The sequence below is a fragment of the Tachypleus tridentatus genome, chromosome 11 (assembly GCF_004210375.1).
Source record: "Tachypleus tridentatus isolate NWPU-2018 chromosome 11, ASM421037v1, whole genome shotgun sequence".
Classification (NCBI taxonomy): domain Eukaryota; kingdom Metazoa; phylum Arthropoda; class Merostomata; order Xiphosura; family Limulidae; genus Tachypleus; species Tachypleus tridentatus.
Genome location: NC_134835.1, coordinates 67,043,018 through 67,115,106, shown reverse-complemented (window position 1 = coordinate 67,115,106; position 72,089 = coordinate 67,043,018). Strand labels below are relative to the sequence as shown.

Genomic DNA, 72,089 nt, shown 5'->3' with positions numbered 1-72,089 from the left:
ATCTAGATTAAGTATTTGCTTTGATGACTTACATGCCGCCCTTCCTAATTTTGACTAGAGGGAGGTAAGTCAGTCAGAAACACCCTATCGTCCACCATTAAAGTATGGAATTGAATATCACACTTATTACGCACCCACAGCTTAAAGTGCGAGGAATATTTAGAAATACTGAATGGATTATAACTCGGCTTGCTAACACCAAAATACAGAGCTTACCATATTGGGCCTGCACTCTTGTACTAACTAAATGAGCTTAATGTTGATTTTTCTCACCCTTCCCTAACCATCATTTTAGTGTTTAGAACCAAAGTACCTTGAAGAAGCCTCAGAGCAACGAGTTAAGATCTCTTCTTTGACAAATTAACTAGTTGATAAAAACCTGTATCGTATGTTGATTTTAGTATTTACAAAACTTCTTTGACGGCCGAAGACAGTATGCTTTTACAGCAGATGTGAAATTAGGCCAAGAGAGTAACTGACATAAAAATAATGAAACACTTTCGTGTCTTTAACCTGTTTTCTAAACCTGAATAGAAACATCTGATCCATTTTTGAATTTTTACATGTAATTATGGTTGTGAAATATTAGGTGGATATTTTGTAAGTACCTGTGATCATGTTTCAGTTGCTAAATATTTCCCTGAATGGCCTAGGAGCAATCAATCACGAAAAAAAAAACCTTCAAATTACAGGGAAGATATTACGTATAACACATATTAGGTGCTCTTTACTTTGTAATACAGAAAGAGGAATGTACATTTGTATGTGTAAGTACTTACACACTAGCTATAATTGTTTTACACACAACTTTTCTACCGTGAGTTTCTCGCGTAACTTTTGAAAGTAGATGCAAAATTTCCATTTGAGTAAAATTCATCTATAATTATTATAAATTAAAAGAAGAACTATTATATACGTGCTAAGATGCTTAAAATAACTTGCATTTCAACTTAACCTCAAGTTACGTATAACAAAACTAGTAAATTTGCGAATTCCTTAAGACGGTCTTGTTATGTCTTTAGGTTCTCATAAGACGCTTGTAATCGAGTAACAACAAAACTCAGACGTGCCGCAGCTTCCTGTACTTTATTTAGAATAGCCTCGCACATACAAAATACTAAGTGCTGATTGGCTAATAATGTGACATACATAACATCTCCCTTTTTTTTTTTAACAATTAAGAGAATTAACTATTGTTACACAAATTTGGATTTACATATCTTATAGTTATAACATCAAAAGACATAATAAACTATGTTGTTATTAATGTCTATTTTGGTAATATGATAAATGTATTTTTCTTTTAATATGATAAGTGTAAATACACAGAAAATTAAATTTTTCTTTAACATTAAAAACTGGGCCCTTTTTTTTTTTACTAACTGCATAACACATTATATCAATCAGATATAACAACATAATAATATATAAAATGAAGTAAAAAAAATTCTACCAAATTACTACACAAATACAAGAGTATTTTAACTCTTACAAATACAAAAGTATTCTTTCTTATACAACTCTTATTCTCAATCATTAAGTATTACATTTTTCTTGTAACATTCTTGCTCATTTTAACAATTCACATAACAAAATCTTTTAGTTTTGTAGGAGCTTTAGAAATTCTACCTGTTCTTGTTACAATTTCACTCTTTTGAGCAGGAGTAATATTTTGCATTTTATTTCTATTTTTAGCATGTGTAATACTTTGTTTCAATTGTGGAGATTCACATATATGGCTAGCTCTGGGTGACCCTGATTGAGACATATTTTGTCTTGGGGGTGTTTTAGGGATATTTGGCACATTTTCTGGGACAGACTCTTCTGCAATCAAATCATCTTGTGATTTTCTTCTAAGATATCTCTGTCGAGCACTGTGATAGACATCATCTTCATTTGTTTGCAATAAATGTCTACGATTTCTACAAATCATCCTGCCTGCTGGTGTTTGTAATAAGTAGCTTCGGGGTTTCTCAGCTCAACCTAATAACTGAGCTGGCATCCACTTGTTTTCATGTCTGTATCTTACACATTTTTCAAGATCCAGTGGTGGCAGTGGTTTTGAATTCTGATCATATCTTGATTTACTTTTCTGTTTCTGCATGTCGATTTCTGACGTCACTTTATCACTTGTGGAATAAGCAACTTCTCATTTGTCTGTAACCTCGTTCTGGTTCTACAACTCATGCACCTTTTGGTGTATTTCGGTAGTCTAACAATACTAAATGCAGGTCTGATTTTTCTTTCAGAGATTTTATAACAAGTCTTTTTGCTGTCTGAATTGCGCATTCCGCCAGTCCATTTGCTTGTGGATATCGGGCACTGAATGTTTGGTGTTTAAATCCCTAGATCTGACTGAAATCTTTAAACCCTTTAGCATCATACTGTGGACCATTGTCTGAATACACAATCTGAGGTATGCCATGCGTAGCGAAAAGTTTCTTCAACTTCTGAACTGTTTGTTCGGATGTGATCTCTTTTTCATATTCATTGATCTCCAAATATCCACTGTAATGATCAACTACTACTAGATAATATGTTCCTTGGTTTTCAAATAAGTCTGTTGAAACATATTGCCATGGCAACGTTGGTGTAGGTGTGCTGATCATTGGTTCTTTTTGTTGTGCATTTCTCATTGTTTGACATGTGGTACATCTTGAGACAGTGTCTTCGATTTGTTTGTTCATTCCTTTCCAAAATAAAATGTCACGTGCAAGCTGCTTTGATCTCACAACTCCTTGATGGCTTTGATGTACGAGTTTCAGTATGTTATGTCTCATTGACCTTGGTATCATGACTCTCTCTCCTTTGAATAATATACCATCATATACTGTCAGCTCTTCTCGGAAATCCCAATATGGCCTTGCTTCTGGTGGTACCTCGTCTCGATTTTCGGGCCATCCTTTCACAATCTGTTCTTTGAGAATTCGATATTCTGTATCATTTTCTGTCGCGATCTTTAGCTCTTGTTGCTTTTCTTCGGTGAATGCAGACAACTTTGCGACTTCAGTTGCGAAAACTTGACAATCTCGCATATCATCTACCAGGCCAGGATATTCATCTTTCACTGGAAATCTGCTCAATGCATCTGCGATAGGTATGTCTTTACCTGGTTTTCCGACTAACCTGATGTTGTACAGCTGTAGTTTTAAAAGCATTTTCTGTAGTCGTAACGGAACTTGTCCCAATGGTTTGTCTTGAATACGGACCAATGGCAAATGATCTGTCTCCACTGTGATATCATTTTAGCCATATAACAAGTGATGAAATTTTCTGCAACCAAATACAACTGCTAATAGTTCTTTCTCTATTTGTGCATATGCTCTTTCTGTTTGTGTTAGTGTTTTAGATGCATAGACAACTGGTTGATTGTTTTGTAATATCACAACACCTAGTCCACCTTGTGATGCATCACATGACAATGTCAACGGTTCATTAAGTGCATAATATCTCAGAACTGGAGCTTGGCTGAGAGCAGTCTTGAGCTTTGAAAACGCCTCCTGCTGTGGTACATCAAAATAGAATCCATGCGTTTCTTCTGTCTTCTTCTTGACTACTTCTCGTCGTAGAGGTTCAGTTAAATCAGAATAATTAGGTATGTATTTGGACAGGTACATAGCCATTCCAAGCAGTGTTCTTACTTCGTCGCGATTGGTTGGAGTATGCATTTCATGTATTGCACGCACTTTTTTCATCAGAAACTTTGATGCCGTTGCCTGTGATCACATGACCTGTGTAGTCTACCTCTGGCTGGCCAAACAAACATTTTGATAGTCAAAATGTCACATCATTTTGTCTAGCGGTTTCCAACGTGTTGCGTAGCACTTTACAATGTTCAGGTAGTGTAACAGTATCGAGTAGCATATCGTCAAAAATGTTATTCACATGATCATGCTCCTGAAATATTTCTTCCATCGCTCTTTGGTACAATTCAGGACTCGACTTAATTCCCATCGGCAAACGTAAGTACATATAACGACTCCACGGAGTGTTAAAAGCGGTGAGTAACTGACTATTCTCATCGAGCTGTAGCTGATAGTATCCCATGTTCACATCTAGGACAGTAAAATACTTGCTTCCATTAATACGGGTAAGTACATCCTCTAGTGTATTGATAGGGTGGTATTCTCTCAGTAGTGCTTTATTAAGAAACTTAGGATCAATGCAAATTCTCACTGAGTTTCCGTCTTTCTTGTGTACAACATGTAGTTGACTACACCACGGTGTCGGTATACCAACTGGTACTTTCGAAATGATCCCTTGTGACTCTAAAAAAGTCTAACTGTACTTTGGTTCTGTCTCTCATCGCTACAGGAATCGGCCTAGCAGCCTGTGACACAGGGCCATCTTTGTAATCTGGGTCAATAGACAACGTACATTTTCCCGGTATTTTTCCTACTCTGTCTGTGGGAAATCTGTCTATACTGAAGCAAAATTTCACGAATACTCTGTGGCACTTTGTTTATATTAGGAACTTGGAGTCTGACTGAGTCTGGGTTTTAGTACACTTATTTGATTTATCAATCGAAGGGGGGGCGTACTTGTGTTGATTCATGAGGGGGGCTTTGAACAATGGGAATCTCGGGACCTGGAGGTAGCCTATGTTGTGAACTCCGATCATGCGAGTATTTACCTTGTACATAAGTACTAATTGCATTTACTTTTTTGTATTATCCCCAACTTAGTACTAGATTCACCTCCAAGAAGATTAGGTACATCACCATCAACAACTTCACAATCAATATCATACATTTTGCTTTTGTGAATAACAGTAAATGTAGTTTTTCCAACAGGTGTGATCTTATGATTACCAAATGCTTTTATGGTTATCTGTGACTTAGACAAAGATAATGAACAATGAGGTGCCATGCGATCAAATGACTGTTTACTCAATATATTACACTCTGCCTGTGTGTCTATTTTCATACGCACTGCACCTTTACCCTGTTCATATGGGGTACTTAATACTCAGACCAATGGAGTAAATATTCAAAGAATTCATACTTTCCTCTACATTACACATTTCATAACAATCATCATAATCATTGACATCTTGAAAATAATCATCACATGTGTTTACAAAATGTACATTTCTATTCTTATTTCTACACATGACAGCAAAGTGACCTCTTAATTTACAATAATTACAAGTTTTCTCTAATGCTGGGCATCTTTGTTGACTGTGATGTGGTAGTTTTCCACACCGAGTACAGTTCCTCTGTGGCGGTCTCCGTGTCGTGGCTCCTCTGTAGACCTGTGTGCCTCGTCTTTGCTGGTTTCTGGAACCTTGACTTCTGTGGCGACGACCTCTGCTTTGACCTCGACCTCGACGTACATAGTTTACATCGGTTACGGTACTTATGGATCCTTCGATTTCCTTCAGTGATTCTAGTTTCAGTTCATGGTGATGACATTTCTCTGTAATCTGTTTCAGTGTCAGATCCTCTGACCACAGTCTATCTCTTAATGCTCGATCACTGACGCCTACGCTGATTTGTTTACACAACTGTTGTTCGAGAGTATCACCATACTCACAGTTCTGTGCTATCTCTCTCTAAGTGCACTGATATACTGGGACACAGTCTCACCTGGTTGCTGCTTTCGGTCCTCAAACTTTTTCATGTACAACTTTGTTACCTTGGTTGGCTGAAAATAGTTGTCGAATTCTCTGATTACATGTTTATAGTTCTTCTGTTGAGCTTCTGTCAGTCCAAAATTGTCGAAAACTGTCGTGTATTTCGACCCGAGTGTGTACAACAATATAGACACTTTACGTTCTTCTGTTGCCTCTGATAACCCTGATGCCATGAAGAAAATCCGCAAATCTTGTTTGAGATTCTTCCATGCCGCATTCGTCTTGTCATTAAAAACAGGTGGCTTGAAACTTGCCTCCGCCATTTTTCTGGGTAGAACACGTGTGTTTCCGCGAGAATCGTATCTCGTACGATTAAGTCAATTTACAGTTTGTGAACGTAAAGTTTGTATTTATCTTGACTGTGTGTCGCTTCTAAGGCACAATTTAAATAAAACTTCCACTTCTGACAACCATGTTATGTCTTTAGGTTCTCATAAAACACTTGTAATCGAGTAACAACAAAATTCAGACGTGCCGCAGCTTCCTGTACTTTATTTAGAACAGCCTCGCACATACAAAATAGTAAGTGCTGATTGGCTAATAATGTCACATGCATAACAGGTCTTACCTAAACAATTCACACTAGTGAAGCATATTGAAGAAATATCTGATGTAAGTTATGTAAGTTTGGGATTGGCAGCGTACAACCAAGTGCTTAAAAATACACATATTAACAGCTTTGGTTAGTAAGGAGTTGTCTGTTGCCAAAACAATTTCTCCTATTACAGAACAAACAAGTATACGTCAATTGGTACACTAAAGAAGTAACAACTATCCGGAAAGTTGAAAAAGAATGCATGGAACCAAGAGGCTAAATATCATTGTGGTTCCTTTCAATGCAATTACTAATTTTGAAATTTATAAATAGTTTTCTTCTCACTCAATGATTAGCTTGCACACCTTTCAAGCTGAAGACCTGAATTCAAATCATGGCTGAGAAAAATAAAATTTTGTGTTAAAGTAAAAAAAACAAAAAACAAATGTATGTATAAATAAAGTACACATTTTATGAGTGCATTTTCCAGAATTACATCAAACAATAAATACATGCCAACAATATGTTTAAGTTCTACAGCTGTTAGTGAATTGAAACATTTTAATATTTCTGCTCAGCAAATTGATCTATAATGTCTTGGAAGTGTAAACTGTGAGTCATGTAAAGTTCAGTTACCCTTGGCCCATTTTGTATAAGCTTTATTGTAAAAAAGAAATAAGCTTTATCGTAAAAAAGAAACTTTCATCTTTGCAGTTTGCATCAGGTGATGTTAAATATAACAATGCAATTTTAACATTTGGAAAAGTTTCTTCAATTCCTTGGCGGTTGATATTTATAGAAGTTTATAGTAGACTTGTTCTGTTCTTGTTTGACATATACAAACTGACAGAACTGAAGGAATCCAATTGGAAAAACACTTTCTACATAATAATTTAAAACACACAAAATTTAAAATGCTTCTAGAATGTTAGTTTTGGACATACCTGAAAATTTTGTTAAATATCCAGATTTTGTGTGAAGGGTGTCACAAACTTGATGGTGTATAAGAACCATGTAAAGTTAATCCATCAGAGCACAAAATATTTCAGGCTGAAACATATCCTCAGCTAGCTAGTTAGTTTTTACATTTTTGATGTCATAAAATAATATTTCTCTCCAACTAACTCTTTGACTCTATGCTTCATTGTGTGTATGTTAAAAAGCTCTACTGTCATACATTTATAATAATCAAGATTATATCCTACTTCTTTTCTATTCCGTGGTTAGTGATTTGTAAAATGAAACAGCAGTATTCATTTCTATTTCAGCCTTTTCAAATTAAATATTTATTATACCAAAATTAGTTAAAAAGTATCCCAAACACATGTCATAATTACAATTTCCTGTTGTTCTATTATTGAAGCCACAATTGACCCTTCATCCCTTATATCATGATTTTGACTTTTTAGTAACAGTTCTGTGAAATGATTGTTTAATGTCAGCACGCTTGATATGAACAGTACTAATGCTATCTGCTCCTACAAATCTTCTTCTGGTGCTAGAATAGGTGATTTCAGTTGAAGATTTTGCTCTTGAGATATTTATCAGGAATTTCCTAATGATATGTTGAAGTTGAAAAGTGCTTGTAGAAATATAAAAACATTGATATAGTACTAATACAAAATTATGTAGTATAAGTTTTAACAAGTTTAAAAAAGTGGACAAAAATTCAGATACTGGGTTAACTTCTTTTATCTGAAGTTACAGATCAACATATTTTACAGTTATAACTTGGTCCACATCAATCAGAAATGCAGAGTTTTCAGTTATGCAACCATATAATAGTATAAATTTGATAAAAAATATTTCAATGGGTTTGCTTGTATGGTAATATTTAATGTTATGTGATCTATACACATGACATCAGACAACAGGCGTAGAGCCCACAGTAACTGAAATTAATTTGTTACCTTTACCTTTAAGACAAAACCTTTTGTCCCACAATCAGCTGAATTCATTGCACATTGTGGATAACAAATACAAAGTAATCTCTTTGCCTGCATTTTCAAATTTGGTTATATACTAAGCAGTAAAAGAGACAAATTCTGCAATTACTTCTATAATGCTGAAATAGTGCCACTGTAAAATGAATCAAATATTTCATTTTAACTATGAAATGCAATCCTTTTCCCATAAGAAATTTTAGTAATAATTCACTGCTGAACACATCAGCCTTTTCTCTCATGTCGAAATTTAACTACTGTGGGTTCAAAAATAATACAAGAAAACATGGCATATCTAGGCACAGTACCACTTTGTGTTCAGAAACTCCATGCTGAACATTTTTCCAATAGTTAAATCCTCCAGAGAAAATTCTGGTTGATGCAAAACACCCTTGCTATTTAAGTAAATCACATGACTTAAGAGTTAGAAGATAAAGAGCCTCCTCCCCTCCCACTAGCACAGCAGTATATCTGTGGCCTTACAATGCTGGAATCTGTGTTTCAATACCTGTCGTGCCTAAAGATTAAACATAAATTTTACAACTTTAAAACAATTTAAATAAAAAATTAGAAAACTAGATAGGAATGGATGGGATAACATTACAACACTTGGTAGCTTTTAACATAATGCAACCTCAAAGAGGATGTAGCCATCATTCTTACCACTCCTACTTAGTGTGTTTTAGGTAATTAAGTAAATTTTCAAACTAAATGAAAGGTGTATATACCTAAGTTTCTATGTTGTAAACTTTGTTTCAGAAACGAAGTACAGAGCCATGTACACAATCAAATTATGTAACCCTAATGAAATGCATAACATCATATGGGGTTGTTTGATTTCAGAAGTGAGACAAGAAGCTCCAATAGTGATACTCTGGTTATGGGATACATTATAGTTATCTAACTAGTAAAGGGTTGGACCAAAAGAATAGTGTCAAAACTGCTGATTTTTTAAAAATTTGTTGATAAAATATGATTAAAGTATATAATTAATTAACAGTTTAAAGTAAAATACATGATATGAATGGTCAAATGAAGTTGCACTGTGTCCAAAACCACAAAGTTTTGAAATCTTAACCCAGCCATTCCTAACTTGTTTCCTTACTATTTGGGGATCTTATCACTACTTCCTACATTTTTGTACTTGAAAAGTTTTTACACTTGTTTCATAGGTTTTAGGTACTAAGTCTTAAGAATGAATGTTCTTTTTTGTATCTTTTCTTAAAGCTATTCTTAAAATTTCATAGTTTTGTTATAGTTTTTCTTCCATTTAGTCAGGATGACAACCTCCTCTTTGGTTGGATTAATGGCTAAGGCTTGTTTTGCATATTCAGCATTACTGTTTCTAAATCTCTATTCTTGCAGTAATGCTCTCTTCACTGGGACAAAGAATTTTCAATGATATCAATATAAGAGTTTCTCCTTTTCTTTAGTTTTGTTCCCTTAAAAGGCATATTTCAAAACTTGCACATTTTCAATACAATCTCAAATGGCAATACATTATTACATTTAGTTTGAAAACAAAGCAAGGATAAATTATAAAACTTATCACTCTTGTTTTCAGTCTAGGTCACTTGACCAAAGCCATGTCACACTTCATCAGTAATAGCATTCGTTCTCATATAGTACACTCATGTCTTAAGCCCAACTACTATGATATGTCTGCATAGGATCTCTTCACTGCCTCTAAGTTTTTTTTTAAACTAATTTCCTGAGAGATTAAATCAGGTAAGTCCAATACATAACAGGAGGTTTGGCAATATATACTGCAAAGTAGAAACAAGTTATGTTAAAACTAATTGAGCATATGCTAAGAAATAAACGAGCTGGACACAATGTATAATACATAATGAAACAATCTTTATTCAAAATACACAAAACAAAGCTATGCCACTAACTGTAATTTTGAGCATTGACAGAAATCTTTAACATGTGTTTACACAGAGCTGTAAGGTATTTATTATTATACTACTAAAGGAAGATACTTTACTTTAAATATGTTTGTTTTGTTTGATTGTTTGGAATTAGGTGTAAAGCTACACAATGGGCTATCTGTGGTCTGACCACCATGGGTATCATACTGCTGTGCCACTAGGTGGCATTTTAATTAAGCTTTACAAGTAGTTCCTTGTTGCTTTATTCCCTAGTGCAACTTGCACTTCCCACATGGCTACCACCCACTATTCCCATTCAAATATAAGAGAGGCTATAACCTCAAGAGATATTACTTGACTTACAGTTAGTGGACACAGCTGTCAACTTTCTCACTCAAAATGCAGCTTTACAGCTATATCCACCAGTGGCAGACCATAAATAATCCCCACAGAATGACAAAGAACAGAGATAGCTAAAGCAAACAGCTATACAACTTTCTTGACCATGTGTTACGTTAAAACTGTTGAAAAAAAAGTTCACATTAAAATAACAAAGCTAAAAATGAATGGAGAGCTTGCATACCACACTTTCACATCCTGACCACAATACCACAGTGCCATGATACTTGTGGAACTTGTTCTCAACATCGTGGTTGTCACTCTCTCTACTATTCCCTCAGTGACAGGCACTCTCCTTCAGTTCTACACAACTTTACATATATACATTTGGATTGTAGCATACGTAAGATATAATATTTGAAATTATTATTTTAGAATTAAAATTGAATTTGAAGTGACATTTATTTCTTTTGTAACATTCTTCTCTCTTCCTTACACTGTGCACTTATGAGAATATTTGAGCACAAAATGTATTGTGTGACCCACCTACACAACAAAGATAACCAAGTACGAGAAAATACTATGAAAAGTAAGATTATATGACAACATACATTGCTAATGGAAAGAAGTACACTGAAAGAACTTATCAAGCTAAATATTGAAAAAAACACACAAAAGAACAGGAGAAACAGTACGGAACTTGGTAAGATAATATATTTTAATTATGCTTTACAAGTAGTTCATTAAATGTGTAAGCAACAAGGTTTACTCGTTTCTCTCTTTTCGTTTCTTAAGAAATTAAGTTTATACATAGAAACTGCTAAAATAAAGTAGCATACAATGCTGGTCAAAATCTTAAGGCCAATGAGCAAAAATAAAAAATATGCATTTTGCGTTGTTAGACTCGACCACTTATTTGAGTAGATCTTCGAAAGATGACAATAAGAAAAGGTAAAATAAAAATAAACAACTTTTTAGCATTTAATAGTGAAAATGTGAACACTATGGAATTAGCCTAAATACTAGCTGGTCAAAAGTTAAAAGACCATACTGAAACGAAGCGTTAATCGGTAAACACGTAACGAAATGTAGTCATTTGTGTTCAAGCATTAGCATTGTCAACACATCCCACTGACATCTTGTGTTACATTGGGTAAAAACATAGCAAAGGCTAAAAAGTTGACAGAGTTTGAACGTGGCAAAATTGTCGAGCTGCAAAAGCAAGGTCTCTTTCAACGTGCCATTGCTGGTAAGATTGGGCGTAGCAAAACTGCTGTTGCAAGTTTCTTAAAAGACCCTGAGGGATACGGAACGAGAATTTCAAGTGGTCGGCCCAAGAAAATTTCGCCGGCGTTGAGCAGGAAGATTTGATGGGTTGTCCGGCAAGACACCAGCCGATCGTCGAACCAAATTAAGGTCCTTACGGACGCAGAATGCAGCTCAAGAACAATAAGACGGCATCTCCGAGAGAAAGGCTTTAAAAACCATAAACGTCTTCAAAGGACACGCCTCCTTCCACACCACGAAACAGCTTGGTTAAACTTTGCTGAGAAGCACCAAACATAGGATGTAGAAAAGTGGAAAAAGAATTTGTTCTCTGATGAGAAAAATTCAACTTGGATGGTCCAGATGGCTTCCAACGTTACTGGCCCGATAAGAATATCCCACCAGAGACATTTTCTACACAACACAGTGGAGAAGGTTTCATCATGATTTGGAGTGCTTTCTCCTTCCATGGAACAATAGAGCTTCAGGTTATACAGGGACGTCAAAAAGCAGCTGGCTACATTGGCATGTTGAAGAGAGAATTCTTACTGACTGAAGGCCCTCGATGATGTGAAAATGACTGGATCTATTAGCAGGACAATGCTGCAATCCACAATGCCTGCAGGACAAAGGACTTTTTCATGGCGAATAACGTGATTCTTTTGGACCATTCAGCGTATTCCCCCAAACTTAACCCCATTGAAAATGTTTGGGGGTGGATGGCAAGGAAAGTCTATAGAAATGGACGTCAATTCCAAACAGTGCATGATCTTCGTGAAGCCATCTTCACCACTTGGAATAACATTCCAGCCAGCCTTCTGCAAAGCTTAAATCGACCATGCCAAAGTAAATGTTTCAGTTATTCGGCCGTGACGGCCGTGCAACTCACTACTGAGATCTCTTTTTGGGCATTTCCTACCCTGTTTAGAACTTCTTTTTTGTATGGTCTTAAACTTTTGACCAGCTAGTATTTAGGCTAATTCCATAGTGTTCACATTTTCCTTATTAAAATTATTAATTTTCCGTATTAAAATGCTAAAACGTTTTTTTTTATTTTTAGTTTCCCTTTTCTCATTTTCATCTTTCGAAGCTCTACTCAAATTAGTCGTTGAGTCTAACAACGCAAAATACATATTTTTTCATTGTGTTCATTGGCGTTTAGATTTTGGTCAGCAGTGTATATACTTTCATCACACTTTTCTTCAATGTGTTTTGAGGAGGAAGAAGCAACTTGGCCACCAATATCTGCTTTTTCACACTGGAAATCAGAACAAAAACTACTAAATATATTTATCATTTTTTAATTGCTCTATTTTCAAAAGTACTATCAGAAAAAAAGCCATTTCTTTGCAGTCAACATAAATATTTAACGTGTTTATACAGAGCTGTAAAACAATAGGTGTATTACATAAAATAAAACTAAGTAATTAATAAATATTTGTGGAAATGAACTACTCTGCACTTTGATAAAAGTGAGTTGTGAGATAACTTGGATGCAGATACAAATATTTTGTTCATTAACATTTACAAGCTCACATCCAAAATGTATAACATATAAGCAAGTAGATATCGTTAGAAAACAATAACTGAAGTAAAGCTTATTTAAAATGAGATTCTTATAGAGTTGGCAAAAAAAACAGTACAAGCAGAAGAGCCAAAAATAATACTCCTTAAAGCAGTTTTAAAACATATCAACTGTCTAAGAAGTCTCTCTGAAATAATTTGAAGGTTGACTTACCATTCTTAAGTTATTGCAAGTAATTATATAATCGTTATTTGTAACATTCCACAAGGGCACATTTGTAAATTGTACCAACACATGAGCACAATGATATTCGAAAATTCTTGTTGTTAAAGTTTTACTTATTTCTCAAGTATAAGAATCTGACAATTATAATATGGAGCAGTATATATAATAATAATTTCATTAATATAATAGATTTTGACTTTGGGATCAAGTTACAATTTTTTTCAAATACTTAAAATTTAAAAATAATTACTATAACCAATTGGCGCAACCAAAACATAAGGGCATTTTAAAAGAATGTCTTTAGCTGGTGTGGCTTAGTTTATGTTCTAAACTTGGGTATTTGAAACATAAAACTTCAGCTGGACTTGATGTCTTCCCAATGAGTTGTGTTACTTTCTTTCTACAATAACAGGTAGACTCATAAATATTTTTATTAGTTTTCCATTGCTTGTAATCTACTATTGACAAAATTTAAGACAACTACGGCACATACTATGGCAGAAGTTAAATATAAATTAATGTATGTAATGTGAATGCATTTTCTACAAACGTAATGCACAATTAAACCACCCTATAGCAGAGTACATTAATATCTTTATTTACAACCTTCTAGCAAATCCTTTTAAGAGGTTTCTGTACTAGACATTCTGGAAGAACAGTATCTATGTGCTCAGTTTTGAACTACAGAAGTTTTACTTTAGAAATGAATGTATATATTCACAAGATTGACCACAGATACCTCTATTATTTTTACACCTGATTGACTTGCTGAATAACTTAAGCCATTTTTGATAAATTACTTTCATATTATATCATCATGCATGGAGATAGAGATTTAAGAAACCCTAGTTTTCATGTTCATTATTTAAGAGTACTTACTTGATAATGGTTGTGACTTAACACTCCAAGAAAAATAGAGGAAATTCAAATTTTAAAAAGTAATTTCATACAACTCTCAAACTCTCTAGAACTGCTATGTTGCTTGTTAAATCCAATTGTTTATAGATTTGATGTTGGTCTACCAAAGTTATCAAATTTGAATTAGTTATTGTTTTCACACTTCACCAGAGAGGCCCATAACACATTTGGTGGTTTCAACAGACTCTTTTCAATGTGAATAAAATGGATCGTTTAACTACAAAATACCCAAAAATTACAAGCAACTAGAAAAAGATAGCATATGATCTTAAACTTCCTGTTCTATTATTTCTTTAAAAAATACAACTTTATAAAAATAATATGTATCTTGAATTGACTATGAACTCACCTACATCTAAATCAATGGCTATTGTGAATTAAAATTACTGAGGTGCTACATTGCTTATGGGTCAATAATATTACTGATCAAAATATCCACAATAGCATTCGAGTCACACACAAAACAATTTAAACAAAAATACTATCAATATTGCTGTCTATTTCATTAATTACAACAGGGATCCCTTTGTGTTTTAAACAGAAAATAGAAGAATTTACTCAGTTTTGTATCTCATTATTTACAACGTTTGGGATCATAAACACAAAAATATTCAATATGATGCAATATGTGTGAGCCTCACTGTTAGAGAATGGTATGAAATACATTCTTTGTCTGAGTTTTGAAATTTTACTTTGAAAAATATTTTCTAATAGAAATAAAAGTACATTTTTCAAAAGGTTTGAGAATTCTCACTGAAAATCTTCAAGCTGTAAAACACTTGGAGTTGCTTCATAAAATAAAAATATCTCACATTAGCAATGGAACAACATGATACTGTAAATGTTACTGGAAGAAATCCTCCTCCTCTTCAATGGTAATAATGGAAGAGTTGACCTAAACAAAAGACTTCATTTACAAATATTTTTACAGGAACTGATACATTATCACTAAGCAACTGGACTTGTCAAATTTAGACAACTCAGACAAACTTGAAAAAATACAACCTTTCCAAATACAGCAAACTACAACTAGATGAAAAATTTGCTAAGAAGAGAATGATTCCAATAACCTTACATTTATTTCAAAATTTCTGCTTTAGTAAAGAAACGAGATATAATATCAGTAACCAGACTCAGGCCATCAGAACACGAGATGGTAATTCAAGGAAGCATTAGGGTGCTTAAGGCACAAATAAAATTATTGATAAAAAACGTAAAAGATATTGTGAAGTAAAGAACGAAATTATATTTATTACATTTGTTTACCTGTTGTAGTGCTCCACAGTATGTAATACAAACAGATCTCCACTGAAACAACTCAATAGTAATTTTTCAAACATAATGATGAGTAAATATAAAATTTGAAACCAATATACTCCCTTAGATGACAGCTTATATACCATATGATTGTCTAGTGGGTTGTTTGCAACCATCTCTTGTCATTCCATGTGTTATTTTAATATAGAAAAATTCCATTGCATTTGTTTTTATGCAAAGGTGACTGATTGTAATGCAATGTTGACAACACAATTGTGTTTTTTTCATGAAATTGGTGCATCCAGAACCACAGAATACTTAGTAGCTGCCCAGATTTTTTTTAGCTGTATGATACCATTCCTTTTCATTTTACTGAGCACTTTTGGACATTTGTCATTCCTGTAAGTGATAAAAGAGACATATTCTTTGTTTTTCTGTTCATGTGCTTAGCTTTAAAATATATATTTTAAATCAGTGACAAGAGGAAGTTTTATCAGGAAATTCCCTCACAAAAAGAAAGAGTTTTGTTCTTAATAAGTTTTTGTTTCTCACATTCACTCTAAAAAGTATGGCAGATTGTTGTGATATCCATTGAAAATTTTAGAAATTTCACGAAATGAATAATTTTTCTTTAATGTACACTTTAAAAGATTCATTTTGACATATATGTATATATTTACTGTGAAGAATATATAAACCATAACAGACAGCCAAGCAAATGTCTAGTGTGTGTGTGTGTAGACATATGTATATATGTACACAGTTAGATGTAATATGCTAAGTGCACTCAATTAATGCATCTATAAACCAACTTCATAACTGAGGTATGATTAAAACAATCAGTAGGTGATGCTCAAAAATTCCCTATATAATGCTAGCTGGATAACTTGTCATAGGTAGACTTATTTCCTTTGAAAGTAATAAAGGCAGGTCCATCACACCTGAACTACTGTTTAATGATATTAATACTAAATATATTATATATTATTCTGTATACCTCACACCCTGCAGCCATGCTTGAAGGAGTGAACAGAATAGATTGTTCTGTCTTCTGAAAACCAGCAGTGTCTTTGGAATTAAACTCTGTGCCAATTCTTTTGTCCTCTAGACAGGGGTGGATACAGGATTTTTTTGGTGAGGGGGTATGATCGACTAAGTAACAATGACTTAAATCCGACCCCAAGTAAACTTTTCTTTGTTACTGCAATGTAAATTTCATGGAATTAATTTAGAAACAAAGAAAAGAAACATATATGACTATGAACTCTCATTTATTGATTTTATTCTAAAATATCAAGTTACAAGTAATCGTACACAATGTTGGTATGGCCAGTTGGGGGATACATCCCTGCCTCTAGAGTGCAAAAGCTCACTATTTCCTATAGATTATACATATTTATAATTTATATAAAAAGTACATTAAAAAATTCAAAACTCGTTTGCAATTTTTTAAAATTATTTGAATATCTTAACTGCAAATTATCCTTTCTACAAATTAATTCAACTTTGTACGAAAAAAGCACAACTTACAGAGGAATGAAACGTTATCAAAGTCACACCCCCTTTACAAAAAAGGTATCTGGCACAATTCTGTTTCTTTTATGTAGATTTTTTTAACTGGTTAAAAGGTTTTTGTGTGTAATATGATGGCCTCAACAAGTTGTCACAGTTGTCAGAGGAAAAGTGATGAGAACCTTGATCTCTTTTTACTGATATCAAAAGTGGACCATCTAGCTGTACAAGGAGATAATTTTGAATGTGAATTATGGAACGTTGTTCAGTGTCCTACTAACAAAATAACTTCAATTAAGTAAATTTAAATAAATATTATAAAGGCAAAAGAAGTACATGTATCAGGTGTTTGAGAGGTCAGCAGTGGAGCTGAAATAAAATATTAATGAGAGTTTAAGATAAAATTATAAAACATTAACTCGGTTCATATTACATTAACTGTACTGTTATGATATGTTACTTCACTGTTTTGAAAACTGGTTGTTTCTCAGGAAAAAACAAAACACTGTTGCCTGTTACATATTATAAATAATGACAAATTTGAAAGGTTGAAAAGAATATATATTTTCTTATACTTATTATAAAATATGATTTAAATATAGGTAGTTGTAAGAAATATCAAACAATTAAGGTGCCAATAGGAATAGTGTTAACAAGAAGCCCAAGTAATTTTGTTTTCAGCTTTTCTCATAAGGAAGCACTGCCTCTTAAAGAGCATCTTGAATATTTCAAAAATTACATTTTTAAATCTCTACTAAATCGAACGTTCACTGTCTTTTCTATATAAATTATTAATTTTTGTTTCAACAGCCATTTTCTCTAGATACAGTTTTCACTTGTAACCAGTTTATTAGCATGATAACTTCACCATTAAAGTCAATATCAACGTGAAACTTGCTGGTATTACACTCTTCCATAGCTTAAGTTTTTTTTGAAATTCTAAACATTTTACTAATTGTTTAACTACCACTAATGAAGGAATTAATTAAAATTAATTTCCCATAGCTTTTTAACATTGCAGACAATTTGCAAAGTTTTTAATTTAATACATGAGAATATTCATAAAGAGCATGTGTATCAATTTTAACGTTTTTATGATTTCTATGTAAAGTTACAACATTAAAACAATTTATGTTATGAATTTCTTTATCCTGGTTACATTAATTAACACCATACTTTTGTTTTATAGTCAACTTGAGGGTCATTACCAAGTATTTAACAGTTTCTTCAGGATGAATTTGACCAATTTTGAGGGCCAATGTTACCTCAAGGATTTCCAAACAAATATATAATCTCCATTTTCAAGTCAGTCTGCAATAGTGAATTTAATTGTTATTTGTAACTGAAGTTGTGTTTTATGTTAATTCTGAGAAAAGTATTGATTTTTTCAAACTATGAAGGTGTGTTTACAGCTTCAGTAATCATGATATTTAATAAAAAAAATCAATACATATTTTCCAAATTAATCTCTTAAAGCTTTTAGTGATATTTTGCAAACTCAAGTGTAATAACACAATAAGGTTTAGTTGGATGCCCATCTCAGAGATACTCAAAAAGCTTTCTAAACCAGTTAAGAAGATGAAAAGCATACACAATTTTTTAATGAACATTGCCTTGTGCTACAACCTGGCAAGAGCTTGTGTCAAACTGATTTTGTCATTTCACAGAAATATCTTCAAACAACATATCTGGTTTTTATGTACAATGGACTTTTACTGTTGATTAAAAGTTTGCCATAATGTATGAAGGTACATTTTGTAAATTTGAAATTATAGTCAACATTACTTCTTTAATACAGGACTGGTCTAATGGACCAGTTCTGTGCAGATTCAGTTAAACATATTATAATTTCAAAGTATATATTATACGTTCATATACATTTTCTTTTCTCAAACTTTTCTATATAGAAATGTATTTAGATACAGGATGTTAAAAGACATTGCTGAATAGGTCATACTACACAAATGCATTTATACCACCAGTACTATAGTGTATTTCTCTGTTTTCTCTCCTGTTTTCTGTGTAGTTTCAACAGCATGGGTTATGCAGTCAAGCTTGAAGACAGATAATACTAAGACAGCTTATGATGTCAGAAATAAAGAATGTGGCACTTACCTATCAGAACAAAACAGTTTCATTCATGCTTGGGTATCTGAAGATACCACCAGCTACTTAACCATATATATCAAATGAAAAAATGTTTGAATTATAAGGGTATCACTGTCACCATTTAGCGTAGTTCAGTTTATTACAGGTCTGTCAATTTCAATAGAAGAATCTTTACTGATGTCACATTAATTTTTCTGTTATTTATTTAAAATTTTCAGATTACTTGCTTGAGAAAGAACTGAAAATGCATGTAACTATTTTAATTTTTACTTCATATTTTATTATTAAAATATTATTTGATAAACCTCAAAATTCTAAGATACAGTGACCATAGCATGTATTTCAGAATTCCTAATATTTTGCATACATCTAATCCTTGTGTTAAGACAGACAAGAAAAAGAAAAACTTATTTTGTCTTATTTTCACTTCAGTTTGTCTGCTTTTATCACATCTTACATTAAGAAACTCATCTTTGCATTTCTCAAGAAAATGGCTGAAATAGTCATGAATTTCACCCTTTCATAACTAGTATCAGAATAAGAAATAAAAATATAATAACTCAAGTGCTTTTGGAAGGTGGAACTTTCTTTTTCAGTGAAATATATATCGTTATTCACATATATTCATGTAATATGTTTCTAAATTTCTTATACTTTCTGTATTTAGCTATGACATTCTCTTTTATTAAATATATCCTTCATTGTAACCCTAATTTTCAAGTATGAAGCTGGTTCATATGTGTCATTATACAAATTTCTTGGAAAATAGCCTATTTAATCAGGCAATACAGAAACCTGTATGTTTGATTTATCTTAGGGTTGTGCTTAGAACACTGGTTAAATTATGTAATCGTGGGATATCCAACTTTCTTTGTATTATTGAAGTATTTAAGTCAGGTATTCTTTTAGATTTATTCCTTGCTCTCTTGACTTTGGATGATCTTGCTTTAAGCTTTTCTCTTATTAATCTCAGAACCAGACAATACAGAGAAGCTTAAGTAATAAAACACTGTGTTAGAATCAACTAAAGATGTTTTGTATTACAAATTATACTTGTGTTTACCTTTTTCCTTTACAGCTCATGCTGAATTTGTTCTTCACTCAACAGTTCTGAATCTACATTGGTGGGAACTTTTAGTTCTTCTGTTAGACATTAATGAACCTTAATACTACATATGCTATTTTGAACTGATTAATATTATTTTGTAGAAAACTAAATTTCCAACTTAGTAGTGTTTCACATGGTTAAGCAAGTTTACGACAATAGTTATTTTTTTCGGTTATTTTATATTCTTTTTTCAGATCAATCATGGTTCTGCAAAATAACAAAAAATGTAAAAACATATCATATGCTTAGCTAAGGTTAACTAAAACTAACAATACTTACTGTCAAAGAGATTACAGTGAAACTAATATAGTTAATTATACTCAGATTATTATACAATAATGTGTGAATTTGAAATGCATTTTACAAAACAAGTCTAAAGTATATATCTGTATATAATAATATAAAACTGTGGAATATAACTGCTAGTAATTTCATCTATAAAATAACCTTTGTTTTTGCACTGAAATATTTTCTTACTCTTTTTCTAGTGTTATTGGTAAAAATTCTACTTCAGGTGAAACACTAAAAAAAAGACCAGCAGTGTGACTTGAAGACTACAAAATTAATTCCTCAAATTGTATGCCCTACTCTAAGTACCTGTTACCAAATTAATGCATTGTTTTTTTGTATAACAAATATTAAAATTATATAATCCTCTTCCTATATTAAGAATGTAATAAGGCATCTACCATTTGTGCAAAAAAAACGTTCTTCTAATATAACTATCTCCTTAAGAGAACATGTGAAATATCAAAACTAGTGTCCCCATACATTTTGTATTGTTCCATTACTGTGTAGTTTAAGGAAGGTTATGAGAGCAAATTATTACAATCTGTATCAAGACAAGTATTTAATATTTGTGACAAGTAATTCTAGCAGTTATAATTTAGTTATTTAGAAAAATAAGCCAGTATTGCAAATTTTGACTCTTATTGTAAAACTGCATAAAACCATGGTCCAGAAAGTCACTGAAGTTATTACTTTGTCCAGTTTTCTGTTCTACATAATACATAATGTCTGTTCTGTTTAAGAGGGTATGCAGTATATGGCAACTGAGTTGAAAGAATTAACACTTATGTCCTTTCCTGGCTGAGTTGTCTCAAGGTAAAAGTTGACCAATACTGAGAACAAAGGTCATGAGTAATGCTGTCAACTGGATAAAATACATGAATTCTGGTGTACTTTCTTAGTTCAGTTTAGGATATCATTGAATAAAGACTTGCATAGAGATCATTACACTTAGTTCTTTTTTAGAGCTCAATCATGAGGGAAATATAACTGTGGGACTAAGCACAGCCTAGCAGAAGCATTCATCTTTTAGTGTGCACAAGTACATATGCTGCATTTTCATTTTTTGATGTCAAAGAATAAAGATTATTTTCATTTTTACTGACTTTGTTTAGTTTGATACACACTTGGAAGACAATGCGAGTTGTCTCATAAGAAGTGCTCTACTCATTTATCTGATACTTGTCAAGAAATCAACAGTTCTTACATGAAAATACCGCAGTGGGATCCTAATATACACTTATTATTACATATTATCATTCTAATATACTTTCAATTAAATGAAATTTTGATTGTTCAAGTTTTCACTCCATCAATTTCTTTTTCTCATAGTCAAATGTTAAAAAAATGATTTGAGCTTTTAAAAAAAAAACTATTCTTAAATAACTATACATAAAACATTTCCATAGTGAACATCTGACATTCAGATTTAGCTTTATATCAATAAATATTACTAAATAATATAATTTAAGAGCAACAAACAGATTTGATACAAGCTGAAATATCAGTGGATTTAAATATTTTAAAACAAGATAGGAATGGATGGGATAACATTACAACACTTGGTAGCTTTTAATATAATGCAACCTCAAAGAGGATGTAGCCATCATTCTTACCACTCCTACTTAGTGTGTTTTACGTAATTAAGTAAATTTTCAAACTAAATGAAAGGTGTATATACCTAAGTTTCTATGTTGTAAACTTTGTTTCAGAAACGAAGTACAGAGCCATGTACACAATCAAATTATGTAACCCTAATGAAATGCATAACATCATATGGGGTTGTTTGATTTCAGAAGTGAGACAAGAAGCTCCAATAGTGATACTCTGGTTATGGGATACATTATAGTTATCTAACTAGTAAACGGTTGGGCCAAAAGAATAGTGTCAAAACTGCTGATTTTTTAAAAATTTGTTGATAAAATATGATTAAAGTATATAATTAATTAACAGTTTAAAGTAAAATACATGATATGAATGGTCAAATGAAGTTGCACTGTGTCCAAAACCACAAAGTTTTGAAATCTTAACCCAGCCATTCCTAACTTGTTTCCTTACTATTTGGGGATCTTATCACTACTTCCTACATTTTTGTACTTGAAAAGTTTTTACACTTGTTTCATAGGTTTTAGGTACTAAGTCTTAAGAATGAATGTTCTTTTTGTATCTTTTCTTAAAGCTATTCTTAAAATTTCATAGTTTTGTTATAGTTTTTCTTCCATTTAGTCAGGATGACAACCTCCTCTTTGGTTGGATTAATGGCTAAGGCTTGTTTTGCATATTCAGCATTACTGTTTCTAAATCTCTATTCTTGCAGTAATGCTCTCTTCACTGGGACAAAGAATTTTCAATGATATCAATATAAGAGTTTCTCCTTTTCTTTAGTTTTGTTCCCTTAAAAGGCATATTTCAAAACTTGCACATTTTCAATACAATCTCAAATGTCAATACATTATTACATTTAGTTTGAAAACAAAGCAAGGATAAATTATAAAACTTATCACTCTTGTTTTCAGTCTAGGTCACTTGACCAAAGCCATGTCACACTTCATCAGTAATAGCATTCGTTCTCATATAGTACACTCATGTCTTAAGCCCAACTACTATGATATGTCTGCATAGGATCTCTTCACTGCCTCTAAGTTTTTTTTTAAACTAATTTCCTGAGAGATTAAATCAGGTAAGTCCAATACATATCAGGAGGTTTGGCAATATATACTGCAAAGTAGAAACAAGTTATGTTAAAACTAATTGAGTATATGCTAAGAAATAAACGAGCTGGACACAATGTATAATACATAATGAAACAATCTTTATTCAAAATACACAAAACAAAGCTATGCCACTAACTGTAATTTTGAGCATTGACAGAAATCTTTAACATGTGTTTACACAGAGCTGTAAGGTATTTATTATTATACTACTAAAGGAAGATACTTTACTTTAAATATGTTTGTTTGGAATTAGGTGTAAAGCTACACAATGGGCTATCTGTGGTCTGACCACCATGGGTATCATACTGCTGTGCCACTAGGTGGCATTTTAATTAAGCTTTACAAGTAGTTCCTTGTTGCTTTATTCCCACTTGCACTTCCCACATGGCTACCACCCACTATTCCCATTCAAATATAAGAGAGGCTATAACCTCAAGAGATATTACTTGACTTACAGTTAGTGGACACAGCTGTCAACTTTCTCACTCAAAATGCAGCTTTACAGCTATATCCACCAGTGGCAGACCATAAATAATCCCCACAGAATGACAAAGAACAAAGATAGCTAAAGCAAACAGCTATACAACTTTCTTGACCATGTGTTACGTTAAAACTGTTGAAAAAAAGTTCACATTAAAATAACAAAGCTAAAAATGAATGGAGTGCTTGCATACCACACTTTCACATCCTGACCACAATACCACAGTGCCATGATACTTGTGGAACTTGTTCTCAACATCGTGGTTGTCACCCTCTCTACTATTCCCTCAGTGACAGGCACTCTCCTTCAGTTCTACACAACTTTACATATATACATTTGGATTGTAGCATAGGTAAGATATAATATCTGAAATTATTATTTTATAATTAAAATTGAATTTGAAGTGACATTTATTTCTTTTGTAACATTCTTCTCTCTTCCTTACACTGTGCACTTATGAGAATATTTGAGCACAAAATGTATTGTGTGACCCACCTACACAACAAAGATAACCAAGTACGAGAAAATACTATGAAAAGTAAGATTATATGACAACATACATTGCTAATGGAAAGAAGTACACTGAAAGAACTTATCAAGCTAAATATTGAAAAAAACACACAAAAGAACAGGAGAAACAGTACGGTAATACTAAAGGTAAGATAATATATTTTAATTATGCTTTACAAGTAGTTCATTAAATGTGTAAGCAACAAGGTTTACTTGTTTCTCTCTTTTCGTTTCTTAAGAAATTAAGTTTATACATAGAAACTGCTAAAATAAAGTAGCATACAATGCTGGTCAAAATCTTAAGGCCAATGAGCAAAAATAAAAAATATGCATTTTGCGTTGTTAGACTCGACCACTTATTTGAGTAGATCTTCGAAAGATGACAATAAGAAAAGGTAAAATAAAAATAAACAACTTTTTAGCATTTAATAGTGAAAATGTGAACACTATGGAATTAGCCTAAATACTAGCTGGTCAAAAGTTAAAAGACCATACTGAAACGAAGCGTTAATCGGTAAACACGTAACGAAATTTAGTCATTTGTGTTCAAGCATCAGCATTGTCAACACATCCCAGTGACATCTTGTGTTACATTGGGTAAAAACATAGCAAAGGCTAAAAAGTTGACAGAGTTTGAACGTGGCAAAATTGTCGAGCTGCAAAAGCAAGGTCTCTTTCAACGTGCCATCGCTGGTAAGATTGGGTGTAGCAAAACTGCTGTTGCAAGTTTCTTAAAAGACCCTGAGGGATACGGAACGAGAATTTCAAGTGGTCGGCCCAAGAAAATTTCGCCGGCGTTGAGCAGGAAGATTTGATGGGTTGTCCGGCAAGACACCAGCCGATCGTCGAACCAAATTAAGGTCCTTACGGACGCAGAATGCAGCTCAAGAACAATAAGACGGCATCTCCGAGAGAAAGGCTTTAAAAACCATAAACGTCTTCAAAGGACACGCCTCCTTCCACACCACAAAACAGCTTGGTTAAACTTTGCTGAGAAGCACCAAACATAGGATGTAGAAAAGTGGAAGAAGAATTTGTTCTCTGATGAGAAAAATTCAACTTGGATGGTCCAGATGGCTTCCAACGTTACTGGCCCGATAAGAATATCCCACCAGAGACATTTTCTACACAATACAGTGGAGAAGGTTTCATCATGATTTGGGGTGCTTTCTCCTTCCATGGAACAATAGAGCTTCAGGTTATACAGGGACGTCAAAAAGCAGCTGGCTACATTAGCATGTTGGAGAGAGAATTCTTACTGACTGAAGGCCCTCGATGATGTGAAAATGACTGGATCTATTAGCAGGACAATGCTGCAATCCACAATGCCTGCAGGACAAAGGACTTTTTCATGGCGAATAACGTGATTCTTTTGGACCATTCAGCATATTCCCCCAAACTTAACCCCATTGAAAATGTTTGGGGGTGGATGGCAAGGAAAGTCTATAGAAATGGACGTCAATTCCAAACAGTGCATGATCTTCGTGAAGCCATCTTCACCACTTGGAATAACATTCCAGCCAGCCTTCTGCAAAGCTTAAATCGACCATGCCAAAGTAAATGTTTCAGTTATTCGGCCGTGGCGGCCGTGCAACTCACTACTGAGACCTCTTTTTGGGCATTTCCTACCATGTTTAGAACTTCTTTTTTGTATGGTCTTAAACTTTTGACCAGCTAGTATTTAGGCTAATTCCATAGTGTTCACATTTTCCTTATTAAAATTATTAATTTTCCGTATTAAAATGCTAAAACGTTTTTTTTTATTTTTAGTTTCCCTTTTCTCATTTTCATCTTTCGAAGCTCTACTCAAATTAGTCGTTGAGTCTAACAACGCAAAATACATATTTTTTCATTGTGTTCATTGGCGTTTAGATTTTGGTCAGCAGTGTATATACTTTCATCACACTTTTCTTCAATGTGTTTTGAGGAGGAAGAAGCAACTTGGCCACCAATATCAGCTTTTTCACACTGGAAATCAGAACAAAAACTACTAAATATATTTATCATTTTTAATTGCTTTATTTTCAAAAGTACTATCAGAAAAATAAGCCATTTCTTTGCAGTCAACATAAATATTTAACGTGTTTATACAGAGCTGTAAAACAATAGGTGTATTACATAAAATAAAACTAAGTAATTAATAAATATTTGTGGAAATGAACTACTCTGCACTTTGATAAAAGTGAGTTGTGAGATAACTTGGATGCAGATACAAATATTTTGTTCATTAACATTTACAAGCTCACATCCAAAATGTATAACATATAAGCAAGTAGATATCGTTAGAAAACAATAACTGAAGTAAAGCTTATTTAAAATGAGATTCTTATAGAGTTGGCAAAAAATCAGTACAAGCAGAAGAGCCAAAAATAATACTCCTTAAAGCAGTTTTAAAACATATCAACTGTCTAAGAAATCTCTCTGAAATAATTTGAAGGTTGACTTACCATTCTTAAGTTATTGCAAGTAATTATATAATCGTTATTTGTAACATTCCACAAGGGCACATTTGTAAATTGTACCAACACATGAGCACAATGATATTCGAAAATTCTTGTTGTTAAAGTTTTACTTATTTCTCAAGTATAAGAATCTGACAATTATAATATGGAGCAGTATATATAATAATAATTTCATTAATATAATAGATTTTGACTTTGGGATCAAGTTACAATTTTTTTCAAATACTTAAAATTTAAAAATAATTACTATAAACAATTGGTGCAACCAAAACATAAGGGCATTTTAAAAGAATGTCTTTAGCTGGTGTGGCTTAGTTTATGTTCTAAACTTGGGTATTTGAAACGTAAAACTTCAGCTGGACTTGATGTCTTCCCAATGAGTTGTGTTACTTCCTTTCTACAATAACAGGTAGACTCGTAAATATTTTTATTAGTTTTCCATTGCTTGTAATCTACTATTGACAAAAGTTAAGACAACTACGGCACATACTATAGCAGAAGTTAAATATAAATTAATGTATGTAATGTGAATGCATTTTCTACAAACGTAATGCACAATTAAACCACCCTATAGCAGAGTACATTAATATCTTTATTTACAACCTTCTAGCAAATCCTTTTAAGAGGTTTCTGTACTAGACATTCTGGAAGAACAGTATCTATGTGCTCAGTTTTGAACTACAGAAGTTTTACTTTAGAAATGAATGTATATATTCACAAGCTTGACCACAGATACCTCTATTATCTTTACACCTGATTGACTTGCTGAATAACTTAAGCCATTCTTGATAAATTACTTTCATATTATATCATCATGCATGGAGATAGAGATTTAAGAAACGCTAGTTTTCATGTTCATTATTTAAGAGTACTTACTTGATAATGGTTGTGACTTAACACTCCAAGAAAAATAGAGGAAATTCAAATTTTTAAAAGTAATTTCATACAACTCTCAAACTCTCTAGAACTGCTATGTTGCTTGTTAAATCCAATTGTTTATAGATTTGATGTTGGTCTACCAAAGTTATCAAATTTGAATTAGTTATTGTTTCCACACTTCACCAGAGAGGCCCATAACACATTTGGTGGTTTCAACAGACTCTTTTCAATGTGAATAAAATGGATCGTTTAACTGCAAAATACCCAAAAATTACAAACAACTAGAAAAAGATAGCATATGATCTCAAACTTCCTGTTCTATTATTTCTTTAAAAAATACAACTTTATAAAAATAATATGTATCTTGAATTGACTATGAACTCACCTACATCTAAATCAATGGCTATTGTGAATTAAAATTACTGAGGTGCTACATTGCTTATGGGTCAATAATATTACTGATCAAAATATCCACAATAGCATTCGAGTCACACACAAAACAATTTAAACAAAAATACTATCAATATTGCTGTCTATTTCATTAATTACAACAGGGATCCCTTTGTGTTTTAAACAGAAAATGGAAGAATTTACTCAGTTTTGTATCTCATTATTTACAACGTTTGGGATCATAAACACAAAAATATTCAATATGATGCAATATGTGTAAGCCTCACTGTTAGAGAATGGTATGAAATACATTCTTTGTCTGAGTTTTGAAATTTTACTTTGAAAAATATTTTCTAATAGAAATAAAAGTACATTTTTCAAAAGGTTTGAGAATTCTCACTGAAAATCTTCAAGCTGTAAAACACTTGGAGTTGCTTCATAAAATAAAAATATCTCACATTAGCAATGGAACAACATGATACTGTAAATGTTACTGGAAGAAATCCTCCTCCTCTTCAATGGTAATAATGGAAGAGTTGACCAAAACAAAAGACTTCATTTACAAATATTTTTACAGGAACTGATACATTATCACTAAGCAACTGGACTTGTCAAATTTAGACAACTCAGACAAACTTGAAAAAATACAACCTTTCCAAATACAGCAAACTACAACTAGATGAAAAATTTGCTAAGAAGAGAATGATTCCAATAACCTTACATTTATTTCAAAATTTCTGCTTTAGTAAAGAAACGAGATATAATATCAGTAACCAGACTCAGGCCATCAGAACACGAGATGGTAATTCAAGGAAGCATTAGGGTGCTTAAGGCACAAATAAAATTATTGATAAAAAACGTAAAAGATATTGTGAAGTAAAGAACGAAATTATATTTATTACATTTGTTTACCTGTTGTAGTGCTCCACAGTATGTAATACAAACAGATCTCCACTGAAACAACTCAATAGTAATTTTTCAAACATAATGATGAGTAAATATAAAATTTGAAACCAATATACTCCCTTAGATGACAGCTTATATACCATATGATTGTCTAGTGGGTTGTTTGCAACCATCTCTTGTCATTCCATGTGTTATTTTAATATAGAAAAATTCCATTGCATTTGTTTTTATGCAAAGGTGACTGATTGTAATGCAATGTTGACAACACAATTGTGTTTTTTTCATGAAATTGGTGCATCCAGCACCACAGAATACTTAGTAGCTGCCCAGATTTTTTTTAGCTGTATGATACCATTCCTTTTCATTTTACTGAGCACTTTTGGACATTTGTCATTCCTATAAGTGATAAAAGAGACATATTCTTTGTTTTTCTGTTCATGTGCTTAGCTTTAAAATATATATTTTAAATCAGTGACAAGAGGAAGTTTTATCAGGAAATTCCCTCACAAAAAGAAAGAGTTTTGTTCTTAATAAGTTTTTGTTTCTCACATTCACTATAAAAAGTATGGCAGATTGTTGTGATATCCATTGAAAATTTTAGAAATTTCACGAAATGAATAATTTTTCTTTAATGTACACTTTAAAAGATTCATTTTGACATATATGTATATATTTACTGTGAAGAATATATAAACCATAACAGACAGCCAAGCAAATGTCTAGTGTGTGTGTGTGTGTGTGTAGACATATGTATATATGTACACAGTTAGATGTAATATGCTAAGTGCACTCAATTAATGCATCTATAAACCAACTTCATAACTGAGGTATGATTAAAACAATCAGTAGGTGATGCTCAAAAATTCCCTATATAATGCTAGCTGGATAACTTGTCATAGGTAGACTTATTTCCTTTGAAAGTAATAAAGGCAGGTCCATCACACCTGAACTACTGTTTAATGATATTAATACTAAATATATTATATATTATTCTGTATACCTCACACCCTGCAGCCATGCTTGAAGGAGTGAACAGAATAGATTGTTCTGTCTTCTGAAAACCAGCAGTGTCTTTGGAATTAAACTCTGTGCCAATTCTTTTGTCCTCTAGACAGGGGTGGATACAGGATTTTTTTGGTGAGGGGGTATGATCGACTAAGTAACAATGACTTAAATCCGACCCCAAGTAAACTTTTCTTTGTTACTGCAATGTAAATTTCATGGAATTAATTTAGAAACAAAGAAAAGAAACATATATGACTATGAACTCTCATTTATTGATTTTATTCTAAAATATCAAGTTACAAGTAATCGTACACAATTTTGGTATGGCCAGTTGGGGGATGCATCCCCCTCTGTATCCATCCCTGCCTCTAGAGTGCAAAAGCTCACTATTTCCTATAGATTATACATATTTATAATTTATATAAAAAGTACATTAAAAAATTCAAAACTCATTTGCAATTTTTTAAAATTATTTGAATATCTTAACTGCAAATTATCCTTTCTACAAATTAATTCAACTTTGTACGAAAAAAGCACAACTTACAGAGGAATGAAACGTTATCAAAGTCACACCCCCTTTACAAAAAAGGTATCTGGCACAATTCTATTTCTTTTATGTAGATTTTTTTAATTGGTTAAAAGGTTTTTGTGTGTAATATGATGGCCTCAACAAGTTGTCACAGTTGTCAGAGGAAAAGTGATGAGAACCTTGATCTCTTTTTACTGATATCAAAAGTGGACCATCTAGCTGTACAAGGAGATAATTTTGAATGTGAATTATGGAACGTTGTTCAATGTCCTACAAACAGAATAACTTCAATTAAGTAAAATTTAAATAAATATTATAAAGGCAAAAGAAGTACATGTATCAGGTGTTTGAGAGGTCAGCAGTGGAGCTGAAATAAAATATTAATGAGAGTTTAAGATAAAATTATAAAACATTAACTCGGTTCATAATACATTAACTGTACTGTTATGATATGTTACTTCACTGTTTTGAAAACTGGTTGTTTCTCAGGAAAAAAACAAAACACTGTTGCCTGTTACATATTATAAATAATGACAAATTTGAAAGGTTGAAAAGAATATATATTTTCTTATACTTATTATAAAATATGATTTAAATATAGGTACTTGTAAGAAATATCAAACAATTAAGGTGCCAATAGGAATAGTGTTAACAAGAAGCCCAAGTAATTTTGTTTTCAGCTTTTCTCATAAGGAAGCACTGCCTCTTAAAGAGCATCTTGAATATTTCAAAAATTACATTTTTAAATCTTTACTAAATCGAACGTTCACTGCCTTTTCTATATAAATTATTCATTTTTGTTTCAACAGCCATTTTCTCTAGATACAGTTTTCACTTGTAACCAGTTTATTAGCATGATAACTTCACCATTAAAGTCAATATCAACGTGAAACTTGCTGGTATTACACTCTTCCATAGCTTAAGTTTTTTTTGAAATTCTAAACATTTTACTAATTGTTTAACTACCACTAATGAAGGAATTAATTAAAATTAATTTCCCATAGCTTTTTAACATTGCAGACAATTTGCAAAGTTTTTACTTTAATACATGAGAATATTCATAAAGAGCATGTGTATCAATTTTAACGTTTTTTATGATTTCTATGTAAAGTTACAACATTAAAACAATTTATGTTATGAATTTCTTTATCCTGGTTACATTAATTAACACCATACTTTTGTTTTATAGTCAACTTGAGGGTCATTAACAAGTATTTAACAGTTTCTTCAGGATGAATTTGACCAATTTTGAGGGTCAATGTTACCTCAAGGATTTCCAAACAAATATATAATCTCCATTTTCAAGTCAGTCTGCAATAGTGAATTTAATTGTTATTTGTAACTGAAGTTGTGTTTTATGTTAATTCTGAGAAAAGTATTGATTTTTTCAAACTATGAAGGTGTGTTTACAGCTTCAGTAATCATGATATTTAATAAGAAAAATCAATACATATTTTCCAAATTAATCTTTTAAAGCTTTTAGTGATATTTTGCAAACTCAAGTGTAATAACACAATAAGGTTTAGTTGGATGCCCATCTTAGAGATACTCAAAAAGCTTTCTAAACCAGTTAAGAAGATGAAAAGTATACACAATTTTTTAATGAACATTGCCTTGTGCTACAACCTGGCAAGAGCTTGTGTCAAACTGATTTTGTCATTTCACAGAAATATCTTCAGACAACATATCTGGTTTTTATGTACAATGGACTTTTACTGTTGATTAAAAGTTTGCCATAATGTATGAAGGTACATTTTGTAAATTTGAAATTATAGTCAACATTACTTCTTTAATACAGGACTGGTCTAATGGACCAGTTCTGTGCAGATTCAGTTAAACATATTATAATTTCAAAGTATATATTATACGTTCATATACATTTTCTTTTCTCAAACTTTTCTATATAGAAATGTATTTAGATACAGGATGTTAAAAGACATTGCTGAATAGGTCATACTACACAAATGCATTTATACCACCAGTACTATAGTGTATTTCTCTGTTTTCTCTCCTGTTTTCTGTGTAGTTTCAACAGCATGAGTTATGCAGTCAAGCTTGAAAACAGATAATACTAAGACAGCTTATGATGTCAGAAATAAAGAATGTGGCACTTACCTATCAGAACAAAACAGTTTCATTCATGCTTGGGTATCTGAAGATACCACCAGCTACTTAACCATATATATCAAATGAAAAAATGTTTGAATTATAAGGGTATCACTGTCACCAAGTCAGTTTCTCCATTTAGCGTAGTTCAGTTTATTACAGGTCTGTCAATTTCAATAGAAGAATCTTTACTGATGTCACATTAATTTTTCTGTTATTTATTTAAAATTTTCAGATTACTTGCTTGAGAAAGAACTGAAAATACATGTAACTATTTTAATTTTTACTTCATATTTTATTATTAAAATATTATTTGATAAACCTCAAAATTCTAAGATACAGTGACCATAGCATGCATTTCAGAATTCCTAATATTTTGCATACATCTAATCCTTGTGTTAAGACAGACAAGAAAAAGAAAAACTTATTTTGTCTTATTTTCACTTCAGTTTGTCTGCTTTTATCACATCTTACATTAAGAAACTCATCTTTGCATTTCTCAAGAAAATGGCTGAAATAGTCATGAATTTCACCCTTTCATAACTAGTATCAGAATAAGAAATAAAAATATAATAACTCAAGTGCTTTTGGAAGGTGGAACTTTCTTTTTTCAGTGAAATATATATCGTTATTCACATATATTCATGTAATATGTTTCTAAATTTCTTATAATTTCTGTATTTAGCTATGACATTCTCTTTTATTAAATATATCCTTCATTGTAACCCTAATTTTCAAGTATGAAGCTGGTTCATATGTGTCATTATACGAATTTCTTGGAAAATAGCTTATTTAATCAGGCAATACAGAAATCTGTATGTTTGATTTATCTTAGGGTTGTGCTTAGAACACTGGTTAAATTATGTAATCGTGGGATATCCAACTTTCTTTGTATTATTGGAGTATTTAAGTCAGGTATTCTTTTAGATTTATTCCTTGCTCTCTTGACTTTGGATGATCTTGCTTTAAGCTTTTCTCTTATTAATCTCAGAACCAGACAATACAGAGAAGCTTAAGTAATAAAACACTGTGTTAGAATCAACTAAAGATGTTTTGTATTACAAATTATACTTGTGTTTACCTTTTTCCTTTACAGCTCATGCTGAATTTGTTCTTCACTCAACAGTTCTGAATCTACATTGGTGGGAACTTTTAGTTCTTCTGTTAGACATTAATGAACCTTAATACTACATATGCTATTTTGAACTGATTAATATTATTTTGTAGAAAACTAAATTTCCAACTTACTAGTGTTTCACATGGTTAAGCAAGTTTACAACAATAGTTATTTTTTTCGGTTATTTTAGATTCTTTTTTCAGATCAATCATGGTTCTGCAAAATAACAAAAAATGTAAAAACATATCATATGCTTAGCTAAGGTTAACTAAAACTAACAATACTTACTGTCAAAGAGTTCAAAGAGATTACAGTGAAACTAATATAGTTAATTATACTCAGATTATTATACAATAATGTGTGAATTTGAAATGCATTTTACAAAACAAGTCTAAAGTATATATCTGTATATAATAATATAAAACTGTGGAATATAACTGCTAGTAATTTCATCTATAAAATAACCTTTGTTTTTGCACTGAAATATTTTCTTACTCTTTTTCTAGTGTTATTGGTAAAAATTCTACTTCAGGTGAAACACTAAAAAAAAAACCAGCAGTGTGACTTGAAGACTACAAAATTAATTCCTCAAATTGTATGCCCTACTCTAAGTACCTGTTACCAAATTAATGCATTGTTTTTTTGTATAACAAATATTAAAATTATATAATCCTCTTCCTATATTAAGAATGTAATAAGGCATCTACCATTTGTGCAAAAAAAACGTTCTTCTAATATAACTATCTCCTTAAGAGAACATGTGAAATATCAAAACTAGTGTCCCCATACATTTTGTATTGTTCCATTACTGTGTAGTTTAAGGAAGGTTATGAGAGCAAATTATTACAATCTGTATCAAGACAAGTATTTAATATTTGTGACAAGTAATTCTAGCAGTTATAATTTAGTTATTTAGAAAAATAAGCCAGTATTGCAAATTTTGACTCTTATTGTAAAACTGCATAAAACCATGGTCCAGAAAGTCACTGAAGTTATTACTTTGTCCAGTTTTCTGTTCTACATAATACATAATGTCTGTTCTGTTTAAGAGGGTATGCAGTATATGGCAACTAAGTTGAAAGAATTAACACTTATGTCCTTTCCTGGCTGAGTTGTCTAAAGGTAAAAGTTGACCAATACTGAGAACAAAGGTCATGAGTAATGCTGTCAACTGGAGAAAATACATGAATTCTGGTGTACTTTCTTAGTTCAGTTTAGGATATCATTGAATAAAGACTTGCATAGAGATCATTACACTTAGTTCTTTTTTAGAGCTCAATCATGAGGGAAATATAACTGTGGGACTAAGCACAGCCTAGCAGAAGCATTCATCTTTCAGTGTGCACAAGGACATATGCTGCATTTTCATTTTTTGATGTCAAAGAATAAAGATTATTTTCATTTTTACTGACTTTGTTTAGTTTGATACACACTTCGAAGACAATGCGAGTTGTCTCATAAGAAGTGCTCTACTCATTTATCTGATACTTGTCAAGAAATCAACAGTTCTCACATGAAAATACCACAGTGGGATCCTAATATACACTTATTATTACATATTATCATTCTAATATATTTTCAATTAAATGAAATTTTGATTGTTCAAGTTTTCACTCCATCAATTTCTTTTTCTCATAGTCAAATGTTAAAAAAATGATTTGAGCTTTTAAAAAAAAACTATTCTTAAATAACTATACATAAAACATTTCCATAGTGAACATCTGACATTCAGATTTAGCTTTATATCAATAAATATTACTAAATAATATAATTTAAGAGCAACAAACAGATTTGATACAAGCTGAAATATCAGTGGATTTAAATATTTTAAGCCTTCTCCAATCAGTAGCATAGGAACTATGTGATGTTATCAAACATATTTTACAGATATCTGACTTTACATAGTGGTATGTGCAGGAATTAAAATTTGATAGCTACTGAGAAAGGGCATTGTAAGCACAATTGTTACACACACACACATATATATGCATAAGCCATATCAACTCATGCACATACATCACATACAAAATAATACATAGTATTACATTAATCCAAATAACCAAGTCTATATGCATAGAGTTATTGGGTAAAAGGTGCCATGCTTTATCCCCTTGTGTACATCCTTGACCTTCAATACATTTAAACTGTTGCTCATGTAGAGATTTAACATACACGTGTCATACAGCAGAAGAACATTGTTTTAGTATAGGGATTTTCCTATAAAGATTCATCTAAGTAAACTATACAAGAGCTGATACCAACAAATGTCAGTAGCTGAACACTGAAGTTGTTATTATACAAATCTTATATGTAAATCATACAATAGCTCCTAAAATCAATGGAGATTTAATGTAGAAACATAGTTACAGAAATATAAAACTTGCTTAATAGCAGCTGAACCATAAGGATATTTATTATAGAGGTGGCAAGCAGTGATAGTGTAGGATAATTCTGGTGACATGACTTCATTACAATATTAATCTTCAATTAATTCTGGTTGTTCTTTGTACATCTCATCAACAACCAAATAGGAAAACTGGAGAAAAGGAATGAAACACATACAAGAAATCACATAAAACACAGAGCTTTAAAAATATATTCAATACAGGAAGGTTTAAGTAACAGATTGTTATTGATTAATTGTATAACTATCAGAAGAGAATTTGAATAAAATATAGTAGACGAAGCACTTAAAATATCTAACAAAAGTGCAAATACAGTTTAAAATACCACATTAAAATCTAGTTATGAAAAACAAAACAAAAATTAAACTCTAAATTTACCTTATGTTCTAGGTTTAAAAATAAATAACAAAAAAGACAAGATAGGAAATACTAAAAATAAAACGGAATTAACAGAAAAAAAATGTATTCACAAAATAGAATCTGAATGTAGTAGTATTTATACTGGACAAATTAAGAGAAATTTGGTCTGGCATGGCCAAGCGTGTTAAGGTGTTAAGGTGTGCGACTCGTAATCTGAGGGTCATGGGTTTCAAATCCCCATCGCTTGGCCTTTCAGCCGTGGGGGCGTTATAATGTGATGGTCAATCCCACTATTCGTTGGTAAAAGAGTAGCCCAAGAGTTGGCGATGGGTGGTGATGACTAGCTGCCTTCCCTCTAGTCTTACACTGCTAAATTAGGGACGGCTAGCACAGATAGCTCTTGAGTAGCTTTGTGCAAAATTAAAAACAAAAGAGAAATTTAAAATACAGATTGTAAGAACATGAAGGTTATGCAAGAAATAATACAATAAAAACATCAGCTACAACCAGACGTGTAAATACTACTCAACATACAACATTATTGGAAAAAATAATAATTTTAGCTCAGCCTCATAGTATTATAGCATTAAATATTGGACAAGCAATAGCAATAATGAAATATAAAAAACAATAACAAGTACTAAGTAGAGATGAACGACCAGCAAATCAATATGTTGATACATGACAACATATATTACTGTAACAACAATACAAAAATAAACCAAGGAAATATGCAAATAACAGTAAAGCAGTGCAACAGGGGTTTAAACTATGTCGTGTAAGATGATGTAGATCATTTTGAAACTTGTACATGTTAAGGGTCATTTTTAAGTGGAAGCTGTATGGTTTTAATAAAGTTTTAAACTGTGTAAATAGGAAACGTTGGTTTTAATTATTTATTATGATTGTACATATACTGTTTTTTTCCAGCATTATCCGTATAACGTTATGTCCATACCAAGCCTTTCACGTACTATTCACAATAGTTTAAACTCAGCCAACCGTATATAATAACATTTGTATGATGTGTGGATGTAGTAACTGTTGCTGCTGAAATAGCAGGTACTAATTTGGATGTCTAAAAGGTACGTAAAAATAATTGTATTCTGATTATACCTGATGAAAAAGGTAATCTTAGAGTTCATTTTCAAAGTTTGTTTTCAAACACAAATATATGTTTTAACACTGTATTTGTAGGCAACAAAATTCAAATTATCATTAACCATAAACATTGATATTTAATTAAAAATTACACATCAAAAATAAAATACAGCAAAAAACTGAAAGTTTAGACGATAACAATTGAGTTACCAAACTAAAGCATAAATAATCTATAGCAATATTTCTTCTGCTAACTTAAATGTGTTATTGAGCTAAAGCCTCATTACAAAAAAACTTTAAAACAGAGATACCTCTATGCGTATTAAGCTCTCTCAAAAGTTTTAACCCACATTCAGTACAAGCCATCAAGAGCAAACTACTTATATCTCCTGATCACCTAGAGTTGGGTCAGTGACTTGTGTAAAAAATAGTTTTTCACATCTGTTGGATTAAAATCAGTCCGAGCATGGAAGGCACGTTGCTGTGAAGTAGATGATAGAATACAAAAGCATTTGATGCTGAACTACCTGCTAAAGGTAATAAACTGCAACCAATAAGAAAACAATGAGAAGCCACAGCTATAACTGAAAAACTCTTCAAAGGAATTTCAAAGGTATTACATATACACAGCTGGAGAAAGATCAATCACAAAAGGAATACTTTCAAAATACAACAGATCTCTTAAACTAAGAAATGGTTTTACAACTGTGTTAATCCTAAGAATTCATGAGTGAAGCCAAAAAGAAGAAAAACCATAATATGATAATCAATTGGTCCAACAAGGGGAAAACCCTTGACTGAAAGACCAACTTTTAAAATCAATCCACTTATACTCGTAAATATACCTAAATGAAGGGGGAATTGAACAATCTAAAAAAGAAGCGATCTGCTGGGTGTGTGATTGTGTGTGTTTTTCTTTTAGCAAAGCCACAAAGGCTATCTGCTCAGCCCACCGAGTGGAATCGAACCTCTGATTTTAGCGTTGTAAATCCGGAGATATACCGCTGTACTAGCGGGGGGCGATCTGCTGGGACAAACTGGGCATCTTCACGAGAAATTAGATAACTATGTGTCAAGATTATAGAGGATATGAAGGAGTGGATTAGATTCTGATGACAGAAGTTGATCTAGATTGGTTGATTTAGTGTTTTATGGCACAAAGCAGCTAGGCTATCTGCGCCAAACGACCGGTAAAAGGGTAAAAGTAAATATAGTAAAATTCATAAAAGGAAATGAAGGTTAAACAAAACAGCAATTAAAAATATAAATGGCATAAAACCAATGTTGACATCCAGTCTACAATGTTAAGAGAGAAACTACAGAAAGAGAAGTTATAAAGGACTTTCTGTAGCATTATGGTAACTATCATAACCTGCCAGGAAGACTAACAGGTAAGTACAAGAACCATCATCAGTCACCTGAAGTTGGCCTTTCCAGTCCTGGTTCCGTGTTATGTGTCTTTACAGCGATTATCAAAGGGTAAAGTAATAAAAGTGTTAAAAGACATGCAGCAAAATTGTAATAACTCGCCAGGACGACTAGTTCAAACGGATAGTTCAAACAGCAGCGTTAGTCACATGAAGTTGGCCTTTCCAGTCCTGGTGTCGAGTTATTTAATGTCACGGCCATTTTCTAATTTCAAATCGAACTAGAGAGATTGTGACTCTTAAAAGGGAAACACAATAAAAAAGGTTTAATGAAGAAATATAAAACACTTAAATGAGGTTAAAAAGATTAATGGCCGTTAAAAAACTAAAAACTTCATCAAGGTCGACAGTGTTACCGTCACCAATAACACTGTCTAATGTTATGGACAAACCCTGGGACAGAACATGTTTAAAAGTGCCGTCGTTGAGAGCAGTAACAATGGCAAGAAAGTAAAATGTGGCTTACAGTGATCTGAGTGTTACACAAACTACACATTGGTGCATCAGTTCCAGATAAAAGAAAACGATGAGTTAGAAAACCTGTGACCAATGCGTAGTCTTGTCAGAACAACTTCCTCCTTCTGATCCTTACGGAAGCAAGACTGCCAAAGTCCAATGTAGGGTTTTATTTGGAAAAGCTTGTTTTCGCGTTACTCACTCCAAGTCGACTGCCAGCTGGCACGGAGCCGAGCCTTGAATGCAGGACCATAGTCCATGTATGAAACAGGTACAGTGGTGATAGTGCCAGAGTAGATAGATTTAGCTGCCGTGTCTGCAAGCTTCTTCGCGTGAATACCAATGTGGCCCGGTATCCAGAAAAACTGAATAGAAGTAGATGTTAATGAGAAATGGGCTAGTCGGTTTCAAATATCAGCGTGAACAGGGTGTAAACCAACGTGAAGCGATTCCAGGGCCAGTAGAGAACTAAGCAAGTCAGTATAAAAAATGTGCAATTGGAGTACTGCTTAGCTTCAATATGATCCAGTGCAAGAGAAATGACGTACAGTTCAACAGTGAACACAGAAGCTGTAGAGGGGATTCTGCGTGCAACCACCAAACTGCAACAAACCATGGCAGAGCCCACACCTGATTTGGAACCATCCGTATAAATTGGAATGGAAATTTTGTTCAAAAGATGTTCAGTAAATAAAAGATGGTACTTCCAATCGGGAGTATCTGCTTTTCTCATATGACTTTAAGAACGGTCACATTTGGGGACTGTAATAAGCCATGGTGGGATGGGCTCACCAGTAGATTCTGCAATGTTATCCAAGGACAGACCCAATTCATCCAATTGCGCCTGGATGCGAAGGCCAAAAGGAGCAATGACAGATCGTCTGTTCTGAAAAAGTATGGCCCACCGAGGAAGGAAAACACAACCCCAGGTGGGATGCTTTGGTAAGGAACGAAATTTCGAAGAATATTGTAAAGACAGTTGCAAACGGCGAAGGTGCAAAGAAAGTTCATGAGATTCTACGTATAAGCTCTGAACTGGGTTGGTCCAGAAAGCCCCAGTGTAGAATTCAAGTCTTTGATGATGAATGGGGTCCAGCATCTTTAAGGCCGAGGGTCTGGCAGAGCCATATACCATTGATCCATAGTCGAGTTTCGACCGAATATGAGTACGATATATCTTTAACATAGAACATCGATCCACTCCCCAACTGGTGGTAGAGAGAACATGGAGGATGTTCAGTGCCCTTGTGCATTTCACCCATAGCTGCTTTAAGTGTGGTATAAAGGTCAGCTTATGGCCAAAGATAAGCCCCAAGAACTTGGTCTCAGGGACCACAGGAAGCGAAACTTCACCGATGCGGAGTTTAGGATCAGGGTGAATACCCCGTTGGCGGAAAAAGTGCATGCAAATAGTTTTAGAGAGAGAGAAATTAAAGCCGTTCGCCGTGGTCCACCTTAGTACACTATCGAGGGCAGTTTGTAGCTGCCGCTCAATATATCTCATGTTCGACGGCTGACACGAGATGTGAAAGTCGTTGACATAGAGCCCATTTGCAACAGTGAGAGGGAGCTCTTCCGTGATGGCATTAATCTTTATACTGAAAAGTGTGATAGTCAAAACACAGCCCTGAGGGACCCCAAGTTCCTGTATAAAAGATCGGGAAAGTGTCGAACCCACACAACCTTGGAATCTCTTGTCTGTTAATTTTTTTTTAAATAAACATGGGTAAATGGTCACCTAACCCATATATATGGAGGTCTCGCAAAATGCAACACCTCCATGTTCTATCATAAGCCTTGTCAATGTCAAAGAATATTGATACAAGATGTTGTCGTTTGAGAAAGACTTCTCTGATTGACGTTTCAAGTCGAATTAGGTGGTCCATGGTGGAGTGCTGTCATCGGAACCCACACTGGGTGAGCGGGAGGAGGTTGTTTGATTCGAGGAACCAAACAAGACGAGCATTAACCATCCTCTCTAAGGTCTTACAGAGACAGCTTGTCAAAGCAATTGGATGATAGTTTGAAGGAATCTTGGGATCTTTCCCAGGCTTAGAGAAAGGTAAGATAATAGTCTGTTGCCAGGCATTAGGAAAAACATTCTCCTGCCATATCCAGTTAAAAACAATTAGAAGAATATCAAGAGAAGCAGGAGATAGATGGCGCAGCATGTTATAGTGTACATCATCTGGTCTAACAGATGTACTGCCAGACCGATGAAGGGCCATTTTCAGTTCCACCAGTGTAAAGGGACGATTATAGTAAAAGAAACAGTCAGTTCGAATGCAAAGAGGTGAACGCTCCACCCGAGTCTTGATTGCCAAGAAGGTGGAGGAATAAGCAGAAGTGCTAGATATCCGACAAAAGCTTTCACCTAGAGTATCGGTGATGCTTCAGACATCAGCTACCTGTTGGCCATCAGAGAGTAAGATCGAGAGGGGTACAGAATTGTAGTGCCCACTGACCTTTCGAACCCTGTCCCATGTGGCCTTGGAACTGGTGAAAGAAGATATGCTAATTGTGAACTTAATGTAAGATTCCTTCTGGTTTTGACGTCTTACCCACCTAGCATGTGCACGGTCCGCTGGAAAGCGATGCAGTTTGAAAGTGTAGGATATCTACGGAAAGTATCCCAGGCCCATTTTTGAGCCTTCCATTCCAAGTGGCAGGCAGGATTTCACTACGGACAAGGATATATTAGAAAACGTGTCGAGGTTTTAGGAATACACTGAGCAGCTGCTTGTATAATACAGTCAGTTACTGCTGCCACACAGTCGTCTATTCATGGCTGACAGATGATGGCAGGATCAAGTTCTGCGAGAGCAGTGAAAGTGGACCAGTCTGCCTGATCCAGGTTCCACCGGGGCACGCGGGTAGGGTGGCATCGACCATAGCCAGTCTCTCTCAAAAGTATAGGAAAATGATCATTGCCTAGTGGATTATTGTCAACCCTCCATGAAAAATGGGAAAGCAACGAAGGGGAGCAAACCGAGAAATCAATAGCAGTAAAGGATTGACTAGGTGCGTGAAAATAAGTAAAAAAACCAGTATTGAAAAGAGAAAGGTTGTGAGTAGAAAGCATATGCTCTTCAGAGCGACCCTCCTATCAATAACAGCACTTCCACAGAGGGGATGATGTCCATTAAAGTCCCCCGGGATTAGAAAGGGCAACTGTTCAACAAGAGCATCAAGGTCCAGGTGATAGGTAGAGAGAACAGTGACGGTATGACCCAAGGAAACACGGATGGCTACGGCCTCCAAGGGTGTGTTGAGTGACAAAGACAGGTTGGGCACATGCTGATCAACCAACATGTGCCACCTGTCCATGTATTCGTCCATCACACAGCCTGTCATTTCTGTACAGAGAAAACTGCCGAAAAGTGACTGTATCGGCAGGTTGTAGAAATGTTTCTTGTGAGGAAAGACATACAGGATTGTAGGAAGCAATCAGTATTTTGAGAGGTATCCATTGTATCAAGGTGGCCATTTTTAATGACGCATAGGCGAAGTGGCTGGAGAACCATTCTGTTTACGACCAAATCTTTTTTCCTTACTGTCCTTATTCGGAGAAGGTCTATCGACCTTCATGGATCCTGCTCTGGGTCGATTGGGCAGGTCTTTGTTGTTGGAAGGGGATTCCAGTGACTGAGGACGCGAACGAATGATTGTTTTGCATCTTAGAGTGGGAGAAAAAGATGTATCTGAAGAAATGCCTGTATTTGAAACCAAAGGATGTGGATCTTGGGGTTTGTTGGAATGTATGGGAGGAACAGACATGGGTGTAAAAATTGATTCATCAACTTTTTTTAACCATGGAGGTCAAAAGCCTTTTCATTTGAGAACGATTCTCTTGGTGGCACAAAGAGATCTGTCTGCACTCCCATTGTAGTTGTGGAACGAAGTGCAGCGGCATATGTCCGAGATGAAGTGGTGGACAGCAATTTCCGAACCTCACGATAACTAATGTTATGAGTCGTTTTCAAATGCTGCACCTCTTTTTCCTCCAACAATTTAGGGCAAGAATGAAAGTAGGAAGGGTGAGAACCATTGCAATTGACACAATGTGGGTCCGTGTTACACTCATAGGCATCGTGGTCCTTACCACTACAACGAGCACATGTCAGGGAACCACGACATGACGTCTTTGAGTGGCCAAACCTCTGACATTGGAAACATCGGAGAGGATTTGGAATGTACGGCCGTACTCTGCAAAACGAAGATATCTATCGGCAGTGTAACTCCATCTTTGCGAGTGGAGATGCGCCTCACTGCAGAAACTCCTTGAGTGGAGAAACCAGCGAGAATCTCTGACTCAGGAACGTTCTTCAAATCCCTCAAAACAATAACTCCTCGTGATGAATTCAAGATAGCATGAGGGGTAACCTCAATAGGTACATCCCCAATTGTCTTTGAATTCAAGAGGAGCTCACTGTGTTGAGATGTGGATGTTTCAACCAATATGTCTCCAGAACGAAGCTTCTTTACTGACTTTGGAGAGCCCAGCAAGTCCCTCCAGTCCCTTCAGAGTCTTCAAGACGTGGACGTTTACCTGTTGACTGTTTTTTTTCACTAATTTATTTAAATTTTTATTAGGAGGATCCATAGGAAAAAAACATTTCGGTGCCCACTGACCCCACCTACCATGGAGGCCAACGAGGGGACGCACTACAATGTCAAACAAGGACACTGCAGCAACGCCAGGGTTTCGTGAGTACTATACCCAAACACCAGCATCAGACACAATGTCCACAACACCCGTTTAGAACTTCGAACACTGGTACTTAGTTGACTTTAGCCCAAGTAGACCAGCCGATTAACCCAAGGGGGCCACCCAAAGGCCGCCAGTCTACAGGAATTCAAGGCCAAAGTAGTGTGTTAGGGTTGGACCCCTCAACCACCAGGATCCTCTCCTCCCCTTCACGGGTCGCCACGCGTGACAAACACATGGGTGGATGTTTAGATCCCAGAGGAGGTAACATGAAGAAACAGAACCTTCCCTGGGAGGGCCCGTCACCACGTACAGGAATCCACACCGAGGGGTGTGTTGATCTAAAATGGATAAAATAAGAGCAAAAGGTAATGGAGGGGCACATTGATGCAGGAGCAGCCATCAAACCATGGTTAGGCTGGTCAGTAAGAAGCAATCAGAAGGTTTCACACGGAGTGGCATGGATGATCGAAATAACCCTGTAAAGAGGAAAGATGTAAGGATAAACATACATGTCTTTTTTTCAGTCCAAACTTGATTGATTGCACGGACAGGCAGAACAAGAGGATGAGGAACCTAAAGTCAAAACAGATAAGATGGTACTTCATGACTAGTGAAGAAAATATTTCTTTAGGATCAGGATACTTTTGCTACAATTCGTGTAAGTATTCTACATATAGTAAACGAGATATATGATGATCATAAACTTGCACAAATATTCTACCTTAGGTAAAGGTTACATAGTACATTACATGGTCTATATTCTTATACTTGCTTGACTCTGTGACTGTGTCATGTACTCATTGGGTGATGAGGAATACTCACAATGAAGGCACAGCCACTTGAAAACAAGAAGAATAAAAGACTATTCTACAGGAAAAATTTGTTGAAACAGAAAAAAACAATCTACAACAAGACTGAATGCATCTGAAATATGACACAACAATGATATAAATACAAAATATGAGATCCAAGATTGAACCAAATTGGGAATGAGAATGGGTGCTACCTTGCTGATTGATATAAGCCATCACTGAAGAATTGTTGGAATAGATCGTGACCAGCCCATTCCTGGCAAGATGAGGAAAATGATCCAAAGCAAGACACACAGCCAGAAGCTTCAGGACATTGATATGGTAAGATCTTTCGACTCAACACCACTGATCTCAAGCTTCCTGCTGATTGACTCATGTATCCTAGCCCTGAAAAGAAGTGTCTGTGAAGATACGCAAATCTGTTCTAGTAGGAGGAAGCAGAACACCCAACAACATGTAAGCCTTGTACAACCATCAATGAAAGGAAAGGAAAAGAAAAAATAAAATCCTCCTGTAGGTCTTGCATAACTTTCCATTGTTCATGCAGAGCTCACTGAAGAGACCTCATATGTGCTCAACTCAAAGTGATAAGGGCTTCAATGAAAGATTAAATCCCTAAATACAAGAGAACTTGTGAGTTGTAAGAGAGGGAGTGGCAAGAAGAACATGGAGAACAGAATTAAACTTAAACAGTGAACAAGAATAGTTATTTATGTGAGAGGAGGTAATGAAAATATATACAAAAATAAACAAAAAATTGCAAACAACAAAATATAGAACTGAAAAATAAAAGTTCTTGCTAAATTGTTTAGTATAGTATTGTACTAGAATGAGTCAAAATTCGCTTTTATTTAAAAAAAATAAAGATAACCATTATGATGTTTAAAATCGTGTGTGTTGTAGAAAGGTTGAACAATATTAAAACAAAGTTATGGTAGCTTAAGAAAGTTACAATATAGTATCTTTCTAATATTTCGAAGTTTTAATCAGTCCCTCTACTTATAAACTTACTGATGTACATATGAAAATGGTCTTAATGTCTTTCTTAACTTATTATTAAACATTTATTACAACTAATTGTTAAATTTACACAAACTAACCCAGATATCATAAAGACATCTTCGTTGTTTTAAATAACAGAGACATGTACGAGTTCTAACCTGGGTGTATACCAGTAGAATACTGACCCAGTCATAGCTGAACGTAGTTTCACACAAGCCACCATAAGTGGATAATTCCTGTAAAATTTGTAAATCAGAAATAATAAAAATGAAATAAAAATTTTTAACTTAATCTATTTAGTACTTGGGTGAATTACCTACATAGTTCATATTCAAGTAATAATTGCAAATTATCTAATTAACTGTATTTGTTTTGTTTGTAGTTAAGTACAAAACTACACAATGCACTATCTGTGCTCTGCCCACCACAGGTATTGTAAATTGATTTATAGCATTGTAATTCTGCATACATACCACTGTGCCATTGAGGGGGTTACCTAATTAACAAGAAAAAATAATATTAATTGGAGAAAATGACATTATCTTCAAAACAAAAAGTATGGATTTACATCAAACTTAAGGTATTATCAAAGAAAGGCTACATTAAATTTTCAAAATTACTCCTAAAATTGTTTTCTAGAAATGATTTATGAAACATAAAACACAACAGTAAATAAAATCATGCAAAATTAATCCCCTCTTCATGAAAAATATCTGGTTAAGAGATGGAAGTAAGCATACTACGAAAACTGCAACATCATTATTTATGTTTTTTCACAGCACAAATTATTTAATAATCCCTGGCTGTATTTAACAGAAAAAAATGCATACATAATATTGTTCAATAAGAATGTATTTAACTGATTTAAGTTTTTCTGCAAGTACTATTGAAAATTTACACAAATTAATTTATTAAAAGTAAATAAACCTGGAAAATGTTGTATAACATTGATGTCAAATACTGTTATGTCAGTGAAACTTTGGGTAGAGTATACATAGAAGATTTGGAAATTTTAATGGAATATAACTTCCTGTTGATGAAAATTGTCACCATTTTGGCTTCTGTACTAACAGGTAATCAAAAGAAAAATGTCGCATAAAAAGTAGAATTAGCAGATTAACAGCTTTTTCTTTTTAAAGAAGACCATAGTATTTTACAGCACTATTACTACATATAAAGTTACATTTCTTTAACCTGTTCAGTGCTGTAGACAAGATAACTCGTCTAGAAGCTGAAATACTTGGCAGTCAACAGGTTAAGCAATGAATACCAAACTCAGTTTATGTTGTCAATGGTACAATAAGCCTTTCAAGAATTAAGCAATTTTGTAATAAACATTAAAAGGTAAACAATACAATAAAAATCACCATTCACAGTAATGTTTTAATAAAAACATTATAACTTTCAAATTTTCTAACAGCATTATATTGTAAATAATACTAGTTTAGGTACATAGAAGAAAAATAGATTACATTATATTTGGGCAAATATGACAATATTATTTTTATACCAAAAAGATAATATGGTTTAATTTTCTTAACTTCTCCAGGCATAAAAAAGTGGCTTTGCAGAAGTAATACTGAAAGATATTTATTTTGTGAAAAACTTGTAATGAAATGAAAAAAACAACAACATTTACTCAGATTAATTAGTATAATGTGCAAAATCGTGCATAACACCATAAATATTTAATCCATGTGCTTTCTAGAGATCTGGACAAGTCTTAGTAATATCAAACAAATCATGTTGAAGATCAAGAAGGAGTTCATAGTTATGATCAAGTAATTTATAATTCTGTTCATCTATCAATAATAAAGTGAATTATTATTTCTTACTACTTAAAAGATATGGTATTATTTAAAAATGCAACACTTAAATTCTTTTATTTATCAATTTAACAGCATATTTTGTCTAACAGATTTTGAAGATAGCAATTAAAAAAATAATAATACGTAGCAAAATAAGTACAACATTTGTTAGACCAGATGAAATGCTACAAAAACACATATGAAACATAATTAAAGATCAAATATTGTTCATTTTAAGTATTTAATATAAGTGTATAAAACCACATATGACAGTGTTCATTATATGTACTTACATCAACTAAAGTTGACAGTGTTCATTAAAAGTACTTACATCAAATAGAGGTGTTAATGCAAAGTCATCCCGTAAACTCCTTCCTAGCCTAAAAACAAATATTAGAAGCCCATATTAATGGCATAACATATTTTGGGTGAGATGTTTTCAAATTCTCCACGATATCTTTTTCATTCCTAAGTAGCACACCTTCAATTTAAACAAAGAATAACAGTTATATATTATAATATGTTTTCACAAGCAACTAGTCTGAGATCAATGGCCACAAGAATATCAAAATAATTTTTCATTTATTTAAATTTCACCTAAAATATAAAATTAAGAAAACTATAATCTTCTGTTTAGAGATTTGAAAATAAAAATCACTAAATTGACTTCTACATGGTGTTTTTAAAAGCACTACAAGTTACAGGTATAAAAAAAAATTCATAATTTTATAAATTATCGATCTAATTTTTCCAGTTCACTGAAAACATTAAAATGGGCGTCAAAGACGAGAAGTGAAAGTGTCTTGTTTCAGTCTCTCTCACACAGAAAAATACACCAATACTCTTAATACACATCACTGCATGAAGTCCAAAGTTTGAAATGTTGCCTGTAATTACCGACTTTAATTAATCATGTTAGTGAGTAGATTTATTCATACATGAAAAATCTCAACATTTTTATTAAGATCTGTGATTAGTACTATTTATTTTATTCTTAATGCATTAATAAGTGTGATGATAAGAAGTGTCATCATATTTTACCCCTTCATGACTAGTGAAGAAAATATATTTATTTAGGATCAGGAAACTTTTCCAACAATTTCTGTAAGTATTCTACATATAGTGGCATGTAAACCAGATATATGATGATCATAAACTTGCACAAATATTCTACCTTAGGTAAAGGTTAGATATTACATTACATGATCTATATTCTTATACTTGCTTGACTCTGTGTCTGTGTCATGTACTCACTGGGTTGATGTGATATTCATTCCAAATGATGACACAAAGATTTGTGCAAGTTAGTATAAGAGTTAGAGATTTATCTACCTTGAATATGTTTATTTGGTTTGAATTATCACCGATATATAGGTAATCTAAAAATTGTGGAATATCAAATCAGATTATAAATATATGATTAATTTGTCTACTTTTGCACCTGTGTTTATGTACTTGCTTATTCACTCTTAGATTTAATTCTATCATTTCTTTGCATACCATTTCCAAAAAAACCTACATCTCCTAGACAGTAAAGTACTCTAATCTGTTTTTAATATTACTTTCATCAAAAGTATTGGTCTGAATGCATGTATACAGATCATACTATGGTTATACAAATGACACTAATAAGTCTGAAAATTAAACCTTTATTGCTAATTCATGCTTTTTTGTATCAGTCTAAACATGAAGCAGATGAACTATGTATTTAAATGTATTAACATGTATATTTTTATTACTTCTATAATTTTTATTATTTATTTTTATCATAAAGATTGTCTTGCATTGTTAACTTGGATATAGATTTAGAACTAATGTAAGTCTCCTCAGCTGGTTGAACTTTATGAGATTAACTTGAATTTATAGCAAGAAATACACATTGCTAACAATGAGGCAACAAATTATATTAAGGAATGCATTCTATTCTGAATATTAAAAGTAAATCATGGCTTAATTTCCTTACCTTCCTCAAGCATATAAAAGTATAAGTAAAAATGCAAGAATAGTATATTTACCTGATGTTCACAGGTAGCATGCTTTAATTAGAAATTAGTATAATTGAATACCACACAAAATAAATACATATATATACACACTATTGACAATTTATATAACTAACAAAACCAGAAAAATAACTACATTTCAAAACTAAACATTTTAAATTACGTCTGTTTCCTTGTAGATAGGCACAAAGCTACACAATGGGCGATCTGTGCTGTTCCCATAACAGACATTGAAATCTGGTTTCCAGTATTGTAAATTCGCAGACCTACCACTGTACCATTGAGGGACATTGATTTAAGAATGTTTAACATATTGATACTTTAGTTGAAGTATTTATATTTATTTATAAGTGAATAAATTTACAAAAAAAATGAAAACTCAGATTTCACCAACCTGTCTCAACCAAATAATTCAATGAAGGAAATCTCTTCCTAACGACAGGATTAATGCAGACGAAGATGACGCATAATAGTACTCCTCATTAAATAGCTTCGTTCATCCTTTCATTAAAAGAAATAACATTATTAAATATGGAAATATGTAATTTTGCATGAACATAAAACATGCAATGCTGCTGCCTACTAAAGAATATTTATTAACTATCTTTCAAACTGACTACTTAATCAAAGTTTCAAATATCATATGTAGTCTCTACTATGTAGCTAGTTGTTTTTCTTTGAATAATCTATAAAATGATTCATATTTTTAAATGCACTAGAGTTTAATTATCTTTGTCAGAGTGGAACTCAGAATTTAATGTTAAACTAATTTGATTGAACAGAACATCTTTTACAAATAACAACAACAATAAACCCATGATGAAATCAAATGCACCTTGTGGAAATATACAGTAGCTATAACTATAAATATTAGTAAAAGAAGAATACAGACTATGATTGAAAGAACAATTCCACAGTTTTCCTAATGAATAATTTCCAGTTATGCCTCTATTTCTGGCTCACAACAATGTACCATTTTCAAAAGAAAACTAAAAAAATCCTCTTATAGTTTAATAAACTACTTGATGTCACAATAAAAACAATAGTGTTCTTTCTAAATTCATAAAAAAGAATGAAAAGCAAAAGATTAGGATTTAAATGTCCTGTGATTCTAAATTTCTTTACAATCTCTTGAAACAATACATATTATTTTTTAAGTTTTTTTTTACAATTAGTAACAAGATTGTTTGAATATAAATCTGAAATTGTTCAAACTGTTACTAATTGCGAGTTGAATTCCAAACTTTTGACCACAGTTATGTCACTGGGTTCAATCTCTATCATTTCATATACAATATATTTTAAGGATCAGACTACAATCATGTCTTATTGTTATAGTTGTATTCAATGCTGTAAGATTTAGTACATAAGTGCATTATGCATTTCTATCTTCCTATTTAGACATAGTATTATTCTTAATTTATCATTTATTTTATATCTGTGCAGTTTTCACATAACACATGGTCAAGAAAGTCATAAAATTGATGTTGTTTTAGCAGAGCTTTGCTCCTTGTCACCCTATTGAGATTACAGCTGTTTTACTCAAGCAAAAGATAACTGAAATGTTGCATGTTGTAAAAACGGTTAGCACCTTCAATGGCAATTGAGATAGTATCTCATAATACAGCTTAAGCACTACGCTTAAATGAGAATGACCAGTCATGTCAGTGGCACTAGTCATTTGTGTAAATCCAACTTTATCTACAAAGTAAGGAATGTTGAGTTTACAGAGGGTAGTAAATGACTTCAGCCTGCTCAGTTTATCATACAACATCAAATAGAAGTGACCACCCATGTTCAATAGCAGCAACCAAATATTTTGTTTTCACACAAATGACAATTGTTCTCTTAATACATTATTTTGTGTTGAGTCTTATATCTCAGACTCAGTTAATCTGAGGTTAACTACTTCTTGCAATATCTTGTTAAAGCTTCTGCTAAATGGACCTGTTTCATTGTTCTGAAGTGAATTAAGGTCAACATGAATTTACCATGGTAACAAAGGTAAGGTCATATGATTTTATAGAGACTATTTTTTGTAAGGATTGGTTGTAATAATGTATTTTTTATTCTACATTCTAATTGTTGTTGGTTTTATAGTTCACATACTCTTCCCCTAGATGTATATGTGAAAAAAAATTGTTTAATAATACTGTAGTATTTTTGTCATTGGTTCGTGATTAGTGGTGCAATAGCACTTTTATTTTGCTAATTCCCTTTCAACACCATTATTGCTAATTCACATATACAGTAATGAAAAAAGTTATGGAATAATAAGAATTAGATGGTAAGTTTATTAATGACATTAAACATCACACAAAATAAAAAAAAGTTCTACAATGCACTGATATTTTGTGAGTTCCTTAATTTGCACAAAGCATTACTTATTGATTTCATGTTGCTACATGCTGCCTATAGTTTATCTATGCATGCTTGTGTTGCATTGTTCCAAATGTCGTCAGTTATATTCCCTACAATTTGACTGTGTTTTGGTCAACTTTTGACCTTTTCAATAATTACATAATTTCATACAGCTTCAAGAATTTTCAAATTTATAATTTTCTCATACTGAAAATGTATTTCCAAGAGGTATTTATCTCCTCTCACACACTGCACTAGTGTTGTTTCCAAATACAGTACATGCCATAATCCTTGAGCTCTCACGTATTCCAATATGAACTTGATTCATCTGCATCCGGCATGCAAATTTTCATGTGACAATGCTCCACCAATAGGAGTATGACACATACTCTTGATGCATCTGACTTTCTCTATTCAATTCTACCAAATTACTGCATTAAATTATGGCAGAAAATGGAAAAACTGGTTTTCAGTGTGGAAGAATTAAAGTTTAGTGATGGAAAACTATAGCTTCTGATATGGTACATCACTTATAAATATCAAGAATTCCACATTAAATTTCTGGAGGGACCAGTGTAAAGGAAGGAAAGAAGCATCATTCAAAAGCATCTGAAGAACACCCAAAAAGTGGAGATCCTCACATTAAAGTATCATACATGGGTGCTTACACCATGTTCAAACCCTACCACTTACATGAAAGTGGTGATGCAGAAATGGGTGGAAAATGTGAGGAAACATCCAAAATGGAAAGAAAAATGGTTGGATAGGGATCAAAACCACACAATATCTGAATCTCAATCCCATAGATTACATGAATGTGAGTGAGAGTAAAAAAGATATGTCCCTAGGTGTCGAGTGGCTAGGGTATAACAGACCAGACATGACAAGTCAATTGTATCTTAACCTAGCCACCAGGAACTGACATCCATGGGGGTGTAGGAAAGAGGATCATACTGCCACCAATTAAATTGCAGTCCAAAACTCAGCCATCATCAGCCAGGATCATACTGTTTTCACTTCAGGCTCAGCAGACCAAAGGGAAATTCGTATCCAATGATCTGTGAATGGGACACATGACAACAATACGATAAATTGTTTGACCAATCCAAGAACCTGACATATGAATGATGGGCACAAGAAAGATGCCCCTGGACAGTAAATGCTCCCACTTAAAAACAATCTGACAGGAGTCACCTTGTGCAAAAGCATCCTTGTTATACGAAAAGTGAGGGAGAGAATAAAAGAAGAACAGTTTTGATCTGCAAGTACCACTAACATGACCAACACAGGTGGAGTGAACAAGAATATAACTAAGTGAGCAAACAGAGAGACATGTAATACATATGTGCAAATCTATGCTGACTGGTTCAGCTCTAAACCCAAAACCTAGCCACTGAGAACTAATAAAGAAAGATGGAATATCAAATTGGAGAAAATACCAGCTACACCAACAGAACACCACTGTCCTACTCTGAATTGAATAGTTTCATCATTGTTTGTATCATCTAACACTTTCACACTCAGAAGGAGGTTTCCATAGTCTATTCCCCCAATGGCTTTGAAATGGAAAGTGGTAAGAAATCTCATCTCAACTAGAAGAAAAGGTGAAAGAAAATCTGAAGAATGACTGCAGGTGGTAGATGATAAACCAATTATCAAGAAACAGCAATCCAATGCAGATAGTAAAGATGTACATATGTGGTGTGGTCCACATGCCCAACTGGAGAATTTCCTCCAAAGTATGATGGAGATAAAATGCCAAAAAGAAGATAAGGTGCTTAATCTCATGAAAAGACACCTGAAACAAATTATGAGAACAAAAAGACATGGAAGTATAAGTCAATCAAATTAAAAGCTAAACCCAGTTGGTAAGGGTGGAAAGATTGTTTGTTTGCTTTTGAATTAAGCACAAAGCTACACAATGAACTACCTGTGCTCTGCCAACCAGCTTCTGGTGGTGTGAGTCTGCAATTCCATTGTGAATTAAAAGGTTGTTTGTTGATTTGCGCATAAAAGCTACTTGAAGGCTATCTGTTCCTACTTTTCAAATCGTAGACTAGATGAAAAGCAGCTAGTCAATGCAACCCCTTCCCCCACAAACTCGTAGGCTAGTTTAATCAAATAGCAGAATTCGATCATCACTCTTAAGGTGAATCCTCGGCTCCCTGGTATGAAGTACTTTGTCTTTTTAATAATGGGACGCAAAACCTTGGATCCATAGTTGTTAGGCCTAAAAAGAAAACGTAATCACCAAGTTTACCCTGAATGTTTATTTGGGGAAACGTTTGACGTTAGACAGGATAAATTGCTCAATATTTGTCCGGAAAATATAGTTATAGAAGGTCAAAAGATTGACACAGGAAAGTTATATAGACAAAGTCATAGAAAGATGGCCAATTAATTTATGTGTCGAGGTGATAGTTCGAGAACTTAAACCAATGCTATATAAGCTTACTACCATTAGAAGTAAAGTTGGTATCTTTAAATCAGTACCATATTAATTTATCCTCAATGTTACGAACCGTTAACTTGGAGTCACCATTATACTGAACCAGTTTTGACACTAATACCTATAATATATTAATTATCTATACCAGATTGTTTGTAATCCTATTAAACGCCTGTTAGTACTAGCAGCTTACATGTTGTAGCTATTTGAACGACTATGGCTGGAAACTTTGGATTACTTCACGAAATCTTAGCAACTTTAAACCACTGCCACACCAGAACATCTTGGCAACGGTTAGTGAATTTGGTTTGGTTTGTTTTAAATTTCGCGCAAAGCTACACAAGGGTTATCTGTGCTAGCCGTCCCTAATTTAGCAGTGTAAGACTAGAGAGAAGACAGTTAGTCATCACCATCCACCGCCAACTCTTGGGCTACTCTTTTCCAACAAATAGTAAGATTGACTGTCACATTATAATGCCCCACGGCCGAAAGGGCGAGCATGTTTGGTGTGACGGGGATTCGAACCCTCGGCCTCGGATTACGATTTGAGTGCCTTAACCACCTGGCTATGTAGGACCGTTAGTGAATTTAACATCAGGTATAAAATTAATTATTTTTTAAATTTTAATTCACCTGTAGTTTTTATCCACGATTTTAAAATGTAAACACTAGACAGACATATTATTATTATTTTTTTCCACATGGCAGATTAAATCATAGAGAAATCTTTAAACCACCTTTTGGCAAAGAGAAGGGGTGACAGACAAAATCCAGTAATAAAAATGTAATTTTTATATGTATAAAAAACATTTTGGTTTTTAAAAGCACTTACATGAAATTATAAAACTAAATAAATAAAACTTAAAGTGTGCTGTTATGATGAACACTCACTTTAAACTGCATTGGTTATTCACATACATGTTTCTAATACTGCACAGCTTCTTAAGGTACTGTTGTACAAGGAATAACTTTTCCAACTTGAATAACCAACCCACATGAACTGCTTCCAGGAGCAGCAGATGAATGTTATGAGTAGACTCCTGCTTAGAACAAGCTAACAGAAGTCATTCGTTTATTTAATTGTAGAAGCTCAATCCCAAAGCGTGGAATTGTCGAGCAAGAGGCCTGCCCACTCGACAAGAGACAGATAGAGCAGAAGCAAGCTAAAAAAAAAACACGCAGGTAGTGATAAATTACCCCATGATAAACAAACCAAAGATAGCAAATTCACAGATGAGGTATTGGAATATGCGGATAACATTTGTGGCATCTATTTTGGTCGTCCATAAACCCGGAGAAAAACACACCTGAGGGTGAGAAAAGTCTCTATTGTAAATAAGAGCAGAACCAAAAAATAAATTAAGATGGTAAAAATCAATTGCAGGCTGCCAATCCCCAGTTTTCTTGGGTAACACAAAAAAATCTGGAAAAAACTTAGAAAAATTACTTACACGTTCAGTGGAGGAGAATATTTTGTACAGCCTCTGAACAGACATTGACTGGTGGTATGATCCTGAGGCAATAGAAAGAAAATGGGTACCAGATACAATGGAGAAGGAGAAAAAAAGTAAATGACAAGTAACTCAGAATTTTCTTAAATAACCCACTGAGCTATGGTGAAAACTCGCCACAGGAGAACACAGTCAGTCAATCAAGTTCCCACTGGGTAGTTACCAGTACCGTTGGCAATATGTCCATTGGTATTGAATAACACAACGCGAGGAGGAACTCTAGGAGATAGAAATTGGTAAGGGCTGGGAAGGAACGTGACATCATACAGTAGTAGTGGCTTGTATAGGCTTAAAGTGAGACACACACAATCGACCAAAGATGTAAACGTCAAGTGCTATCCACCAATTCCACACAGAATTCCAAAGTCTAAGGAAAGTTTCTGAAAACAGACTGCTGGAGAAAGGGACCCTATGTAAGTCTCAGAGATATTTAGGTGATCAACGAATTTGGCAGAATACTACAACCCTTCCGAGTAAAACCCAAAAAAAAGAGAAACCACGGGTGTAAGGAAAGCGTCCAAGAAGACAAATGTGGCAAAGTGAAGGCTAACCGTTGAAAAGCTCTCAGGATTGTGGTGGAATGTCTCAGGAAAACGAGATGGATGGTAGACAAGTACTGTAGGAAAGTTGATAAGGTAAGAAGTTGGTTATATTGGGCATGGGATAAACCAACAGGGTCCACTGCTACATGGGTATAAGCAATTCTAACTGCTAGGAATCAAGAAATGGAAATTCAGCCTGATGATGCGCTAAAGCAAACTGATCTGAAGGCCCTGGAGGGTGAGGCATGCTAGCGTCATCAACCAACTGAGAGATAAAAAACTCTGTGTGAACCCTAACATCTGAGGAAGGGGAAACACAAACTATTGAGAAGATGGAATATCATGTAACAAAGCTAGCTAGAACGAAGGGCATTATAAGAAATTGGTGAAATGTATGAAACAGAACACACCTGAGAAATTATGTTTAAAAATGCCATATTAGAACTAGCTGACTCAGCAGTAAGGGCACAGTTAAGATACAGCAAAACCAGTAAGAGAAAGAAGGCTGTGAAGATCCCAATTGTGTTGTACATGTTAAGGAGGACTATGAGCAACATCAGAAGTAGCAGGTTGACACATATAATGGCTAATTTCACTGCATATTCAAATTGACTTTCACATCCAAGTTAACCCCACCTGCAACCTGATTGATTCCAGTAATTTTAATATTGAAAATATTGAAAGTAAAATAAAACAGCAGATCCAAACTTCTGGCTAATAATAATTTGCTATAAACAAAAACAAGCCTGAACAAAAATAACAAAATTCTGCACTAACTGAAAAGGTCCCTAGGGCACAGGCTATAATGTGAGATATAAACTGTACCCTAGGTTTTGGAGGTAACTAAGGAAGTAGGACCAACATTCAGTGGAGATAGTTTCACAAGAAAAAAATATTGTTGGAATAACTGAATAGAAACAGAGTAAAATAAAACTACTTAAAATTTTGAAATCGCAAAGAGGCACAAATAGAAATTGTAGTCACATGGAAAAAAAAAACACATGTCTAAAAACAATACTGTGAAAATCGAGAAAGTGAGAATCGAGTATGAATAATAGAGAGAGACAGCTGCACCAATGTAAGTGTAACAATACTACTGCTAGAAAAGAAGTGAAGTGATACATATGTACATGTTCAAAAACAGCATGAAATTGATGGGTATGTATATTGGTGCACCGAGAGCAAAACTTTTTTAAGCAATGCTTAGAGGACAGAAAGAAGATTTTGTTTGTTTGTTTTGTTTTTCGAATTTCGCGTAAAGCTACACAAGGGCTATCTGCACTAGCCTTACCTAATTTAGCAGTGTAAGACTAGAGGGAAGGCAGCTAGTCATCACCACTCATCGTCAACTCTTGAGCTACTCTTTTACCAACGAATAGTGGGATTGACTGTCACATTATAACGTACATATGGTTGAAAGAGCGAGCATGTACATGTGTCAACAACAAATTGAGCCTTAAGAAGCTAATGACGAATAGCAGAACTGAAGAAGTAATATTTTAGTATTTTTTGACTTGTGGATCAATCGTACATTATATAAAATGCACTTATTTTCAATATAAAAATCAAATACTTGCATGTATAAATGGAGAAATAGCCAAGAATAAATACAACACCAATATAGAATTAATTTTTTCTATTAACTACACAAAACACAAGTTTTGATTAAAGTAGGTCTAGAACCGTAACAAATTGAACAGACAAGAACTCATTTTACGTATTCATGAAAAAAGTAATTTTAATTATTGTTCTGATCGCTACATTTTTTAAGTAATCTAAATTTACGTAATCATAGAGAAAAAGAATAAATATACAAATATAATGACAAAAGTTATGGTAGTAATTAGTCCCATTTAAGTAATTCTAATTATTATTATTATTATTTTATTTACTTGGCCATTTATGAAGGTGCTAACATAAAATGCCATATTATTTGGGCAAGGCACACTCATATAAGCGTCCCAACATCTTCCAACAATCAAGGAAACATAGAAGCTCAGAACAAAAGATATGGGATTTAAGTTGGTAAATGATAGGCACTATAGAACAGTTTTCTCAAAACAGCTGAAAGTAAACATGTGAGACATAACAGAATATGCCTGTGTTTGTAAATCACTAAAATGAATGATTATATAATAAAATAAAAAAGTGTTTAAATTTTTTTCAGTTTAATTATTTCTTTATATAGTCATTATGGGAATTCTACTTGCACACCATAAAGCATTTTACCCTATTTAATCCATTTGCTGTGTAATTTGGATACATCTGAATAAACATTTATATCCACTTACTGCAAAATTCAGATATACCTATGTCTTCCAAAAACATTTCTCTCTAATGTTACATGAGGGATATTCTCGTATGTGCAATTGATAAAATATCACATTTTTAAAACCCAGATAAAACATTTTGAAAGTTAAATTTCAAAGAGACAAAAAATTACTAATCTAGCTAAATTAAAATAGTATAAAATATATAAGTATAAGGTACATACACATAAAACTACTGTTTTTGCCAAATATATTATAGTATTTTAAGTATAATATCTTAGTTATTTATAAAACAATAGGACTTTAAACCATCAAAGCATGCTCTTATATCATCCAAAAGTACAGAATACCTAACTTTTTATCACTAAAATGTAACTAAAGTAATTATTACCATTAAATATATATGTAAATAATTCATCACATAATCTTATACTACATCTCTGCAACAATATTTTCTTCTTCTTCAATCTTGTAAGTTATTCATTAACAAACAGCTCATAGTTTCAAGTCCAACTACTTATTGTGTTATTGTTTAATTTTTCAGCAAAGAATCTATTTATTACTGGGAATCTCAAGATGAATAGAAGTTCACTATTGTAATTTTTAAATATTTAAGTTCACAGTATTTATGTAAAATTAAAATATACTTTTGTTCAATACATTACTATCAGAAGAAACCTCACTTAAAAAAATTCAAATTCTCTTGAATATTTTAAAAAAGTAGATAATTAACAAGTGTCAAAAATAACTGAATATAATTCAACACTGTTCTGTTTTCACCATTAACAGTAGCTCATTTTTGGATTTTGCAGTTTAATGTGAATCTTGCTGGAATCATTTTATTTTTAATGTGAAAATAATTTTATTCACCATATATTAGTAAACTCCTAATTTCACATTTTATTCTCTCATTTTATCAGGAAATGCCATTCTCTCAATAAAGTGCTGAAATTATGGTGTTATTTTTATGTCACACATTTCCCAGTGGTTCTAAACAAGCACCGTGTGCTCATTCAAATACTGGTGAAGGAGTATGGCTGTAATAAGCATACTGACAATCTCTGATTACTTTAATTATACACCAGAGTCAATCACGAGGGAAGAAAGTTATTATCATCAGGACATAGGAGCGTTTTCAGTATACAGAAGGTGTTATATAAAGCTCTGTGCATGAAAGTATGAAGAACAAGATATATAATGTTAATATAATATTTAGGGAAAACATGGGACCAACTGTTCCATCTCAGCTGTCCATCCTTTAAACTAATCAAAAACTATGAAGTAAAGAAATAAAAAAATAAAAAATCTTTAAGCCAGCCTTTATCATTTGTATAGTTATCAAATTTTATCTTAAACTCACTTAAATTTACTGCCTCCAAAATACCTAAAGGCAACCATCTTGTTATAAAACCAAAACTATCTTAGCTGAAGATGACTCTTTCCTTGCCAAAATTTGTATTTGTGTTTCCCAGTCATGCTATTTTAACCATTAAGTATAAAAAAGATGATGTATTGACACCTTTAATTCTTTACAATCTTAAATACTTCAATCAGATACCTTCTGATACTTTCTTTTCATAAGAAAACAATTTCACATATCTTAATCTTTCCTCATATAATTGGTCCTTCATTCTAGGTACAATTCTAGTAACTCTCCTCTGAACATTTCTAACAATGTAATGCTGTTCCTAAGGTAAGACTGAAGTCAATATTTCAAATGTGGTTTAACTAGTCACTTATACAATGAAATTATAACCGCTCTAGATACACACTAAAATATTTTTTGCCCCATTATTAGCAATAGCACACTGCCTGGGTAGGTTACAAGACTGATTACTCATTACACTAAGATCCCTTTGTCTTACAATGAATTAAAGATTTTGGTTAGTTTATTTACAGTTGAAAGAATCATGTTATTTGGTCTATTTAATTGTTTCTTCACAGTCTTTTGAATATAGTAGATGGTAAAAGAAAGAGGTTAATTACTTTTGAAAACTTTCACTGCTGTTGTATTGTTTGTGTTGGATGACAAAAATTTTTAGTTATTCAGAAGACTAAATACCCAAACTACAATTAACTTAAGTTTGAAGAATGTGAAAAAAAGTTTCAAAATTAGCAAATACACCAGTACAAGTTTCTTATGAAAGCATCCTATTTTAAAAACCTGTTTCTATATACTGAAAAAGGGTGTCTAAGGAGAGAAATATATATATACAAAATTCCAAATTCAACAGAAGATTCTGTACTTAAAGGTTGTTGGATGTTTAAGCAAAAACAACCATATTTGGTTTTTATTGTTATAGAATGCATTAGCTAAACTAGGATATAAACTAGATCCCACAGTAACATTATCAGTTTTCATAAATTTTTTTATTAAGGATAAAATATTGATCTTTAGAATCAAGTTCCAAAAGTTTATCGAATTTGTATTTTGGAATAATTTTTTAAATATATTTATTTTAATAAAACTAAATTGGTATCTAACTCAAAGGAATGTTTATAAATGTATAGAGACTCTACATCAGAACTGACCATGCAGACAGGTTTAATAAGATTCATAATAATACCTTTAGGAGAAATAATGTAATCTTTGATAATGAAAGATACACTATTTTCAGTAAAAATTACAAAATCTTTATTAGGAAGAATACCTGCTCTAGCATATCACTCTCAGTGTTGTTTGCCACTGATTTCTCTATTCTTTCAAAAGAAACAACTCCTTCATTATTTCAACCTATGTCCATATTAATAATAATAAGTTTTACTTATACTATCAATCTTCAAGAATTTGAAATAATCCACTTCACTGGCCATTTTCAATGAAAATAAACAAAGAGAAATTTTATATCAATACAGTGTCCACATGTTATATCACATCTGTGAAAACTTGGATACTTTAAAAATCATAATATTTCAAAATTTGACTTAATTAAAAGTATCCAAACAAACATACAAAAGTTAAAACATGTTAATAAATAAATCTATAGAATGACTAAGTTTCCAATCCACAACAGTAGTGGAATTAGATATTATCAAATATTACATCAGTTTTTCTAATACTGTCAAAAATATTGTCTAGTCCTAACAAATTAAAAGTGTTTCTTTCATACTTTGTAGTTTCAATACAATATCATCCATTATTTTATAAGTTAAATAAGCCTGCCATCCAAATAATTATTCTCTATGAAACCTCAAAATTTAATTGTAAAATTATTAGTTCCAAGTTTATTCATAGAGTTGCTTTAAACTGAAAATATTACTTCATTTTATTTGTTTTTGTTTTGTTTCTGAATTTTGTGCAAAGCTACATGAGGGTTATCTGCATTAGCTGTCCTAATTTAGCAGTGTAAGACGAGAGGGAAGACAGCTATTCATTACCACCCATCGCCAACTCTTGGGCTTCTTTTTTACCAACAAATAGGGAGATTGGCCATCACATATAATGATCCCATGGTTGAAAGGGCAAGCATGTTTGGTGCGACTGGGATTCAAACCTGCAACCTTTAGATAACGAGTTGAACGCTTTAACCAACTTGGCCATGCCAGACCTATATTGTACTTAATTGTGGGCTATGAGGTAAAAGAATGAGTCAAGGTTCTTACTAAAAATTATTGTGTGTGTAAATTCCCATGTGTCTTCTCACTACCAATCTGTTTTATGTAAAAAATAAGATGCTGAAATTTAAACACATTTTGATACTGCTGGATTTAGAATGACATGTTAAACATTTTATAGATAAAAAATAAAGTTCTTTCTTTATGCTTTTTATTCATGCACAATATAATAATTTGGTTTTAATTTGCATTAACACACAAATGCTAAAAAGTTATATTCTGCATTTTCAACATAGTTAATAGTTGTGATAAAATTGTTTTATACCATGTATAACTAGATTATCAACAATAACTTTGAAAGGTCAAAAATGAAACAAGTGAGTAATCTTGGGTTTTTAAACTCACAAATATGAGTTACATAAGATAAACCCTACTACTTTCCCATTATACCCCCAATTATAATACTTTTTAAAAATATGTGTGTGTGTGTGTGTGTGTAAAATAAATATATAAATATTGATTTTTATTCATATATTAATATCCAAAATAAGTTTTTTAAAATATATATTTACTATATTTATATAGCAAAACCTTACCAGTTGCAGTGGTTCAATGGAACAGTACAAATTCATCTGCTGAGCAACAAATCCAATCAGATTCTGGTATATTAAAACCTACAGGGTTAACTTCTGCATAAACAATAGTAAAAAAAAACTCTTCTTCCTAGCTTGACAGTTAAAAAGTAAGAAACTTGTAAATTATTTTTAATATATGTCATGCAATGATTATGTGTCAACAGACATTTGAATTTGAAAGAAGAAATAACTTAATTATCTGCAAAATGTTTCAATATGTAAATTATGATTTTAAAATATAAAGCATGTACCAATGTATAATGAATGCATACTTAACACTGCAATATGGTAGCTTTAATGTATTGATATGATTCTAAATTATTTGATCTATATATGGTAGCATCACACAAAATGCACAAAAGGAAAATGTGTAGCATGAGATTATGGATGATAGTTATACTGTTCTTGCAAGAATTTGTTTAAAATGAAAAAATAATTGAATGCTTTGTCAAAGTTAGGCTACGCATTTTGTTTCTTATTATTGTTGTGACTTTAGACCTGAATATTTAGGTTTATTTTGACTGAAGTCTTTCTCCATTTTTTCACTCACATTTATTGAGGTTTTAGTTCAAACTATAATAACTCTATAAATATCATTTTATATGTGTATGAAATATCATAAATGTGAGTGTAAAATGTTTTGTAAACAGATAAAATTATGTCAAACTTTTAACCAGATCACTGATTGTTTTAGTTAACATCATGTATAGTATTCCTTAAACTTAAAAAAAAATTACCTTTATCTTTAATCTACAATAACTACCTGAAGTCATTTACTTCTCTATTTTGGAAAAAAATCTGTATTTCTTCTTTCAGAAGGAGGAACAAATCTTTATTACAGTTCTGTCATCTACTTTAATTCTAGGCTACAATTTAATTTGACATGCCTATTTTATATGTTAATGGCCATTTCAACATTCAGCTTTTAGTATTGTATATTTCTATGGTTTAATTTTCATATATAGACTCTATATTAGATAAATTTCGTGTATCTTTTCAACATTAAAATACTTTGATTTGATTTTATAAACTAAAAAATCACTATCTTCTCTAAACTGTACAGAAATGCATTTTTATTTTACTTATCCTTTATCCATATCATCCTCATACAGCTATAGTCATTTGTTTCTTAACACTTATTTAAAGTAAAATATCAAAAGTACTTTTTTCACATAATACAAACCTAAAGTTTATGAAATATTAAAAATAAATAACTAACCTTTTGTTATATTCATCGAGAATAAGTCGATACATTAAATTTAATGTGTGATACAGAAATATATAAACACAGTTCTGGCCACAATAACTTGTAAATACTTCCTCTCCATCTAATAAAAAACACTGAAAATAACATACTGAACAAGTACATAAAAATGAACATACTTTATAAACAGATCAGTAGTGAATAACCTAATGCACTCTTGAGAAAATTATATATCATTTTAATACCTGTTTAGAACATTACATACGTTTGTTAATACTCTAAACCACATGATCAAAGTTAAGTAGTTACTACTTCTACAACTAGTTTAAATTATAAATTCCTGAAATATTAGATATATGTGATTCAGTCTACTCTGGTATATCAAACAGATAGTAATTTCGAGTTGTTAACTGGTTCTAATGTATGCCTCAAACTGGCCATTAATTCTAAATAAAGTTTATGCACTAGAATTTTTATAGAATTACTCAGTTTGCTATTTTATTTACAGGGTTGTTTTTTAGTAGTTAACCACAAGTTTACACAGAGGGCAGTCTATGCTGTGTCCACCACAAGAAATTAAAACTTGTTTTTTTAACAATATAAGTCTACAGTCTTACTGCTCAGTAACTGTGGGGGGAGGGGGTTTACTGACATGTGATGTGCAAAAACAGAGATTTTATTTGTGGATTAAAAATACTTTTCTTACTTTTTTCAAAAAATACTGGTATATCATACAAACTAAAAACTGTACAGCTAGCTAATTTAGGATTGTCAATATCTGAACAAATCATTATCTGTTAGTTTTTTGAAAATCAAATAACTACCTAATGTTTCTCTAACCTTACCCACTGATATATTTTTTTAAAAGTATTTTTGTCTTTGGTCTGTAACATATACTCTCTCTTTATTTTTTTTAAACTTTTCCATACAACACAGTGACTAAAATAAATTGTAAAACTACAGTTTTTGAATTTCTACCATTTCCATAGATTCCAGAATTTTTAAATCCTATATAACTAACATTAAATCTAGTGTCAAAAATAAAATGTTCACTTAAAAATACTAAGGACTTAATATTATATGCAGATAACTTCTTTTTCAAACAATTAATGGTTAAAATAATTATCTTGTTTCCTAAGATAATAAAAGGTTAATAAATGTGATCAAATGCACAACCTAGGATGTTTGTGAATTCAGAAATTACCATCTTATAAATCAAAACAAACAAACAAACAAAGAACAAGAAATAATTTCATATAATCAAATCAAAAATTATCACACAAATCTCAAGCCAAATTGTAGCAAATTCTCTTTTTTGCTAAAAGAACATTCACTAAGGATAAAATTCATAAAAGTGAAATATAAATACATTAATTACAAAAGGCTAAGAGTTATCACAAACAGATCAATTTAGAAAATTCTTTCTTGCTCTCTTTATCATTTTACTTATCAATACTTGAGTTTTATCAAAAATTTCACAACTTGTATTTCATCCACATGTTCAAAAAGTTAATGTCTGGTAACTTACCTAAATAGAAGTTTCCAAAACTGGCTAAACCTAGAGAAATAGAAATGTTTCTAGGATATGAAATTGTCATTATTTCTCTTTAGTACATCTATGAAAGAAAATCGTGTTAAAATGTCATCGTAAAACCTTATTTTATATTGGGATCACCAAGTTGAACGTTATAAAAACATTTTTGACTATAATACTAAATTTAATCACATTAACAACGTAGATAACCACTTATATATTTACATATTATTGAGCTACAATATTATTACATCTACAACATACCTTTAGGTTTATGCACATAAAACATAAATAGGATATTTTTAGATTTACAAATAATGGTGATGGAAAATTATAAATAACAAGTATAATTATTTCAAGATCTAAAAGTGATGTAGGATTTTGTTTACTTGTTTTTGTGCTTTCATTATTAATACATTTAAACAAAGATTACTCGTTTTAACATATTGCTATTTCACAACTAACTTATGTCCTTTTAACCCTATATTTATACACTGGGATGCTTACTTAAAGGATATGTATAACTAACCTATAGGGGTGAAAACATACTAACATGTGATTTAACATTTATGTATATATGATGCATAACATATAGTAGTAGTAATTAATTTGTTCTACTATTGAGCTCATAAAAGCCAAATCTGCTCTATGTAACTAAAGATATATCATGCTACAGTTGACTTCCAAACTTTAACCTAGCATCACTTCACATAAAATACTGTCATTTATGTAATTTCATGATTATGAATTAGAGAGGGGAAAAATACCCGTTGTTATTAATGCACATCTTTGAATATCATACAAAAGTGTCTAGGTAATATGTGTGTTGTAATATTCAGTATGGAAACTTGTCTACATGGGACTTAAGACTGCAGTTGAAGTTATAGCTAAAAAAATGTCACAGTTATAGGGGAATAATCACCTGCTTCATCTGTGACATACATGATCAAAAGTTGTATGAATGTCCAACTCCTGTTATAAGAAAAAGCTATCAGACACACACACACACACACACACTTTCATGCTAAAACCACAATAAATATTAGAAGGAATGAGACAACAAGCAGGTGCTGCAACCCCTACTAATTTTCACTAATACATGAGTTGGGTCTGGTTGTCAACTTAGCAAGTGCATCTGTCAGCTCATATCCAGTGCTAATGTAATATTTAGAAAACAATGGAATTTTTATCTCATGGTAGTTCTTATAATGATAAATGATCATGAGATTGAATTTTTAATGAATACTGTAAAAGCTAGAACCTTTCTTGGCTCTGCTATATACTAGGTGCTCCATATTAAGCCTCTGCATTGGCTAGTTAGTACTTGCATCATTTTTTTATATCAAAGAAATATAACAGTCTTTTATCTGTGTTGAGATTGTACAACTTCTGTACCAAGTACACTCTTCACCTATTGTGGAAAGAAGTGATGGAGACATGGGTGGAAAATTCGAGAAGATATCCAAAAGGGAAAGAACAGTGGTTGGGTAGGGATCAAAACCACACAATATCTGAATCTAAATCCCATAGATTACATGAATGTGAGTGATAGCAAAACGATATGTCCCTAACTGTAGTGTGATTAGGCATGATGGACCAGATGTTCTGTTTTATTGATGATTTAAGTTGAACTAAAAATTTCATGCTTCATAGAAATTTATTCCCTAACTGTAGTGTGATTAGGCATGATGGACCAGAAATGGCAAGTCAACTGTATCCAAAACCCAGCCACCAGGAACTGACATCCATGGTGGTGTAGGAAAGAGGATCATACTGCCACCAAGTAAACTGCAATCCAAAATCCAGCCATCTTGTGGGGATAGAAAAGATTATCATACCATATTCAAGTTCAGCATACTGAGAGAAAAATTCGTAGCCATTGATCTGTAAATGGGACAAACAATAGCAAAACCATAAATTGTTTGACTAATCCAGGAACCTGAAATCTGGATGATTGACACAAGAAAGATTGGCTCTAGAGTAAGCACTTATACTCAACAACAATTTCACAGAAACCACCCCACTGCAAAAGCCTTCTTGGTATATGAAAATCCTTGAGGGATAAGATAAGATGAAGAAGTTTATTAATCTGCATATATGACTAACAAAACTACAACATTCCCTCTGTTAAACTGATACAGAGGTGGAGCATCAAACTGAAGTACATCATTTACACAAACAGAACACCACTACCTTACTCTTAACTGAATGGTTTCATCATTGTTTGTATCATATATCACTGTCACGTTCAGAATAACACATCCATGGCCCTCTACCCCGGTGCTTTGAAAGTGGAAAGTGGTGAAAAATCCCATACTCTACTGGAAGAAAAGGTTTGTTTCTTTTGAATTTTGCAAAAAGCTACACGACGGCTATCTACACTAGTCTTCCCTAATTTTGCAGTGTAAGACTAGAGGGAAGGCAGCTAGTCATCACCACCCACTGCCAACTTTTTGGCTACTCTTTAACAACGAATAGTGCAATTAACTGTCACATTATAATACCCCACATGGCTGAAAGGGCATGTTTGGTGTGATGAGAATTCAAACCCGCGACCCTCAGATTACGAGTCGAGTGCCTTAACTACCTGGCCATGCTGGGCCAGAAGAAAAGGAGATAGAAAGTCTGAAAAATAGCCACAGGTGGAAGATGATAAACTGATGAAGAAATAGCAAGTGAATGCATGTAGCGAGAGATGAACGTATGTGATGTGGTCTACATGCCCAACTGGAGAATTTGCTCCAAGATATAATCTAGGTGAGACACTAGGAAAAAAATAGATGCCTAATCTGATGAGAAGACACCTGGAACAAATTATACGAAGGAGAAGACAAGGAACTATAAGCCAATGAAATTAAAAGCCAAACACAGTTGATAAGGTTGGAAGGAGAAAGGGAAATGGAGTGAATCTGCTATGGAATAAAGATACAGGAATGAGTATCATGAAAAGAACCTGTGCAGCCAATATAATAATGAAGAGCATATACAGAGAATAGTAGTCTATTCGAATCAATAGAAGGATATAGATGGGAAATGTAAGAAAGAAAAATCATAGGCTCCAGACAATTTGGAAACGAAAGAGGGATTGGGATAGAGGAAACCATATGTGATATGATAAATGGTATGTGAAACGTCAATGTCAAATTAATTTCACGTAAGACATCCACAGCTCAAAAGGAGGAGGAAATAGGTCTTAAGGTATGAGTGAAAAATGCAACATGAGGACAAAGTTTCAAAAGCAGGTAAAGTAAGGCAGTGAAGAACCAAAGTGAAATCGAAATTTGGAAGGAATGTTTATCAAGGAGAAAATGAATTGAGAAGAAATACAACAACAGGGAATGCATATGAAAGGTAAAATCTTTATGGCACTATAAAAAATGAAAGTGTAAGATAAAGTAGCCTGAAAACCCACTATTGATGAGACTGTGAAAACTGAAAACCACTGATAAAACAGGCAATTGAGGCATTCCATAAGATCAACAAAGAAACGTTCCATTTATGTTGATAAATATTCATAAAAGAAATGGCAATGGAATGTGCGAAAAAAGAAGAAACACCAGATCACCTCACATGAAGAAGGAAGGTACGAAGTGCTGGGTGAAACGCTGCTGACTGAGACTGATATAGAATGGATGGTGTAAGAGGAAGAGATAATGGTGGAACAGACTGAACCTGAAGTAGCCATGGAAATCATGATTGTGCTGGCCATTAAGGAATAATAAGAATGACACAACACAGCATGCTGTGGATAATTCAAATCACTCTGGTGCAAAGATTAATGGGAGGCTACACGTAAAGATATTTATTGGTCCAATCCTGACTGAATGCATCAACAGCGAGTACAAGTGGACGAGGAACTGGAAACCATAACAGAGGTAATTTGGTATTGAGAGGCGTGACAAATGCATCCAGGAGAGGAGTATCACATCAAAAGTACAGTCACTGTAAAATGAGAGGATAAAGAGAAATGTCCACCAGATAAACTTTGTAAGGATGGGAAAGATGATCACTGACAAGATTAAATGCACTCAGCACATGGTACACCAGGAAACAAATACTATGTTGGCCCAAAAAAGGAAATCCAAGCTCTCATCACATTAGGAATGAGAACAGGTGACACCATGGTGAATGATATAAGCCACCAATATAGAACTGTTGGAATGAATAATAACTAAGCAATTTCTGAAAAGATGTCCCCCAGTGCTGGATGGAAGTGTCAATGAAGATATGCCAATTCAGATACAGAGGAGGAAGTGTAACATCTGCTAACATGTGAACTTTGTACAATCACCAATACAGGTCATTAACAAGGGAAGATGAAATGGAAATAGGGACCTTTAATGGATACCATGCAAAGTTCCAATGGTCGTGCAGGGCCCACTGAAGAGACCTCATATCCAACCAACTAAGTGGATAGGGTTTCCATAGAAAACTAATCCCAAACAAGAGAACTCCGCAAGTTATAATACAGGGAGCAGTAAGGGCATAGAGAACTGAAACCTGTATGAACTGGAGTTGAAGAGGACAAAACTGAACCCAAATGAAATGAGTGTTGAAAAACACACAAGTGAACAAGATATTTTGCATGTTTCAGGAATTACGTCTCCCACTTGAAGACCCAACCTTTAAGGAACAGCAGATGACTATGATGAGCACACTCCTGTTTGGAATGAGCTAACAGAAGCCGTTCATGCATGTAATGGTAAAAGCAAAATCCCCAAGTATGTAGATGTTGGGCAAAAGCCTAGACCATTCGATAAAAAATACATGGGGCCCAAGAAATTGGTAAACTATCCCATGATCGACAAATCAAATGTAGTACCTGAACAGATGAGATATTGGAATATGTAGATAAGCATTTGTGACATCTACTTTGGTCATCGATAAACCTGGATAAAATCCCACCTGAGGTGAGAAATGCTTCCAGTGTAAATCAGAGCAAAAAAAAATGAGATTAAGGTAGGACAAATTGTTCATACGATGCTAATTCCTGGTTTTCTTGGGTACCGCAAACAGTTTGTTTGAAGTTAAGCAGAAAGCTACACAATAGGCTATCTGCCCACCACAGTTATCAAACCCCAGTTTCTAGCATTGTAAGTCTGCAGACATATTGCTGTGCTACTGAAGGGCACCACAAACAGTCTGAAAACATGGAGAAGATTTGTTACATGTTCAATGACTTTCTGTGGGAGAAGATCTTCTACTGTACAGATGTTGACTAGTGTTATCTGAGGCAATGGAAAGGATATGGGTACGAAACACAATGGAGAAGGAGATGAAATCGATAATACAAGATTCGCCTCTATATGTCAATATATATATATATGGTGAATATTCTGAACATCATTTTCATAAAAATATTCTTAAGTGTACAAGACTTCTGTAATGAAATTAACTTTTGTAAGACACTTTTTGGATTTGCATGGACTGTTGTTAATAAAAGTTCAGTTTTCGGTGTTTTTTTACGACGTGTATATCCATCCCAGATCTTCTAATTACTTGATAGGTACGAGTAGTTAAAGATTCTGCCGCAAAAGGCATAACTGATACAACAGTGGTTTTGTGTGGCAGCTTCTTTTCCTTCGGTTGTTTGTTAGAATCTTGTAAGTCAAATTCATATAGAGCTTCAATAATATAACTATACGTATAGCCATTATGCAACTGAACTTTTAAAGGTTCATCCTGACTTGCATCTTATATTCAATGGTGTTGTAGATTTTCCAGTTCTAAACTGATCATTAATGACAACCCATTTAGTAGCTGATGAATACTTTAAGTTATAGCATATAATATGTAATGCATAGTTAAGAATATATAGAAGTAAAATGTCATTTTCCATAGTAATCATGATATCCAGAAAACTTGTACACTTCCAGACATTATCAGTATGTGCAAGAATGATCTTCATGTAAATGTGTTGATTCCATACTCTAGAAATATCATAAATATTTGTATCACTTAGCTGGTTCAAGAATTGTTTCAAAAACACTGAGTAAAAGCTGATGATTTAAAAAAAACGCATAAAATTATATAACAAAATATGACAGCAGCAGTGTTGCTCACAACAATACCTTTGGTTAAATCAACCTTAAAGTAAATCTTGTTCAGAACAAATCTGAAAGAACTTTTGGTTGATTTTATAGGCGTGTTCATTCTCATCAAAAAGAAGGGATTATATTAACCCCAACTGACAACCAATCTTATATTTTTTATGGGAATGAAAACGTACAAAGAAACAAAATTGAGTGTTAAAAAACTCAATATTTGAATTAATCTACAAATTATCTTTGTATTATCTGTTGGGAAAGTA

General features: G+C 33.0%; 1 long non-coding RNA gene and 1 pseudogene across 2 annotated transcripts; both read right to left on the bottom strand.

Moving 5' to 3' along the window:
- Positions 1–4,948: 4,948 nt before the first annotated feature.
- LOC143232364 (uncharacterized) lies at positions 4,949–6,116 on the bottom strand (annotated as a pseudogene). Its single transcript, XR_013017506.1, has one exon. The product of XR_013017506.1 is annotated as an uncharacterized LOC143232364 (transcript).
- Positions 6,117–35,731: 29,615 nt separating this feature from the next.
- LOC143231516 (uncharacterized) lies at positions 35,732–66,211 on the bottom strand. Its single transcript, XR_013016959.1, has 7 exons — positions 66,044–66,211; positions 65,774–65,803; positions 64,261–64,369; positions 50,113–50,219; positions 48,047–48,095; positions 46,066–46,143; positions 35,732–36,169 (listed from the first exon to the last, which is right to left on the bottom strand). It is a non-coding gene; the product is annotated as an uncharacterized LOC143231516 (long non-coding RNA).
- Positions 66,212–72,089: the final 5,878 nt, after the last annotated feature.